At 51.6% G+C, this 70,880-nt stretch overlaps 1 protein-coding gene across 2 annotated transcripts; it reads right to left on the reverse strand.

The window, feature by feature from the left end:
- Nucleotides 1-10,480: 10,480 nt before the first annotated feature.
- On the reverse strand, nt 10,481-37,418 carry THBS2 (thrombospondin 2). Of its 2 annotated transcripts, XM_043456902.1 has the most exons (23): nt 37,262-37,410; nt 36,968-37,025; nt 34,616-34,690; nt 32,452-33,008; nt 31,049-31,133; nt 28,127-28,323; nt 26,670-26,810; nt 25,995-26,091; nt 24,820-24,984; nt 24,472-24,648; nt 24,172-24,345; nt 23,853-23,980; nt 23,622-23,774; nt 23,087-23,305; nt 22,138-22,245; nt 20,732-20,891; nt 18,939-19,057; nt 18,085-18,319; nt 16,614-16,841; nt 15,928-16,199; nt 15,163-15,260; nt 13,666-13,805; nt 10,481-12,505 (listed from the first exon to the last, which is right to left on the reverse strand). In XM_043456902.1, the coding sequence occupies exons 3-23, from the start codon at nt 34,665-34,667 to the stop codon at nt 12,498-12,500; spliced, it is 3,513 nt and encodes a 1,170-aa protein (XP_043312837.1). In that variant the 5' UTR covers nt 34,668-34,690; nt 36,968-37,025; nt 37,262-37,410; the 3' UTR covers nt 10,481-12,497. The 2 variants fall into 2 exon arrangements, with proteins under 2 accessions (XP_043312837.1, XP_043312836.1); XM_043456901.1 differs by lacking the exon at nt 36,968-37,025 and having other exon boundaries at nt 37,262-37,418.
- Between the last annotated feature and the right edge of the window lie 33,462 nt (nt 37,419-70,880).

Consider the following 70,880-nt stretch of genomic DNA (forward strand, 5'->3'; position numbering starts at 1 on the left):
CCCTGGTATCTGACTCTTCACACACTTGAAGACACACTGGAACCTCCTATGCCTGGATTGAACTCAAGGTCCGGTGGACTCTGCCCTCCAGCGCTCGCTCTTAAAGCAGAGATTCGATCAGGAAGACCCTGCCACCTGGGAGACGACACCCGCTTGGTGATGCCCAAGTCTTGGAAGGTCCTTGCATCCCCACCCGTAGTTTTATTGAGTGTCCATGGCAGCAAGCTCGCTCCCCACCCTGCTCAGAAGATCAGCTCTGTCTCCCAACACAACCACGCTCGCTCGCCCCCAGTTCCCATCCTGGACCGGAGCAGAGTGTCTCCACTCTTCCCACCTCCTGCTCCACAGCATCCTGCAGACCCCCTTCCTTCACACGGCCATCTTCTCCTGTATCCACGGATGCTCCCTGAGAGCAGGTGGGCTACACTGACCACCCCACTTCTCCCCTCTCCCAGGTCCCCTCGTGGACTCCCCCACACCCAGTCCTCTCTCAAGGAACCCGCATACCCATCTTTAGTAAGAGGGTCCCTGCGCTGAGCTCGGTTTTGGGGCCTTACTGTGGGGGAGTCTGGGGCCAGCTGACCTCTGCTTCTGCCTCCTCCCTGGGGCACCATCTAATGGGTCTCCTCGAGGAGATGCTGGGAAGATGCTGCGGAGCAGGGAACTGGCTGGCAGGGGCTGACGGGAACCACCGAGCTGATTTCAGTTGTTCCCGCTTTCACTCTGCTTCACCAAAGGTCTTGAGCTCTTAAACAGAACCCCTGGTGTCCTTAGGCTGCAAAGGCAGTCAGTCCCATCAGAGGTTCAGGCTGGAATGCAGCCTGAGGGAAGAAGAGAGGAAAAACCGGGCCTTTGATGTGGATGTTTCCATGGTGGCTCAGACGGTAAAGAATCTGCCTGCAATACAGGAGACCCAGGTTCAATTCCTGGGTTGGGACGATCCCCTGGAGGAGAGCACGGCAACCCACTCCAGTACTCTTGCCTGGGGAGTTCCATGGACAGAGGAACCTGGCGGGCTACAGTCCACAGGGTCACAAAGAGCCGGACACGACTGAGTGACTAACACTTTCACGTGGTCACGTGGACATTTGTGGCATCTGTTTTGTGCCTGAAATCAACTCTTATTCCCTTCATCTGGCAGCTAATCTTCCTCTACCAGTAATGCAAGGTCTCTTCCAGGACCTGGAGAACACTTTTCAGAAGCAGATTTTGTGTGATCCAGGAAATCCCAGTGTGTAACATGAAATAACTCTTTTGAACTTAAAATGGTGAGTGAGCCTTTCAGAAGACTCTTCTCAGCTGGGGAGGTCAGAGTCCAGCCTTTTGGAGGAAAGTGGTAGAAACGCGGCTTGGACCCCAGAGGACACTGGCAGCCCCCACTCATGTCTCTGGGCTTCTGCGTCCACTCCGAGCTCTTTGGTGGTGAACCAGCTGCTTCTGGAAAGAATGGTGTAAATACACAGGCTCGCGTTGTCCTGCGGGTGGAGCCTCGTGGCTGGTGCTGCCTCCCTTTGTAGGAGCATCTGCACATCCACGCACGCAACCCAAAGCTGGATCCCCTTGTTCCTGAGCCCCACCCACCCCCTGACCCCCCAGCCCGAGCTGCAGCCGGTGGGTCAGCCAGGCCTCTCCAACCCTTCCACACTCAAGCTCCAACCGCCTCCCGAATACCTCCTTACATCCTCTTCTCTCAGCCCACAGGGTGAGCAGCCCCATCATGGGGTGATTGGGGGTTTGGGGCTGGCAGACAAACGCTCTGGACTCCTTTATTTCAGAGGGGCCTTCTGCTTCCTCAAATGGGCCTGAAGACCATTGAACTCGAATTGCTCACTGAGAGGTGACCTCTTAGTGGTGGACACACTACTCCCCTCAGCCACTTCCCAGCTCCTGGAGTCCCAGGATAAGGGACCTGACCCCAAACTCATGGCCGTGCTCCCCTTTGGGGGCAGCCAAGCTGAGATGAAGTTCAATTACAAAGTCTCCTTGGTTCCTGGAGAATCGACACAGAAACTAAACTCATGATCACAAAAGCTGAAACCTTCTGACTCTGATTGCATCGCATCATGACCGTCCAGCCTCCAGGAACAGAGCCATCTGGCCGCCCACACAGGTCAGAGGACACCTGTCCTACACAGGCGACTGGAGTCTCCCTCTCGGCCACCCCTCTGTCTGGGCCCCAAGGCTAACAGTCCCTTCTCTGATCGCATGGTCTGCTTTCAGCAAATCAACCTGCAGGGGACATGCTTAGGCTTTAAAGCTGCCTTCCTTTGGAAGGTTACACCCAGGACATTTCTATTAGGATTTGGGTGTTTCCTAAACTTGTCAGCACCTCCTTCAAGGTTAAGTTTCGGGAAGGCTCCCCCCCTGTGAGGACGGCCTCGCCCAGCCCAGGCTGGCCCATCCAGATTGAATTTTCCGAGGGTCCCGCCTTCTACTCAGAGGCAAGGAACAAAGCGGCCGTGGGAAACTACCTGGAGCCCTGCTGCGTCTTCTCCAGGCTTCCTCCGCCCGGTCTAATTCCTGCTGAAGTTTCAAGGGATGTTCCTGCTGTAGAGGTCACATTAGCAAAGGTTGATGCCAAGTCCCTGCTCAGCACAGCCCCTGGAAGGCCCAGCTGGGCATGTCCACGTGTCCTCACGTGCCGTAGGGACCCCGGAACTCAGGGGTCTCCTCCAGACACTCCGAGCTTGTTGCCAATTCTTTTAGGAGTTTTATCCAGGGATAATTTAAATTTGAGTCAATGATTTTCCTCCCAAGACAAATAACCATAGGTGGTGGCGATAAAGCTGGCAGCTCAACCTCTGCTGGTGACTTGACTCAGGTCTGGAGGAAAAGGGGCCAGAAAGAAAGAGCAAGACCCTAGAGAGGGCAGAGGACAGAGGGCAGAGGGCAGAGGGCAAGGGTGGCTTCACGTCATTCTCTTCTGTATACTTCTCTTAAGCCTTTGCTCACACAAAGCAAAGCATCAGAGTTCTTAGTCTGACCAGTTCATTAACTGAGCATGTGCTACAGTCATGATCATATAGTTCCCATTCTTACAATAAGGTGAAATTCATGCCACATGAAGTTAACCATATTCAAGTGCACATTGCAACAGCGTGCATTCACAGTGATGTGACATGATCACCTGTATTTCATTTCAGAACATTTTTATCTCCAGGAAAGAAACTCTGACCATCACCAATCTGCTTTATGTCTCTATGGATTTACCCATTCTGGATATTCCAAATAAACGGAATCATATAGTATGTACCCTTTGTGTCTGGCTTATTTCATTCAGCATAAAATTATTTGGGTCCATCCCAAGTGGCACTGGTGGTAAAGAAGCCACCTGCCAACGCAGGAGATGTAAGAGACTTGGGTTTGATCCCTGGGTGGGGAAGATCCCATGGAGAAGGACAAGGCAACCCATTCCAGTATTCTTGCCTGGAGAATCCCATGGACAGAGGAGCCTGGTGAGCTACAGTTCATGGGGTCGCAGAGTCAGACATGACTGAAGTGACTTAGCACACATGTATGCATGCTGTAGCAGGTGTCAGAGCATCAGTTTTAAGGCTGAACAACATTCCACAGTTTGGACTCCATCCGTCTGTGATGCATGTTCGGGCGTTTCCAGGTTCTCACTGCTGTGGATAGTGTTGCTAAGAACATGTGTGACACGCACTTGTGTGAGTTCCTATTTTCATCCCTCTGGGGTTTATACCCAGGAGTGGAATTGTTGGGTCATATGATGTCTCTGTTTCACTCTTTGAGGAACAGCCAAACTGCTGTCCAGAGCAGATGATTCATTTTTCATCCCCTGCAGCAAAGCGCTCCAGTTCCATCATTGGTCCCATCTTTACCAACACTTCTCTTGTTCTTAAATTATTATTTCAGTGGGTATGAAGTGAACCTCACCGTGGTTTCTCTAGTGGTTAATGAGAGAAAGATGATGACCATTTGTATGTCTTTAGAGAAATACCTATTCAAAACCGTTGCCCATTTTTCTAGTTTTTTTTTTTTTCTTTTTTCTTTTTTTTTTTTTGGCTTTTGTTTTGGGGTTGTAAGAGTTCTTATCTATTCTGGACACCAGATCCTCATGAGATTTATAATTTCTAAATATTTTCTCCCATTCAATAGTTTGTCTTTTTACTTTCCCAGTAATGTTCTCTGATACAGACATTCTTTTTAATTTGATTGAGTGTCCAACTTATCTTTTTTTCCCCCCTTAATGCTCATGCTTTTGGTGTCATGCTTAAGAGTCCATTCCTAAATCCAAGGTCATGAAGATTTATCCATGTTTTGTCTGAGAGGTTTATAGTTTTAGTTTTTATATTTAGGTCACTGACTTAATTTAATTTTTCTGACCTAAGTTAATTTTTCTATGTGGAGTGAAATAGGAGTCAACTTTATTCTTTGGCACGTGAACATCCACTCGTTGAAAATGCTGTTCCTTCCTTACTAAACAATCCTGGGACCCTTGTTGAAAACCAGTCGACCGTGATCATCTGGGTTTACTTCTGGACTCAGTTCCAGTGTGTTGGCCTATGTGTCCATCCTTACGTCATCACCAAACTGTTCTGAACACTGTACCTTTGTTGTAGAATTGGGAATCAAGAAGTGTGAGTCCTCCAATTTTGTCCTTATCTTTAAGTCTTGTGTTGGCAATTATTCAGAACTCTTGTAATCCCATATGAAGCTGAGGGTCATCTTTTCCATTTCTGCTAAAAGTTATTGGAATTTTGATAGGGATTGAACTGAATCTATAGCTTGCATTGTGTAGTATCATAGTTCTAACAATGTTAAATCCTCCAATCTATAAATACAAGCTGTCTTAGCATTTATTTAGGCTTTTCTTATTCTTTTTCACAATGTTTTCCACTTTTATTATGTAAGTATTTTACCTTTTGGCTGAATTTACTTCTAGGCATTTTGTTTCAAATTCTACTGCAAGTGAAATTGTTTTCTTAATTTTATTTTCATGTTATATCTTGCTGGTGGATAGAAATACACAGCGATTTTGTGTGTTGATCGTGTACCCTGCAGCTTCTCTGATTTTGCCTTTTTTCTTTATTGAGGTATAATCGACATATAACATAGTTTAAGCTTAAGGTGTACACCCATATTTTTTAAATCCCCCAAAATATGTCATTAGAAAAGAAAGAGCTTGGAAATTAGAAAGAGAAATTATGAATAAAATACCATGGCATTCCAGAAACAGATTTTAGAGTTTTCTATTATATCCTTTATCAAGCAGCATGCAACAGCCCCAGAGAATCAGCAGCTATGTGACTGTGTTTTAAGAAACTGCTAGGATGGACCGTGTTGGCAGTCTCTTTGTCCAACTATTTAGGACTGAGCTTTGATTGATCTGGGGTTGCCAGTCCTGTTCTGGAACTGACTCATCTCACCACGCGTGGTGAAGCTTTATTGTTGCTGTTTAGTCACCAAGGTGTGTCTGACTCTTTGTGACCCATGGACTGTAGCCCGCCAGGTTCCTCTTTCCATAGAATTTCCCAGGTAAGAATACTGCAGTGGGTTGCCATTTGCTTCTCCAGATCTTCCCGACCCAGGGATTGACCCCATATCTCCTGCTTGGCAGGTGGATTCTTTACCACTGAGCTGCCTGGGAAACCTACTCCTCCCCAAACATAGCAAGAAGCTCCAAAATCTACTAGAGCCCTCCTGACGCCAATCTAATTCACGCTTCCCAGCAACTGAAATCTTCAGCTGAAGTGCCGTTGAGTCTTGAGTACAAGATGGAAGTTTCTAAAGAAATGAGTCCTGATGGAGAGACTGTGCCTTCATGAGGTATGTGTATGTGTGCATGCACAAGCATATAATGCAAAATACACATGATTAAGGATCTTATATCATATATTCATGAGGCATGTCTATGTGAGTACACACGAGCATATAATGCTAAATCTATATAATTCAGTTCAGTTCAGTTCAGTCGCTCAGTCGTGTCTGACCCTATAGACTACAACATGCCAGGCCTCCCTACCCACTCACCAACTCCCAGAGTTTACTCAAACTCATATCCATTGAGTTGGTGATGCCATCCAACCTTCTCATCCTCTGTCGTCCCCTTCTCCTCCTGCCTTCAATATTTCCCAGCATCAGGGTTTTTTCGAATGAGTCAGTTCTTTGCATCAGGTGGCCAAAGTATTGGAGCTTCAGCTTCAGCATCAGTCTTTCCAATGAATATTCAGGACTGATTTCCTTTAGGATGGACTCGTTGGATCTCCCTGCAGTCCAAGGGACTCTCAAGAGTCTTCTCCAACACCACAGTTCAAAAGCATCAATTCTTCGGTGCTCAGCTTTCTTTATATGTGAGTCAAACTCTCATATCCGACATGACCACTGAAAAAAACATGGCTTTGACTAGACAGACCTTTGTTGGGAAAGTAATGTCTCTGCTTTTTAATATGCTGTCTAGGTTGGCCATAACTTTTCTTCCAAGGAGTAAGCATCTTTTAATTTCATGGCTGCAGTCACTATCTACAGTGATTTTGGAGCCCCAAAAAATAAAGTCTGCCACTGTTTCCACTGTTTCCCCATCTATTTGCCATGATGTGATAGGACCAGATGCCATGATCTTAGTTTTCTGAATGCTGAGTTTTAACCCAACCTTTTCACTCTCCCCTTTCACTTTCATCAAGAGGCTCTTTAGTTCTTCTTCACTTTCTGTCATAAGGGTGGTGTCATCTGCATATCTGAGATTATTGATATTTCTCCCAGCAATCGTGATTCCAGCTTATGCTTTATTCAGCCCAGCGTTTTTCATGATGTACTCTGCATATAAGTTAAATAAGCAGAGTGACAATATACAGCCTTGATGTACTCCTTTCCCTATTTGGAACTAGTTTGTTGTTCCATGTCCAGTTCTAACTGTTGCTTCCTGACCTGCATACAGATTTCTCAAGAGCCAGGTCAGGTGATATTCCCACTTCTTGAAGAATTTTCCAGAGTTTATTGTGGTCCACACAGTCAAAGGTTTTGGCATAATCAATTAAGCAGAAATAGATGTTTTTCTGGAACTCTCTTGCTTTTTCGATGATCCAGCAGATGTTGGCAATTTGATCTCTGGTTCCTCTGCCTTTTCTAAATCCAGCTTGAACATCTGGAAGTTCATGGTTCACGTACTGTTGAAGCCTGGCTTGGAGAATTTTGAGCATTACTTTACTAGCGTGAGATGAGTACAATTGTGTGGTAGTTTGAGCATTCTTTGGCATTGCCTTTCTTTGGGATTGCAATGAAAACTGACCTTTTCCAGTCCTGTGGTCACTGCTGAGTTTTCCAGATTTGCTGTCATATTGAGTGCAGCACTTTCACAGCATCACCTTTTAGGATTTGAAATAGCTCAACTGGAATTCCATCACCTCCACTAGCTTTGCTCATAGTGATGCTTCCTAAGGCCCATTTTGACTTCACACTCCAGGATGTCTGGCTCTAGGTGAGTGATCACACCATCATGATTATCTGGGTCGTGAAGATCTTTTTTGTGTAGTTCTGTGTATTCTTGCCACCTCTTCTGAATATCTTCTGCTTCTGTTAGGTCCATACTATTTCTGTCCTTTATTGTGCCCATCTTTTCATGAAATGTTCCCTTGGTATCTCTAATTTTCTTGACGAGATCTCTAGATTTCCCATTCTGTTGTTTTCCTCTATTTCTTTGCATTGATCGCTAAGGAAGGCTTTCTTATCTCTCCTTGCTATTCTTTGGAACTCTGCATTCAAATAGGTATATCTTTCCTTTTCTCCTTTGCCTTTCACAAAATATTTGATTAAGTATCTTATATCATATATTCATGAGGCATGTGTATGTGTATACACATGAGCACATGATACTAAATATATATGATTATTTTATGCTAAGTTTATGTGAATATATTTTGTATATACATAAATGTCTTATTTACCAATTGTAATATATCTCTTAAACCATAAGAAAAACCATTCTTTTTTTTTTTACACTAAACTACAACTGATTTATAAAAAAGCTGAGCGCCGAAGAATTGATGCTTTTGCACTGTGATGTTGGAGAAGACTCTTGAGAGTCCCTTGGACAGCAAGGAGACCCAACCAGTCCATCCTAAAGGAGATCAGTCCTGAATATTCATTGGAAGGCCTGATGTTGAAGCTGAAAATAAATCCACCGTACAGCAAAACACATTTTTATAAATAATGAATTATTTGAAAGTAAATACACAGCACATAAAAGGAGGTGTGGTCAGGTTTTACTACTCTACTTGTTTCAGAATCCACCCTCTAGAGGTGCACGGGTGCCTTGCAGTCAGGCTGTCCTCTTACCCCGAGGTTCATCCGTTAGAGACCCCATCTGGCCAAGAAAAGGCTGACCTCCCGAGAGCCTGGAGTCTAGGGCCTCAGCCAATGGCCGGGGTCTGAGGCTGTCTGGGGGCTGTTCTCCAAGCTGACCACCCGGTCCTGTCCACACTTGGGCACTTGATCTAATCTTGTTCACTGGGATGGCTTCTGACTGAGCTGTTGTTAACGATGTAGAGAGAGTGTCTTTGCTGGAAATGTCAACATCTCACTTCTCATAATGTACTTGGTGTGTCTGGGGGTCAAAAAGTCACTCTATGGAAAAGCAACAGCTGGAAACGGTTCAAGTTCCCAGGCCCTGTTACAGCTGAGAGATGTGACCTGAAGGTCACCCTGGAGTCTATAATCGTGGGTTACCTGCCCTGGTCACTGAGACCCGCATGGCCCCCACGGGGCTCAGAGCTGCCTCTATATCCATCCCTGGGTGGCTGTACCAGGGGACCCTGGATGGTGGGGACAGCATGGGTGGAGCTCAGCCAGGGTCAGACCTGGCGACGGGTTGACACTTGGCCACTGCTCAGGACCCAGATGTCTTGGCAGGAGTTCTGCGGGCTTCCCCAAAGCCAAGGTCACCGTCGGCTGGGCCGGGAGCCACTGTCATCTCTGGACCCTCGCCCTCTGCCATGTCGCTCCTCTGGGACCAGAGGCCCAGGCTTGGCCAGGCGTGGACGGTCCCCACCTTCCCCCTTCCTCCCCCGGGATCCCAGGGCTGTGGTCCTTGGCATCCAGATGAGGATCTTCAGAGGAGCGGAACCCTGATTCTATGACCAGGGTGGCAGAGCTGTCAGGCAGCAGCCCCCAGGGGTCCCTGAGCTGTCGACCGCCAGCTCCCGTGGCCAAAATACCACTTTGCAAACCAGACGAACTGAACATGAGCCGCTCGAGCAGCTCACAGGGACCCCCGGGCCTTCCACCCTCAGCCATGACAGACCCCGCGGACCCCCTTCCCGTCAGCCCCCTCAGGCCCTGCAGGAGCTGCCGTGGGGGACCCGGCCTCGGACCCCCACACTCCCTCACCTCAGGCTGGACCCACCCCCCTGTTAGAGTCACCTCCAGTTCCTCTGACGCTGGCCCACCGAACACTGCCTGAAGGCATGGTTTTGGGGGTGGGGAGGGCCTTTTCTTCAGGGACAGTGATGGAGCACAGCGTGACCCCGAGTGTTAGAACCTCACATAAAGGGAAGAGACTCTACAGACCCGTCCCCTGGGGGGCCACCGCCTCCCCCACAGGTCACAGAGACACAGAACTGGTCCTGGGACCACTGCGTGCTGGCGGGGGCGGGTCTGTCAGAAACTTGCCTTTCGATAAACATTCCCCAAATCGGAACATGAGGAGCTGTGCCTCGCTTCATCGCCTGACTTCTCAGCACCCTCACCACGCCCCCCGTCCGCTTCCCGTTCCACAGGCGGCACGCACCTCAGTGTCCCCCGGTCGTCACAGCACCGGGGCCAGCCTCCTCATCGCCCCGTGTCTCAGTCCCCTGAGCCTCTCGAGTCCCTTCCCTGGGTCTGGCCTCATCCTCCTCCTCCACGTGCGCACACCCACCTGTTCTCCACCCAAATCAAGCCGGATCTTCGCCTCCACACATCCCCTCGGGAGGCCTTTCCTGCACCCGAGGCTTCCAAACGTGCTGTCCATCTGTCCGTCTCCCCCTGCAGCTCTCACGGTTCCCCCATAACTGAGGCCGCGGTACTGCTCAGAAGTCCCGGAGATGCCCAGGCTGCCCGTGACCTCCTCCCGTCACTGAGCGAGCGGCTTATCCAGACACCGCCTTGATCGCACACGCGCCCGCTGAGCCTCCTGCGGCTTCACGCTCCCATTTGCCACCAGACTGGTCCAGGGAAGCACCGTCCGTGTGATGAGGGGCCCCGTGGGTTGCCCCTTTCCCCTGAGTCGTCCCAGGGGGAGCGACACTCACCACACCGCTCAGGCCCCAGCGGGATAGCAAGAGGCAACAGAGGATGGACTCCCTAGGGTTACGTCCTGCGTGACCCTGGCGGCTCCACCGACCATGGTGAGACCTGCCTCCTGCTCTGTGAGACCCCCGACTGCATCTTGGCCTGAGAAGGGGGTTTGCTCGTCCTGCTGGGGTCCGTCCACTGCACCCCGGCAGGAGCCCTGCTAGCTCTTTAAAAAAGGGAGAGAGATTGATTTATAGAAAACCTTTTTACAATTTATTTCCTGTTATGAACCTTTGAAGTATAAAAATGAGGCTCTAGCTAAATGCAGGGTTCAGTGGTGAAAATCTGACCATGTGAACAAATAAATTAATATTTACAGTCTTTGGCAAAACAAAAGAAGTTTCATCCATCTGTACCAAAAGTCTGTTTTTTTTTTAAAAAAAAAACATAAATAATTTACAAAAAAAATATGGTACATTCTAAATATTCACATCATCATCCCGTACCACCGAACACACCAACACGGAGACCTGCACTCTCCTTACCACGGGGACGTCTAATGACACCTCCCAACACTCCGTCGTCTTGGGAGGACAGCTCCCCCGAGAAACGTAAGAAGTGCAGCACAGCAAGGAGGCAATTAACCTCAGAGAAGCAACAAATGTAAGTTTATCAGACGGCACGAGCAAGGGAGACAGGTCGCGGGTCCTCTCTCCCCGTGACGGAGGCTTAGCCCGCTGTCAACCGGAAGGGAGGCCGTCTGCCACATCAGGCCGACGAGACAAGTCTTCTTCCTGAGCCCCTACGTGGAGTGAGAGTAACTAATATTTCCTGCGGAAACGTCATGCAACTTAAAGTGAAAAACAAATCAAGCCTGTGCATACTGCTGTCTAAGGGGTGTGTCTGCTGAGACAGCACTGGTTTATCCTTGGCATTCAAAGTCTTTAAAGTCCTACGTACAGCAGATAGAAAATAGTGAAAAAAAAATATATATATGGAATTAAAGTCACTGGCAACAGTATATATTAAGGTTCCATTATAAACTCTTCATTATTATTTGTTTATTCTATCACATTTTGCAGCATGCTTGATCATGGCAATATAACATTATAAAGCCTTGTATTTTGACAGAAGGTATTTTGCTATAACTGGATCTTTATATTATATGCTAGTTATATGTTTACTTCTAGAAATTATACTACATATGCACTACTTGGCATATTTAAATAAGTTACTGGTGAACAGCACTGCATTCTATACTCACTTAATAAATATTAACACAACATTTATAACTGGAACCTTAATGGAATGTGTTACCAAGTTAGGTAAAAGCAACTTGCCCACAGTGTCAAAGCCTCGATGAGGGATTAGATGTAGAAACGCATTTGCCGACCACTTCTCCACTGGCTCTTCTACAGCCGCAGAGATGGGAAGGAGCCCCGGCAAGGATTCTGGGGACCACACCTCGGAACCAAGGGACAACTGGCCGTGAGTTCTCCCAGGCTGGAGGGGCCACTGTAGCAATGGCAGGACCTGCTAAACCATCAGGTCAACAGGGCTTTGCCAGGCCCAAGTCTAGACCCACAGCAGAGCCGTCTCACAAGGATTTTCCTTCTATGATGAGACCACATCTCTGAGGGATTCCACTGTGGGACAAGAGAGTCGGGGAGGGGGTATTCACTTATTCCCATGGGTATTTCTGATGTTCCTGACATCCCACATATGTGACTGCTGTCTCCTGACCTCTTTCTGATGATGGAATTACTTCAAACTTGAGTTGACCCTTCTTTATGATTTACCTAACAATATTTGGGTGCTCTCACACCCAACTTAAAGCACTGAAAGTAGTGTGGCAATATTTTTCCTGCTTAATTTATGATAATGGCTTATACACAATACTCCCTTCAACTCCATATACACATAAATACAAAAAGTACTTACATTTCATATGTAAACGTCATTCTTTTTAAACACACAAGAAAATAAAAACAATGCAATATCATGCTCAATTTTCACTCCACATAAAGTCTCATGGATCATCAAACTGCTTTTCCTGTAGTGGGTTGGATGTTCATCTTTCAGTTCCATTATTATTTATCCTCTGAAGGCACATGGGTTTGGGCTGAGGACAGCAGGTGAAGAACCATTCAAGGTTAGGGTCAAGGACAGGAGGTCTGCTAGAGAGGGTAGCTGGAAGCACTGGGATGGACTGAGGTGTCTGGGTAACAGCATCTACAGTACTTTGCTGGAAACACAGCAAATCTTGCTTAGACATCTGCAAAACATAGTGAAAGAATTTGGGAGACTGGACCATGAGTTTTATTTTGCTTTATTTGTTTAACTATAACCTAAAACATCAGTATTTCTATTTTTTAAAAAGACATCCACAATATGCATGGATGCATGAATGATTGAATGAATGGATGGAAAGATGGATGGATGGGGATGGATGGATGGATGGATGGGGATGGGTGGATGGATGGATGGACAGACGCATAGATGCAATGATGGGTGGATGGATGGATGGATGGATGATAGATGATGGATAGATGGATGGATGGGTAGATGGATGGATGGGGATGGATGGGGATGGATGGATGGATTGATGGGGATGGATGGATGGATGGATGGGTAGATGGATGGATGGATGGATGGGTAGATGGATGGATGGATGGATAGAAGCATAGATGCAATGATGGGTAGATGGATGGATGGATGGACATATGGAAGGAAATGTGAAATGTCTCAACTGAAACCTAACGTAAGGAAGAGAACACTCCATCAGAATCAAGAAGACATATCAACACTTTTGCTGTGTGATTTTTGAGAAGCATCTTTGAGTCTTACCTCAACCATAAAAGATACTTTCATATCTACAGGAAAGCACAGGTTTAGACCACATAGAAGCCAAGTTCCCATCCAGCTCTATCATACTTTGACTTGAACATACTCCCAGAGAGACAGCCAGAGAGACCCTTCCCAGCACCTCCTCCCTCCTCCTTCCTTCCACTGTCCCTCCCTCCCTCTCTCCGTCTCTGCCTCTTCCTTCCTTTCTTTCTCACCCTTTCCTGACTTCTTTCTCTCTACCTTTCCTTTTCTTCTTCCTTCCTTCCTTTCTCTCTATCAGGGGCTGCAGTCTAAAGTGCCAGAGGGGCCCAGAAGATGTAGACAAGGCAGGAAGCTACGGGGTAGAGTACAGTGGGCAGGTAGAGCCTGTGAATAACACAAGTGTTTGTCCTACTGAAGACATTCACAGGGAATTCAAAACAAACAGACCGACAAAGTCCGCTCAAGCTGACCAAACCAAACATCTGCTGGGCGGGCCAGCAGTTTATTTCCCTGATGTGCAGCTCTTGTAAAATGAAAAGCAAAATGTGCATTCCTTCCCCGTTCCCTGTGACACACGGCCCCAGTGACCCCTGTTCTCACACTCACCTCTGCATTCATATTTGAGGTCCGAGAAGTAGACCATCTCTTGAGAGAAGACAAACAGACCCAGCCGCCCACCGGCGTAGGTTTGGTCATAGATGGGCCCTGAGTCCGCCATGACTTGTTTTCCTTCATGTACTAAGACTCTGAAAACAAAACAAGGAGACGGAAAGAGAAGGTCAAGACTGCGAAACAGTCACCAGAGGGCGGGAGGTCAGCTTTCTCCTCACAAGGCTCGCCAAGAGCAACAGCAGCACCCAGGCAACCTTCCTCCCCGTGACTCACTGACAATCACCCGCCCAAGCTTCCAGGCTGCCTCTGCCCTTAAGAGCCAGGAGGCCCTTCCCTCAGCCTAACCCTGATCTCAACTCCGACCCTACCCTGACCTTAGCTCTAACCCTAACCATGACCCTGACCCTAACTTGACCTTAACGCTAACCCTAACCCTGACTCTAACACCGACCCTGACCCTAACTCTAACCCCCGCCCTGGCAGCAGGCTCCTGGCCTTCACACAGCACTAAAGCCTTGTGCTCACCTGTTTCCTCGAAAACCGTGAGCTGACCGACATGTAAGCACCGGCCCCACCCCTCATGCACAGAGGCACTAAATTTCCGTGGCAGGGGAGGAGCTCACGAGTGGTGAGACAGGGACTCTCCCCAGAAACAGTCCCTGCAGCCAACCAGCACCGCCCCTTCTCAGATCTGTCTGCTGTCATCGAGGGCACACACACTCCTGGTGGAGGATCAGACCAGCCTGTGCGCTAAGCCTAACTCTGCAAAAGTTTCAACTTCAGTCACTGTGCTTTAATCAAAACTGATTAAAAATGCTGTCATGCTGAAAGAACGAAATTCTGTTGGACTGCTTTGTCCAAGTTTTGTTTGAGAGGAGTCTTGGACTCAGCAAAAATATCCTTGTTTTCCCGACGCGGGACTAAGACCTTCGGAGCCCTAATCTCCCCATTTCTACAGGGCGCAGACCTATGCTTCATGTGCAAGAGGTTCGCCAGTCGTGTCTATAAAAGCACCAGGCATGGCCTCTTTAATAAGCAAGATTATTGAAATTGTCTGAGCTTCCCTGATGGCTCAGATGGAAAAGAGTCTGCCTGCAATACAGGAGACCTGGGTAAAATTCACAAATCAGAAACAGGCAGGAACCTGTGCAAGGGAATCACGCACTAATCCACAAAGATGCAGCACTTCAACTGCACTTTCCCTCCCATGAGGGAGATGCTTACCACCTTCTGGCTTATTACAAGTTTGATCTCCTCTTCAATGGTTTTGTTTTGGCTTTTTTATTTCTTTTTCTTTTTTTTAAGTGACATGCAGAAGAAGATGCTGGACAGAAAAGAGAAGCGTTTAAAGTGGGAAAATCCAGGGAGCAGCACAAGGGCAGAATCCACTTCAGCTGATTCATCTGGGGATGCCATGCAGCGGAAAGAAGTTTCTGAAACGGACAATTGCTGGGCAGAAACGCAGCGGGCAGCGAGCGTCCCTCCGCCTACCTTATGTAGCCCGTCTTAGGCCTGTGGGTCAGATGCCACCGGTAGGCAGTGTAGTCCTTCCAGCCGATATTTTTGGGGTCGTGCCATAGAGTGCGAACCTGGGGAAGAGATTACTCTGAGAACAACCGGCTCCCTGAGCCATAAGTACAGCTTTAGAGCACAAAAAGGGAGACAGAACATCCCTGTGACGAGAAACCCCCGCGCTCAGGCAGCCAGGTCTCCCTCTGACGAATCCCACAGCGTAAACCTTAGCGTGAGCAAAGCCCGCTGACGGGAGCCGTGCCGCTCACTGTGAGGAGCCCCCAGGCCGAGCCCCGGGCCTCTGCTTTCCCAACGCGGGACCAAGACCTTTGGAGCCCCTTTCTCCCCGTTTCTATAGGGCACAGACCTATGCTTCATGTGCAAGAGGTTCGCCAGTCAAGTTTATAAAAGCACCAGGCATGGCCTCTTTAATAAGCAAAAGTATTGAAATTATCTGAGCTTCCCTGGTGCCTCAGATGGTAAAGAGTCTGCCTGCAATGCAGGAGACTCGGGTTCAATCCTTGGCTCGGAAAGATCCTCTGGAGAAAGGAATGACACCCACTCCAGTGTTCTTGCCTGGAGAATCCCATGGACAGAGGAGCCTGGCGGGCTACAGTCCCTGGGGTCGCAAAGGGTCGGACACAACGGAGCGACTCACACTGACCGGCCGAGGTGAGGTGAAGGTAACGGGGCTGCTCTCCCGAGGGCTCGCGGCAGCCGCCCGCCTGGGGGATGCGTGCTCACCTGGCCCTCTGTGTTGCCCGTGTGCCACAGAGCGTTCCTCAGGTGTTCGCCCGTCCCCGTGGTGGAGTTCACCACCTTGAGGGACACTCCCGAGTAGCCGTAGGCCCGGGTGGGCTGGTCTTCCCAGTAGGTCTGCGTCACCTGCTTCCACATCACCACATAGAAGCGGCTGCTGGACTGGTAGCCAAAGACGAAGCCGGCATAGTCGTCGTCACGGTCCGTGTTGACATAGAACGTGCCGCTGAAGTCGACAGACCCGAACTCGTCGAAACCTGGAGGCCGCAGGGAACATCGGTCGTCAGAAACAGCCTTCTAGGAAAGTCCTGGAGGCCCCGGGACCCCTGGACACAGGTAGAGAGGGCTCTTCCCTTCCAGCCAACTGGAGCCCTTTCCTGGGCGATTAGGGCACTTAGGGAACTTAACCTTCCTAAAGTTATGGGAGGGCTGCACCGCCTTAGGTAATAACTTAAACACAGAATTCATAAAATAAAACGGCCTGCTGAATATGAGATCTCAGAGACTGGAGGGGCAAAGACGCCCTTCCCCAAGTTCCCCCATCACAAATACTTAGGCAGATGGTTTACAAACCGAGGGAGGGTGGGAGCTGCCAGAGAGGCCCATTGCTCCACCCCCTCGGTCTCAAAGGGCAAGCTTGCGTGCTCCGCGGCGCGCATGCTGAGGCTCACCAACAGCGATGCCAGGGTCGGAGTTGGCTGTCTGCACCAGCTCTTTGCCTTGATGGCGAATGACCCAGTTGGGATCAATCTGAGTGGTGCCCTTGGGGTCCAAGTGGACCATCTGGAAGTTCCGGAAGTCTGTCTCGCTGATGGCGTTGTTCTCAGGACACACATCGTCAATATCAGGGACACTGTCATTGTCGAAGTCATCTTTACAAGCGTCCCCACGCCCATCGCCTGTTGCCAAGGAAAAGCAGAGAGAAAAGAAGAGCTCACCATCTGCCTCTCTGTGTCTGAGAAGACTTAGTACATGAGTCTCTGAAGCCCTGAGGCCAAGGGCTTGGCAGCGCTTTCTGGACCAGTGCCTGTAATTGCTGACATTTTGCCCCAGCACTCTGAGGAGGAGTCTGGACTCTCTTCACAAAACATCGCTCTGATAACACCACAGTGAAGCTTGCCATGTGTGAGCTCCCGTGAGAGCCATTTCTTTTCATTCTGAACTTGAAATTGGGGTACAAAACCTGAACTTTGCCAGGGGAAATCAAGCTGAATTTCCAGCTTTTCCCTCTGATTGTCTTTAGAACCTTTGCTACTACCTCAATTGCCCCTGCTTGCAATCTACTTGGCATTGAGGGCAGAACTCTCTAATGAAAAACGGTCTCCCTGGGGAGAAATGGACTTCCACATTCGGGGGGCATCTTGTCAATTTTCCCAGGGGTGGGGCTGGGAGCCACGGACCAGCCTGGCTTATGGAGAGATGCCCGCTGAGACCTCACAGGTATGCAGCCCATCCATGCTAATGGTGACAATCCAGACAACCACTCACTAAATCACCCCATAGGAGTGCCTGATGCTTTAGAGGGAGAAAAGATACTGAGTTCAACCAAGTTTCCATCACATCCTTCACACGGCCCCTCAGTTCCCCTCAGAGGCAGACGGCCCCCTCAGTTCTGCTCAGAGGCAGACATTCCGCGCTCTGGGTGACAGGCCCAGGCTCTGGCTGGCAGGAGCATCCACAGCCCCGATGACGTCCCCGAGCACCGGCCTCGCCTCCACCCCAGCTCCCCCAGCACCAGCCAAGCCCTCCCCCAGGCCCAGCTGTGAGGAGAGAAGCCATCGGTCCTCTTGTCAACAACAGGCTCTGTACTGCTTGCGGCCGGGTGTCCTTGGAGCTCCCCTTCAGCCAGTGAGTCTCCATGTGCCTCGGGGTCAGTGGGCTCCGGCCCCCCGCCCCCGCCTCCCGTCTCATCCACAGCAGCTGCGCGTCCTCCACCAGCGCTGGGGTCAGCCTCCAGCAGACGCCCGAGGACGCCCGGTCGCCCCCGCACAGCTGCGCCCCTGCTGCGTCACCTGAGACCCTGAGCCGCCCTGGGCTCCGCGCCCTCCAGATCCTCTCCCCGGGGACCACTGGGGCTAGCGAGTTCTTTTCGTCCAACATCTCACATCCCCGTGGCCCCCTGCTCCTGCGGGAGGCGCCTACCGTCCGAGTCCTCCTGGTCGGGGTTGGCGACCAGCCGGCAGTTGTCCCTGTCGTCGGGGACCCCGTCGTTGTCGTCGTCCGAGTCGCAGGCGTCGCCCTGGCCGTCGTGGTCGTGGTCGGCCTGGTTGGCGTTGGAGATGTAGGGGCAGTTGTCCTGGTTGTTCTGGTGGCCGTCCTCGTCAATGTCCTCGTTGTTGTCACACTGGTCTCCCACGAGGTCATTGTCCACGTCGGTCTGCAAGGCAGAGTTCGGGGACAGCGGCACTGAGCCTCCGTGCAGCAAAACAGATGCCGGGGTGAAAGTCACCGAGCACGTGCAGGCTGGACCACCTCACCCCACACGCGCGTCGTGACCGCAGAGAGGAAACGGCCTCCTGAGATGACCCGCCAGCATCAGAATGGGGACTGGAGTCCAGACGCCTCTGCATCTAACCCACCTCCCTACAGGGGCCTGCTCTCCTTAGGGGAGAGTGCAAGGAATTAGCGGCCGCACAGTCGAGTCCGTTCTGACAACGTCCTTTCTCCAGCACGTTCTATTCCCACTGTGACTTCCAGAGGCCAGCCTGGAAAAGCAGCCAATTCCTCTGTCTGCATCAGGGAAACACCGAGCTGATCAGGAGACTCGCGCCCACGCCCAGCGGGGCAGAGGCACCTACTGTCTGGCTGGGGGCCACCGAGATACAGTCTTCCTCAGGCTCGCGTTCAGTCAGCGTTTTCAACTAAAACGATTGAGCAGCCTGTGCTGTCACGTCCTGGCAGAGTGCGTGGAAAACCACAAGGCCACACAGCCTGTGATGATAACCCCTCGACCTCCGCTCCTCGCAGACGCCCTGATCGGCCGCCCCGCCCGTTACCTGGTCGGGGTTGTGCACCAGCGGGCAGTTGTCACAGTGGTCGCCCACGCCGTCCCCGTCGGTGTCCCGCTGGTCCGTGTTGTAGACGTAGGGACAGTTGTCTCGCTCGTTGAAGACATCTGTGGGGTTCAGGGAGAACAGAGCCCCCAGAGTTTAGAGAAGGCACGCTGCTTTGCTTACTCCATTAAACAACTTACAGCCAAATGTCTGTTTAATAAAAGAGAAATCTAAGAAATCATAAAATGTGAAGATTATTAGATTCATGGCAGATTTCCCATTAGAAGGAAAATACCCTTAGTTTAAAGAACCAATGCTTGGAGGTCTCTGGATGGTGACGCACACCGAGGGTCAGCGAGTCACTGCAGCGTAAATGTCCGCGTCTTCACGCTGACTGTTTGCCCTAACACCCACTCAGAAAATCTACATGAGCTGCTAGGGGCTGGCCAGCCACCTGGGCTCCACAAACTCATCCATTTCATACGTTACTAGGAAACCAACAATGACAGACACTGATGGAGGCTTAGGTGCAGTACCTTATACCCAGAAATCTGAAAATAGATCATGAATTTCATTAATGACAAAGTTATGAAAACTGTGAATTAACCTGGCAGGTGGGGGATCCCAGGACGTGAAGGGGTCCTGGCAGGTTGGGGGTTACAGCAGGTTGGGGGTCCTAAGAAGTGATGGGGGGTCCTGGCAGGTGGTGGGGGGTCCTGGGAGGTGGGGGATTCAGGCAGGTGGGGGGTCCTAGGAGGTAGGGGGTCCTGGCAGTTGATGGGTCCTGGGAGTTGGTGGGGGTTCAGGCAGGTGGGGGGTCCTGGGAGGTTGAGGTCCTGGCAGGTGGGGGTCCTGGCAGGTGGGGGTCCTGGGAAGTAGGGGGACCTGGCAGTTGGTGGGTCCTGGGAGTTGGTGGGGGTTCAGGCAGGTGGGGGGTCCTGGGAGGTAGGAGTCCTGGGAGGTTGGGGTCCTGGCAGGTGGGGGTCCTAGGAGTTAGAGGGTCCTGAGAGGTAGGAGGTCCTGGCAGGCGCGGAGGGTTCCGGGAGGTGGAGAGAGTCAGGGGAAGGACCCCTGACAGATATGGGATTTGGAAGTCACAGATGGATGATGGGAGGAGATGCCTCATCTCCAGGAAAAGCCCTCGAGAGCAGTGTGGGGCAGACGCCGTCCTGTGCTGGTAGAAGCCAGTCAGTGAGATGCCAAGTTGCACCAAGAAAGCAGCCTGGAGACAGCATAGTTGGGAGCGGGTGGGTGGGGGGAGTGGGTATGAGTCTAGCGGGCTGCTGGCCGGGCTGCAGGCACCCAGGGTGAGGCCATGCAGGCGGTGGGTGCAGGGTCACGCCCGCAGGCACTGCTTAAAAGGCCTGGTGCTTTTTAAGTCAGAAGTTTCCAGTGTCCAGGGTGAAACCCTAGCAGGGTCTTTGCAATGGACTCAGTGAGGCCTGGAAGCGGGCTGTTGGGGAAACAGAGAGGGTACGGGAGACCCTTCTCAGAAGCTCGGTTTGTTCAGGGCAGGGCGCTGGCCTCCTGGGGCTGTGAACGGCGGCAGGCAGGAGAGGAGACACCAGAGCTGGCAGGACACGGGACAGGGAGCCGGGGTCAGGAAAGGAAGCTGCAGGTGGGCTGTTTTCCACAGGGTGGTCCAAGGCCCCGGGGAAGAGGGGCTGGATAAGGATGGTCTCGTGAGCAGAGACATGACTCAGGACGTCGCGTGTTGATAAACAGATGGGGCTGAGCGCCCCCAGCCCGCACAGAGCCCCGCAGCGTCCGCAGCCCGCGCAGAGGGCTCCGCTCACCGTCCCCGTCGATGTCCACAGAGCAGGCGTCGCCCTCCCCGTTGTTGTCCGTGTCGATCTGCGCTGGGTTGTGCACGTAGGGGCAGTTGTCGCATCGGTCCCCGACCTCGTCTTTGTCGTAGTCGAACTGACGGGGGTTGAAGAGAAGCTGGCAGTTGTCCTAGAATAAAAAAGGAGGGAAGAATTCCAGAGGCAGCGTAGAGATGCTTGCTGGGTTACTCATAACATGACTCGGCACTTAAAAGTCGTGTATTTAAAGCAGATCAAGATGACCAAGGTAGAAATAGAGCCAGGAAGCTCTTTACCTACTATTTCTTGACATCAAGTCCTTTCATAATTATTTACACTACCTATCCCTGTGAAAAATGTTGAGATTGTCTACGGTAAAGATGATACAATATATATATAATGGTGAGGATAGACACATAAGACAATGACCATAGACATGTGGATGTTGAGGGAATGAAGGATCGAAAGAGTCACGGCATCAATGAAAGTGAACCCGCGAACAAGGACTTAGCTGCTCTGTCTGCTCGTGCCGAATCATATGTGAATACGTTAGATCACATATGTCTGCTACAGTTCTCTCGGGAAATGGAGAGTCCCTTGGACTGCAAGGAGATCCAACCAGTCTATCCTAAAGGAAATCAGCCCTGAATAGTCATTGGAAGGACTGATGCTGAAGCTGAAGCTCCAGTCCTTTGGCCACCTGATGCGAAGAACTGACTCATTGGAAAAGACCCTGATGCTGGGAAAGATTGAAGGCAGGAGGAGAAGGAGATGACAGAGGATGAGTACGTTGGATGGCATCACCGACTCAATGGACATGAGTTTAAGCAAGCTCCAGGAGTAGGTAATGGACAGGGAGGCTTGGGGTGCTACAGTCCATGGGGTCTCAGAGTCTGACACGACTGAGCGACTGAACAAGATTCTGCTATCAAAGCAATGAGCGGTAGCCTCTCTCCTTGAAGAGACAGCCCTGGATCACTGGCACCACTGCCCCCCACCCCCAGCCACCCCCCAGAAGGAGGATGGAAAAGTGAAAGTAAACTATTGAAAGCGTTCTAAGTAGAGCAGCCCGCGAGGCTGCACACCTGACTGGCTAACGTGCGGTAGAAACCACGGGGTTCTCCCGGCGACTCCAGCCTCGCTGGGGAGAGAAGTCCCAAGGGTTCACAGTGACCATTCGGAAGCGCTCCCGCCCCGGGCGCTCCGGAGTGCGCGGAACAGCTCCGCGGTGCGAGGAACGGCCCCGGGCGATCCGGGGCGAGAGGAACGGCCCGGGCGCTGGGGAGAGAAGTCCCGGAGGCGGTTCACAGCAGCGTCAAGCGGAGCCCTGCGCTCCCGCCTCAGCGCTCTGGAGCGCAAGGAACGCCGCGGGCGCTTGGGGCGCGGGAGCCGCCCACCTTCTCGTCGGTGACGCCGTCGTTGTCATCGTCGTCGTCGCAGGCGTCCCCGATGCCATCCTTGTCAAAGTCTTCCTGCCCCGAGTTGGGCAGGAGGGGGCAGTTGTCCTGCGAGAAGAGGAGGCAGACGTTATGAAAACGTCCCCGAGCCCCCTGCCCTCAGGACCAAGCAGGGAAGGGCGCAGCTGGTGGAGCTCGAGGAAGCCCCACTGCGGAGACCTCACGGCCAGGCTGGGCCCCGCGTGTCCCCGGGGGCTGCCTGAGGCCTGATGTCAGCACCGCCCGTGAGGGCAGAAGGGAAGCCTGTGTCTGGAGCCCGGGATCCCTGTGAAGAGCCCACGACCACAGAACCGGGAGAGAAGGAAAACACTGGACTGGACCAGGCCCCACCAGGCTCCTCCCCCAGAGCTCCGGGCAGCAGTGACGAGCTCTGACCGGCCACCAGGCTGCCTAGAGCCACTGCAGGGGTATGCCAGGAGCCGAGGGCCAGTACCACCCATCACCCCATTCACTGGCTTCAACCCTCTCTGAATTCAGCCGATAAACGTGTATCAGGTGCTCTGTCCCCCACCAATTCCAACAATTCCCCAGAACGACCCCTGGAATCTGCAGAAAGCCCCGGGGCAGATGTCTTGGGGGCGGTGCCGGTGGGTGGCCTGGAGTTTCCTGCCCCACCCCAGTCCCAGCAGCACCCCGGGTGGGCACATGTCTTGGGGGGGTGCCGGTGGGTGGCCCGGAGTTTCCCGCCCCCCCAGTCCCGGCGGCATCCCGGGTGGGCACATGTCTTGGGGAGGGTGCCAGTGGGTGGCCTGGAGTTTCCCGCCCCCCCAGTCCCAGCGGCACCCTGGGTGGGCACATGTCTTGGGGGGGTGCCGGTGGGTGGCCCAGAGTTTCCCGCCCCCCCCAGTCCCGGCGGCATCCAGGTGGGCATGCGGCGGGGCGCCCGCACCTTGATGCAGTGGTAGGTGGCGTTGGTGGCGCACACCAGGTTCTTGTTGGGCCAGCCGTCCAGGTCTGAGTCCTCCCCGCAGATGAGCCCGTCGCCCGCGTAGCCCGTCTGGCACTCACACTTGTACATGGGGTCGCTGAAGTGGCCCAGGTAGATGCACTCGGCGTGCCGGTGGCAGCTGTGGGTCTTGTCCTTGCAGGGGTTCTCGGGCTCACATACCTGCACAGGCGAGGGCGCACGCTGATCCCGACCCTGACGGGGGCCCTGGGAGCCCAGGTCCATCCAGACCCGCGGGGCTGCACTCCCCGGATGCCAAGCAGGGGCGTGGCCCGCCCCAGCCTCGGCGACGCCTGGGGTCACAGCAAGGCCACAGCTCCTCACCCGGGCCCTCGGGATGCTGTGCATGGATACTCAGCTCCGCGGGCCTTGCTCCCCGCAGAGTAAGTGGTCCCTCCCCACGCCACCTGCCCCTCTCCGCCCCAGCCCGCCTGACCGTCCTCACGCCTCTACAGGAAGACAGCAGCCGGCAGCTCACCTGCTTCTCAGTCCTGGCCGCCTCCAGGCCAACGCCAAAGGGCTGGTTCCCCTTGTAGCGCGGCGGGCAGGGCAAGCAGTGGTAGCCGGGGTTGGTGTTGACGCAGCGGTGGGCCTTGCTGGTTGCGAAGCACACGTCCGTGACCACGGCACACTGTGGGACCAACAGGCTGGACATTAGCCCCGGCCCCGGCCTCCTCGGGCCACCCCGCAGCCTGGGGAGGGCACCCACCTCGTCCAGGTCCTCGCAGTGGGTGCCGTTGCCCAGGAAGCCCATGGGGCAGGCGCCGCAGGACCAGGAGCCGTCGGGGAAGCTGCTGCACTCGGCTCCGGGGAAGCAGGGATTGGACAGGCAGCCGTCTGCAGGAAGGGAGGAGATGGCGAGGCTTGCAGCCACCCACCGGGCAGCACCTCGCCCAGGAGCAGCACCCAGCAGCGTGCTCAGAGACGCGTCCAGCCCCACAGCAGGTGCCCAGCGGCCGAGCGGCAGAGGGCCGAGGAGCCATGCCACACACCCACCTGCCGGGCGGCTCCCCACCCCGAACACCCACCTACAGGGCAGCTCTTCCTGTTACACATCTGGTGCTCCTTGACATCCCCCACGCAGTCCTTGCCCCCATGCTGGGGCTCCGGGCTGTTGCAGACACGTGTCCGCTCACGGATCCCTCCGGCACAGGTGACCGTGCAGGCTGACCACGGGGACCAGGGGCTCCACCGGCCGTCCACTGGGGGCGGGAGGACAGCGAGGTCATGCGGGGACAGGACCTGCGCTGGGACGCGGCCGGGTCTCCACGCGGGAACACCAGCCAGACAAGGGGCTCCCGGCGCCCGGCCGAGCCATATCCACTCACCCGGGCAGGGCGGGCCCTGGCAGGCCTTGGTCTCGCGGCCGCTCCCCTTGCAGTTCCGGCCCCCCATCTGTGGCACCGGCGAGTTGCAGAGGCGGATGCGGGTGACGTTGCCGACGCCGCAGGTCACCGAGCAGGAGGACCACGGCGACCAGTGGCTCCAGCCACCGTCCTGCCGGACTAGCGCGGAGGGGGAAAGCACACCGGGGCTCAGAGGGCTGAGCGGAGAGCAGGCCGACCCCTCCCAGGACCTTCCCACCGACCAGGCGGGGAAGAGCCCCCACAGCACGAGGCCCAGACCGGCGGAGGCCCCCAGGACCCCCAGGACCCCGGGGCAGGCCTGACACTCACTGCGGTGGTCGCACTTGCCCAGGCTGCAGGCCCGCGTCTGGATGGACGGCCCCAGGCAGGTGTTGCTGGTGACGTCACAGGAGCGGCCCCTCTGCTGGGTGCCCGACCCGCAGGTGGCCGAGCACTCCGTCCACTCCGCCCACGGGGACCAGCCTTCCTCGCCGTCTGCACAGGGACACCACTGTCTGTCAGGGCCCAGGGGCCAGGACACGGGGGGTGCAGCCCTGCAGTCTGAGCAGACTCCCTGGGTAGATGTGGGAGGTGGGCAGACACGTCCGTCCGGGGGTCGGAGCGCGGGAGTGGACCCCAAGAAAGGGAAGGGGGCGTACGAGGAGCTTGCCCAGACGCCCAGTGGCCCCTGGCAGGAAGGGGCCCATGGGAGACCCTGACGGCTTCTCAGAGGAGACACGGATTCTGCTGCAGAGCTGTCGCTGGGGCCACCAGGACGTGAGCTATTTCCACTCTAACCGCTGTTTGCTGGTTTACATACAGTAATGAAGCTTCAATTTGGGGTTGAAATGACAGGATGGTAAATTTAGTTCCAAATACTCTAAATGGGAACAAGTTAAATAAAAGGAAATTTCCTGCCAAGAAACACCCAGTGCCTGCCATGCACATTTGTACACATTGTCCTGCATTTTCATCATAAAACTCACCCTGGGTCACGGGCATCATCACCCTGAAGCCCAGAAACGCTACATTTTCATAGAGACGCAGAGCCCTGCCCATCGCCATGGGCTCCCAGCCCCCGCCCAGGCCAGCAACCTGCAGGCCCCCAGACCAGGATGATGAGATGGGCAGGACACGCAGAGCATGTCTCAGAGAAAGCAACCAGTCCGGTCAGCACTGCTGTGACATGGGAGGGGGCGGGGAGCCGCCGTGAAGGAGCTGGGGGTGGGGCTGGGGGCCAAAGGCACGGGGCCAGCTGATGGGGGGGGGGCACTGAGCCGGCAGGGGGCCGCGAGCGTCTGGGGGCTTCCAGAGGGGGGCACTGGGCTGTCCGGGAGCCGCGAGCATCTAGGGGCTTCCAGAGGACCTGTTGACGCGAGGTCCCAGGAGCCCTGGCCCTGAGGACCGCAGCCCAAGCCCCAGACTTCCCGTAGCTGGCACGCGACGCGCAAGGACACGGCTGAGCCCAGACAGCCGAGGTTGCCGCCCACCCGCTGGGCACTCACCGTGGACGCAGGACGGGCAGCACTCGCCCTCCACGAACCAAGGGTCCGCACACGTTGCAGGCGGGCAGCTGATTTGGTGGCAAACGGTCTTAAATTTCTACAAGGAAAAGCAGCGTTTGTGTCACACGCGTTCAGAAACAGAAATGCTGAACAAGGGCCGGACCGGAAGGGTCAGGAGGGTCCGCTTGTTATAGAGACGCCGGGACATCTCTGCCCTCAGCTGGAGTGGCTCCCTGGACCGTGACCCCCTGGGCCCCCCACACGGTGCACCAAGCCGAGGGTCCTCCACACCCAGCAGCGGGACAGGTGGGACGGGCGACGTCCAGTGTCCAGGAGAGTGGGTGACCGAGTGGGCGAACAAGGAAACCGAACGGGCTGCCGTGCTGTGGGCGCTGACACTCCCCCGGGGTCTGTGCTGAGCCCGAGGCCCTCGCAGGACCCAGCGGCATCAGACCCAGGAGGGGCGCCTGCCAGCCCTGCCCGCTCCGCCCCCACCACGGGCAACCCTGGCCGCGCGCTCCTGGTTCTCGTGTAGAACCACGGGCTGACTCCTCATCTGGGGTGGCCTCCATCCACACGGCCCCTGCAGACAGCATGTTTAGCAGGGGACCCACGGGGTCTGGGGGTCAAAGCGTCCGGCCCGGGGCTGCCCCTGGGTACTGCATGTCCGCTCACCTTGCAGGTGCACTTGGTGCAGCTGTCCACCACCCAGGTCTCATTCTCTGCAAAGAACCGGCCGTCCTGCCAGCAGGCGGACATGTTCCTGGTCTTGGGGGGCCCGCCAATGAGCTCCCAGAGAAACTGGTTGTCATTTGACTGGAGGATGGAGGAAAGGACGTCAGTGTGGACGGACGAGGCTGTGCAGCCTTAGCGTTCAGCAACAGCCCACACCAAACTCCCATCTTTAAATAGATTGCCCTCTGAATCCGGGCTTCCTGTTTCCTGGGAGATGAATCTCCTTGAGTTCAAGACTTCGCAGTGGAGTCCATGTAGCCTGTGAGCACCCGTTTTCTACCAGAGTCCTCTACTCACGGCATTCTAACCAGATATCTGGGTCTCTGTCTAGGGAGCTGGCTGATTACTTCTGGTTAGCAAAGGCTAGTGGTGGTTAGTAAATGTTACTGATGGTTACTCATGGTTACACATGGTTAGTGGTGGTTAGTCATGGTTTGTGGAGGTTAGTTGTGGTTAGTGGTGGTTACTCATTGTTAGTGGAGACTAATTGTAGTTAGTGGAAGTTAGTAAAGGTTAGTTGAATTAGTGAAGGTTAGTAGAGGTTAGTCATAGTTGTGGTTAGTGGTTACTCATGGTGAGTGGTGGCTAGTTGTGGTTAGCAGTGGTTAGTCATGGTTAGTGGAGATTGTCATGGTTAGTGGAGGTTATTTGTGGTTAATGGTGGTTACTCATGGTTAGCAGAGATTAGTCATGGTTAGTTTTGGTTAGTCATAGTGGAAGTTACTTGTGGTTAGTGGTGGTTAGTGTGGTTTGTGGTAGTTACTGGTGGTTAGTGTGGTTAGTCATAGTGAACATTATTTGTGGTTAATGGTGATTACTCATGGTTAGCAGAGACTAGTCATCATTAGTCTTGGTTAGTGGTGGTTAGTCATAGTGGCAGTTACTCCTGGTTAGTGGTGGTTAGTCATGGTTAGTGGAGGCTACTAATGGTTAGTGGTGGTCACTCATGGTTAGCAGAGATTAATCATAGTCATAGTGGCAGTTACTCATGGTTAGTGGTGGTTAGTCATGGTTAGTGGAGGTTTCTAATGGTTAGTGGTGGTCACTCATGGTTAACAGAGTTTAGTCATAGTCATAGTGGCAGTTACTCATGGTTAGTGGTGGTCACTCATGGTTAGCAGAGATTAGTCATAGTCATAGTGGCAGTTACTCATGGTTAGTGGTGGTCACTCATGGTTAGCAGAGATTAGTCATAGTCATAGTGGCAGTTACTCATGGTTAGTGGTGGTTAGTCATGGTTAGTGGAGATTTCTAATGGTTAGTGGTGGTCACTCATGGTTAGCAGAGATCAGTCATGGTTAGTTATGGTTAGTGGAGGTTAGTTGTGGCTAGTGGCAGTTACCCGTGGTTACTGGGGGTTAGTCCTGTCAGAGGGGCGTCGCCAGCTAGGCACCCACCACTTTGCGCAGGTTCTCGTGGAGCTGGCTCACAATGACGTGCAGCCCCGAGAGCTCTCGGATCATGCTGCCCAGCTCCTCGCAGGAGTGCTCGCACACCTCCGGGCCCCTCTCCGCACTCCGGCCCACGTGTTCCATGGTGACCATGGGGCTCAGGTGCAGTGTCTCCGTGTCCTCACTGATGGCGTTGGCTTCGGCTGAAGGAAGGAAGTGGGACAGTCACGGCCTGGCCGGCACGACGGGGCGCTGCTCAGCGTGCTCGTGCTACGTGGCTCCCGGGAGCCGGAGAACCGGCATCTGTTTGTTCCCACCACAGGACTCTGCCCCTCACAGCACCATGGGGACCAAGCCTCAGACACTGCCGTCCGCAGAGCAGAAGTTCAGCTCAGGCAAAAAATGCAAAAGCATCAGAGACACACATCTGCCTCATGTTCAAACTGGTTAGAGGCAACAGCTTCCTGTTTTTCTTCTTTTTTATATAACTATTTATATAACTTATTATCTAAAATAAATTCCTTATTTTGGTCCCAAACCTCAAATCTGTTTCTGACCCCATAATTTCTATACATTCTGACAACCCCTCTCAACTCCTCAATTATCCCATTTTTTTAATCCTAAACACCATTTATTTTGGCTACTTGTTCTGCACTAAGGTAAATTTTTTTTTCTTGCTAAATGAGTAATTTTGTCAATTCTCTGCTGGCTTCAGAAGACCCCTGAAGTGCAGAACCCGGACTATGGACTCAGAACCCACTGCTCAGAGATGGTACAGGCCTCGGAAGTCCCCAAACACAGGACACACAGCTACACCACTAAAGACAAAAGTGATCTGGGAAAGTCCCGAACCAGGCGTGGCCTCCCGGTGGAGCCGGCCGGGTGGGACATGGCCGCCAAGGCCAGGCCATGTCGTCTCCGCAGTGACGCTCATGTCTTGTCTGAGATGTTCCATGACTGAGTCACGACTTGTCAGTGTTATAGTTCTGTCAGACCTTCTATGACTGGGTTTTTATTATGTGGTTGTAAATCCTTATTGCAACTCACACGGATCTTGAGAGGTTCCCTCAGACTCACCAGGCCTAAAGCCACATGTGTGTGTGTTGGTTGCTCTGCTGCTGCTGCTAAGTCGCTTCAGTCGTGTCCGACTCTGCGCGACCCCATAGACGGCAGCCACCAGGCTCCCCCGTCCCTGGGATTCTCCAGGCAAGAACACTGCAGTGGGTTGCCATTTCCTTCTCCAATGCATGAGAGTGAAAAGTGAAAGTGAAGTCGCTCAGTCGTGTCCAACTCTTTGCGACCCCATGGACTGCAGCCCACCAGGCTCCTCCGTCCATGGGATTTTCCAGGCAAGAGTACTGGAATAGGGTGCCATTTCCTTCTCCAGAAAGCCACATATAACCATAAGCATATTAATCACTAGTCGTACATAGAAGAATAAAAATAGGGCAACAAAAATGCCCAAAAGTCCCAGGACCGCCTCACGGAAGATGAGCAGAGTCCTTCTTCAGGAGAGGACGTCCCAGCCTACAGCACGGGGGTCTGAGACTGGGGTGAGGGCCACTCTACCCCCACCTCCTGCCCTCTCTCTGAGGGTCATTGCTCCCTTTCCCTCTCTCTGTCACCCAGAGGTCACCAGGCGACTGCCCCCAGGGATGCTCGGCTCGGATCAGAGACAAGCAAGGCTCCCTCCATCTGCGTCCTGGGACCACCTTCTCTTCCCATGTGTCCTCTTGGATGTCAGTTCACTCTGTCTTAGCGTTTTCAGAACTTTTGCTTTTTTATGACCACACCCCTCAGAAAGACTGTGACCTAATCCAGAGGGACCTCGATCCGCGTTTCAGCTGGAGCTGGCGGTACAGGGTGGGATGTTGTGGCCACAGCACTCAGGAAGTTTGGGGGCTGAGAGCAAGTGTGTGGCCCACCATAAAGCCCTCCTAGGTGCACAAGCTGCCAAGCATCACGATTTAAACTCTTTCCCTCCTGAACTCGACTGACCAACAGCTGAGAGATGCGCCGATTGAAAGGCAGCCGGCCGTGGACGGAAAGGCTCACACGTCAGACCTGCACTCACGCCGCAATGCCAGTGATCAGGTCCCGGGCTCTGAATCCTCAGCCCTGCGTTCCCACATGGGGTCAAGGGCTGGGTCCCAAAGCTATGTTACAGACATCAAACCCCATATCCTTCCACGTGGATCCATAAAGTGACAATTTATATTTGTGTACAGTTGATGTAAAGAAGCCTTTTAACAAAGTGAATCAGAAGATGGGGTCATGTGGCAGTTGAGAGCCTCCTCTGTGGGGCTCAGCCTGGGTGGGGGGCAGTTAACAGGCCCTATCGGTCCCCACCCTCTTTATTTGTAAAGTGAGGAAAGCGGATGAGCCCAACTCAGGGGGTTTTGAAGATGAAATGATATGTTGCATTCAAAAAGCCCAGCATAGTGACCTTCAAATATCAAACACTCAAGACAAGGTTGACAAATTATGGTTGGATATAAATTCAAAATGCAATTAACAGACAGTGTGGGATTATGTCAAAGGTTCAAGTGGCCCATTTTCCTAATAAGACGGTATCACCAGCTGTGACTAGTATAAAACTTCCCATAAACCAAGCTTGACAAAGAGCTGTGGAGCCATCTTATGAAGAAGATCTTCATACATCAGTAGGCTGGCATCGTTGCATATATTTAAAATCATGTTAAAATGCCAGGGATGCTTTTGGCATGTAAAATGGATTATATTTGAATAATTAAAATGTATTCACAGTTAATCCTTCAAGCAATGTACTGTTTTCAGATGTCAGCACACCCAAGTTGACCAGCCACCTGGGCAAGGCCAGGATGGCACCGTATTCCAATGCGTCCCCTTACCCTCCACGGCCCTCCCCACGGGAGGAGGACGCGCCCGCAGCGGGACCCAGGCACCTACCTCCCTGGTTCTGCTGACAGCCTTTCTTGCTCAGAAGATCCTCCACCGAGTTTTCAAAGACTAAGTAGACGTTCTGCAGCAAACCCTGAGACACGTACGAGGGCAGAAACACAAGTGGGTAAACAGCAGACATTTGAGGACACACTAAGTGATGTCTCAAAGACACAAGATGCAATTTAAAGCAGTGAGAACGTTTTCTCCTGCGCTCTTATTCTCAGCAGGTCTGAAATCTCGTTAATGGGTTACCTGTGTATGTTACTTCGAAGCTTCATTTGAGGCCAGAGGCAGATGTGGGTTTGACTCAAGAAGGGAGAGCGTTTGAGAGAAGGGGCTTGAGAGGGATGGTGGAGACAGGCTTAGGGGACAGATCATGGAGGCCACACTCTCGGCTAGGGACCTTGAGGGTGACCAGCACTCCCACGCGTGGCCATGGGTCGCAGGAACATGCACTGCTCTGCCTGTCCACGGAACAGACAGCTCATCTATGAGAACAGGCAGTCCACCCCGCGACAGTGAGGATCTCGTCCCACTGGGCTGAGGGCTTCCTGACGACCGCCAGAGACCACACGGGGCATCTCTAGGCCTCTTACTGAAATAGCTGAGTCTGAACATACATTTATTTCCAAAACGCACACACACATGGAGGAGAACAGTTGCTGACCCTCTGCTGCAGTTTCTAAACACTAGCATTTAGAAAAAATCCTCTTGCAAACATATTTTACCTGAGATGAACGTGGAACCACTCCCTCATAAATCAACAGCCCTTTCCTTCCTTAGGAAACATGGTTAATTTTCTCTCCTGCCAGCCTGTCATGTCAGGAGTGAACTGGAATCTGGGGACCCCGGGAGATATCTGAACTGAGCTGATGTCTCCATGATCAAATCAATGTTCAGTCTGGAGATTAGTGACCATTCTGGCAGCTAAGAAAGGTGCCTGTGTCCACTGCTCTGTTGGTTCCTGGGTCAGAGTGTGTGTGTGCACGGGTGTGCTGTGTGTGCATGTAAAAGTGCATGTGTGTGCACGTGTACCATGCGTGGTGTGCACATGTATGTGCAATGGGTGCACATGTGTGCACGTGTGTGTGTGCAGTGTGCGTGGGTACAGTGTGTGCACCTGAGAGTGCCTGTGTCCACTGCTCTGTTGGTTCCTGGGTCAGAGTGCATGTGTGCACGTGTGTGCTGTGTGTGCATGTAAAAGTGCATGTGTGTGCACGTGTACTGTGTGTGGTGTGCACATGTGTGTGCAATGTGTGCACGTGTGTGTGTGCAGTGTGCGTGGGTACAGTGTGTGCCGTGACCACACGTGCCAGCCGCTGTGCATGGGCGCTCCTTACGCGCACGCATGCCCGTGTGCACCGCCCTCCACCCAGGCCAGGCCCGGTGGGAGTGCCCGCAGCACCTACCCGGAAGTGGCTCTCGCGCGCCGCGCCCTTGGCCACGTACATCCGGCTCCTCTCGGTCTGCAGGTGCTCGTAGAAGGGCTCGTCCAGCGCGAAGCTGTCCATCAGGTCGCAGCCCACGTACAGGCTGTAGGTCTCTCCGGTCACCTGCACGGTGACGTTCTTCCATTGGGAGTCAGCCAGGCCCACGTCCTCCAGGGAGATGACGTGCTGGGTGCCGTCCACCCAGTAGGTGAGGTCCAGGGTGTCCGCGGGGCCATTGGACACGATCTCGAACTGCCTGTGCGCGGCGCCCGGGCCCTCCAGCGCCAGCAGGGTGCCCCGGGACCGGCGGTCCTGCTTCAGGCTGGCCGTCAGGAAGAAGCCCTCCCTGCGCCGCATGGCCTCGGCGATCCGGCCCAGGTGCTCCGCGCTCACCGGCGGGATGTAGTCAAAGCGGACGAAGCGGTAGGCGGGCACGCTGGGGTCCGGGCCCCGGAATTGCTTGGCCCCGATGGTCTTGCGGTTGATGTTGCTGATGCTGAAGAGGTCGAAGGCGGTGTCCTCGTCCTGGTCTCCGGCTGCTCGGGGAGCAGGGCACGAAGGTCAGGGGCGCGGGGGCACAGGGCCCTCCTCTCGGGGGCCATGCAGGCTCACACGCGGCCCCTGCGAGGCCCGAGAGCCCGCCCCTCCTCGCTCACCTGGGCGCTGCCTGACCTGCCCTCCCCGGCCGACGACCACAGGCCCGGCTCACCCATGAGCGGCTCTCTGTGCGGACCAGCGGATGAGCCTTCACGGAGAAAGGGAGTGGCGTCCGGTCCCCACTCGCCGCCTCCCTGACAAGGGCCCTGCACTGCCGTCTCGGCTCCCCACTTGAGCTGGGCTCAGGGGAGACCCTCCCTCTCCCACCCAAGTGCCCAGGAAAGCTGCGGGCAGCCGCACCACTGGGGAGCGGCTACCTTCGATGTCGCTTTCCTAGAGACATAATCTGAGCTGAACTCCTCCCGTGGGGACCCTGTATTTCTCAGAAATACATCCTGCCTCTCAGGGCTCACACTGCCGGAGAGTGTCTGAGAGACCCAAGGCCACAGACGCACGGTTTTAATGCACTGTCCAAACACTGGAGAGAGAGGTTGTCTGCCCTCACCAACACTGTAATGCTTTAAATCATTCGAAATAATTTTCTGAACAGAGAGTCTAAACGAAGTATAACTTTTATCTAATACTTGGCAAATTGCAGCATTCGATTACTTGGTGTTGTTGACAGAAGTGTTCATCTTACTTCCTGCAATAGACCTATTTGACCATATGTCAAAAATGCTTAAAATCATTAAAGACTTTGACTCTGCAGTTTTACTCTGGTAAGTTATCCTAAATATGTAATCACAAATGCAAGGATATATGTATTCACAACAGTGTTCCCTGTGGTGTCATTTACAGTCATGTAAATATGTAATGTAGATGGGAATGGCCTAAAGATACAGAGGGGTACCTTCTAATGGAATATTACAGTCATTAAAAATCATGTTGTAAGAAAATAAACACATGAAAAAATATTTAGATATGTTTTTAAGTGCAAAAATGGGGGAAGGATAGAAGCTGTAGAATACCAAATACTTTAGTATGCTGTAAATATTACATACAAAAAAAGGCAGCAGCTTCCCTGGAGGTCCGGTGTTTACGGCTCTGCACTTCCAATACTGGAGCCTCAGATTTGATCCCTGGTTGGCAAATTGACATCCCACATGCCTTGTGGCACAACCAAAAAAACCCAAATAAACAGTTGTTGTTGTTTTTTCTAATCCAATTTAAAAAAGAAGGAAGACAGACCATGTCCAGCAAAAGACTGCATCTACAGGTGGGAGGGTATTTTTCTCTAATACCTCAATTTTCCAAAAATAAATTTCCTACTATATGGACTCAAAAGTGAGTGAAGATTTATTTTAAACCAAGTTAAGGTCCTAAGGGGTGAGCTGCTCCAGCCAGGCCTCCACTTTATCCACCCTTGTCCAGCAGGTAAACCTCGTCCTGGGGGCCCAGGTCACCCAGGGGGTCCACACTCACCCTGAGCGCTGGACCAGGTCACCCAGGGGTGTCTACACTCACCCTGAGCGCTGGACCAGAACACCTAGGGGTCCACACTCACCCTGAGTGCTGGACCAGGTCACCCAGGGGCGTCCACACTCACCTTGAGCGCTGGACCAGGCCCACAGGGCAAGCAGCAGCAGTGGCCGCAGCATCTTGCGTCTTCCCAGCCAAACCCCTGCAGATAAATCAGACCCTGTTACTTAAGAAAACATAACCACAGCTTCTAATTTGGATTGGAAATTTTACTCATATGATCATTTAAAAACAGTTTGTGTATAAAAGTCAGAAACAAATGGATTTGTGGGCAAAGTTAGATAGAAAATATGCTTTTCAAACGAGTTTTTCTAACTAAAGTTGGTATTCATTGGACTAGCATTTGTCAACAAGCACTGTACTAATGATGTCCTAAGCATTCATATTATTTAATCTTCATAATGACCTAGGAGATAAATATGATCATTATCATGTCCATTTTACAGATAGGTAAGTGGAGACTCAAACAAGTTAAGTGCTTGCCCAGAGCCAAAACATAAACCCAGGAAGTTCGAATTTAGAAAAATATCAGCCTGGGGAAAATAGCCTACAAAGACATTTTGCACAAATAGCCAAAAAAAAGTTGCACATGATTTAATTAAAGAGAATAAATAGTAACTGTATATGAATTTGAAGTAAACCTAGTTTGCTGGATCATAACTGCTAAGAAAATAGCCTTCTACTTAGTAATCATTTTTGCTCTGCTTTTCTATTTTCTTGAGGCCTGTTTTTCCATTCTTGAGGATTCTCAGTTGGCAGGCTCAGCAGACACTGGCCCAGAAGTCAGAGCCTGGCCGGGAGCCTGCTCCACGGTTAACCCCTGCTCGGCCTCCCCGTGTCCGGGCCTCAGCCTCCTTGCCTCCCCTGAGCTCGGGCCCCAGGGCCTTCCAGCGACACTCTGCGTTCCACAGAGGTGAAGGCAATCTGAGACCCCAACCCTCCCTGTTTAGGGCTTCAATGGTCCTGAGCTTCTTGGTGAGAAAGAAATCCCTGCAGGAGCCTCTCCAGAAGGAGCAACTTTCCCCGAGAGGGGGACCGTCGCCTGGGGAGGGGCTCCAAGCAGGACTCTCCCGTCCCCGCAGGCTGCAGACACCTGCCTTCAGCCTGTCCACAGCAAGTGCAGGGCTTGGCTGTGTTCCGCCTGCACCCCCAGGCAGCGGGCAGGCCCCACGGGCAAGGCGCCGGCTCAGAGCTGCGGCGCCAGCATCACCGTGCTGCCTGGGGAAGCATCCTCGAGTCCTCTGATCTCAGACACCCCTTCTGAGGAATGAGGACCGGACATTTAAATCAGCCAGTCACAGGGTGAGTGTGGGAAAAGAGCCCAGCAAGTCTTCTGAAGCGCAGCCCAGTAGGAGAGACGAGAGGCTGCCGTTAGCAGGACTCTTCCGAGGACTGAGTCACGCGGTGAACCCTCCTCGGGGACTCAGAACAGCACTGGCACGCCGTGAGTGCTGCACAAGTGACTTCAGAGTAAGCGGGGGGCAGGCATGTCCTCTCTCCCCCATAGCAGACAGCGGGACCACTGCCTCCAGCAACAAACTCCGTCCGAATTAAGAGTCCCATGTCCTGAGGGCTCAGCTTCCCGTCGGTCCCGAGGACGCACACGGAGCTCTGTCGGGAACAAAAGCAGACCCTCTGGTGCTGAGAAGACGTGTCGGCGCTCTGCCATCGGCCACACGGGCCTGGGGCGCCCATCCCGTCTCGGGGGTTGCCCAGCAGAAAAGAAACCACCAGGGTCGTGGCTGGGGCTCCAGCCTTCTCTCATCCCGTGTTGCTAAAAGGCAACACATACACTACGGGGACACATGCTCCCACGTTGTACACCTCGCTTCACACATTCTGGGCTTAAGGTTATAGTTTTTTCCAAAAGAAAGCTGTCTGCAACAGAATGTCGTTAGCACTTTTACAGTTACACCTAATTACATTAGAACTTTCACAAAGATCTGCAAAGATCTTTTACAATTCTTATACCAGCAATCAGCGCAAACATAACTTTACTGAGAAACACGACCTTCCAATGGTCAAGAACGAGGTGATTCAACAGAGCCCCTCACTGTCCTCAGCCTCCCCTTGCAAAGGAACCTGACCCCCCTTCACAGAAGTTAGGCTAATTTGCTAATTCCCGCTGCCTTTTCATCTGCAAATTACCCCCCAAACTTGTAAGAACAGCTGGAGTCTCTGGGCAGTCAGGGCAGTCTTCACTGACTTACTAAATACCATTCATTAAAAACTTTCAGAAACACTTTTCAGCTACGAAAACTGTTTAGCATGCGTCTTTATAACTTCTCGTCATTCTTTCACATCCTCAGGAACAACTTCTAGTTGCTTCCTCACGGCCGCCCCCCAGTAACAGACTTTATGGAAGCATCCTTTTCAGTGGCTGAAACGGAAGCCTCTGCCCAGGATTCCAGGCAGGTACCTTTACGAAAGCCCCAGGGGTCCTCAGGCGGCGGGCAATCCGGCAGGATCACAGCATCCTGTGTGCAGATAAGACGCCAAAGGGAGCTCACCTGCGCCAGTTCTGCCACTGAGCAGCAGCCGGCGAGGGGAAGACCTGTTTCTGCTTAGGTGCCAACGGGCAAGCTCCCTCCCTGCCTCAAAACTAGTTTGCACTTTCTCCTTCTCCCCTCTTAGAATAAAATTTTTTTTAAAGACTTTTCTTAAAAGTTAAACTACAGCGCAGTGATTTGGTAAATGGAGAAGCCGCTCTTACCTGGTGTGGAAACCCTGCAGGAATGACTGGCTCAGAGCCGGGAGGGGGTCGGGGAGGGACGAGGGGCCGCAGGAGGAGACCCAACCCCGCTCTGCGGAGGAGCTGGGCTTGGATCCGCGGCGGGCTGCGGCCGCCCCTTATATGCTCCGAGTCCGGTGCGGCCGGCAGTCAGATGCACGCGGAAGCGCTGGACTCGTTCCCCGGCGGGATGACATAATTCCTCCTCTGATCTCGCATTTGCTGGAGCACCTGGCACGGGTCCGGTCCGGCCCCCTCCTGCCCCCACCCGTGCGGCCCGCCCCTGGTCTGGCCGCAGCCGGGGGACCACGGGGGAGGAGCCGGAGGAGCCGGGGGAAGACGGACTTTTCCTGCCTTCTCTCAGGAAATACAATGCTATAAATAAAACCAGCGAGATTGGCTGGAGCTTCTTGCTGAAGAGAGAGAACGCAAGTTGTAGGCTTCCAATCTGGTTCGCATTACCCAAAGTGAGAACGGTCTCTCTCAACCGAGGAAAAGGCCATCAGCAAAAAGCAAAAGAACCGGTGGGTGGAAATGGTCAGTATACGTATTGACGAAGTTGTAGGGATGAATTCATTTATCACGTGCAGAAAGTGTGGTATTTAATATAAAGGGACGTCAGTGCATCAGTTGGATGACTGAGAAACAGGATTGGGTGGATTTATTTTCATCCAAATCCTGCTTCATGCCCAGCCTGGGCCCCACAGGGTGTCCGTTCCCTGGGGACACCCCGTGTGGGACCAGGAACCTCCTGCACAGACTTTCCTGGCAGCAGGAACAACCTGTAATCAGCTTCCACAACCTCACTTAGCCCGACAGCCCCAAGGGCGGGTTACGCAGGGGGAAGCCTCCAGAAGTAAGAATGGCAACAGGGGTGGGCTCCCCGCCCCGCCAGAGCACAGCGTCCCCCAGAAAGGCTGGACCATGGGCAGAGGAGGGGGGTCGGAGGGAGGAGTGAGGCACCCCCCAAAGGCCAGGCTGGGCCTCGCATAGAGGAGTGGTCCCCAGCACAGGCTGGCAGATGGCACCCGAGGCGCCAGGCCATGGTGGGCAGAGCCCTGGACAAGTGAAGTCTGAGCTGAAGGACGTCAGAGGGGGTTTGCTCTGAGCCACCTTGGAATCTGAGCAGTAATGTTGCTGAGGAGCCTGCTTCTCCAGCTGGGTCCTTGCTGGGTGGGGGTCACAGAGGGGCCACAGGCGCACACAGTCTAGCGCTGCCGAGGTCCAGCCCAGGCATCCATGGGGCGTGGGGGGCAGGGGGGGGCGCTTCTGATTGAGCAGGCAGCATTTGTTACCTTGCTCACTGCTTGTATTTTTTGAAAGGATTTGTTTATGGCAACTGTTCACTTTTTACCAGGTAGACAGTGTCAATTTCTGACATGCAGAGAAAAAAGAAACTTGACTCAAAGAACATATGTGTGTGTGTGTGTGTGTTAGTCATGTCTGACTCTTTGCAACCTCATGGACTGTAGCTCACCAGGCTCCTCTGTCCATGGGAATCTCCAGGCAAGAACACTGGAGTGGGATCCCTTCTCCAGGGGATGGTCCCAACCCAGGATCGAACCCCAGCCTCCTGCATTGCATCCTGTCCAAGGTGAGATATCTTACTCTTCTTGATCAGCTAACTGGTGGCAGAGTCACATGATTTAAATTTAAAATTCTGAGCGCTGTGTAACTAAGCTGGTGTCACTGCAAACTCCAGAGAGGAACGTCTAACCCAGTTTCCCCTAAAGCCTTATTAGTGGCTAGCAGCTGATTTGCCAGTCGACCTGACTCTGCTTACAGTTTGGCTTTTCCTTGGCCGGAAGTTGGCCTCTGGCCCTCACACCCCACTTGCCGGCAGAAGGTACCATCTCGTCAGGCTTCCCTGGTGGCTCAGCCGTAAAGAATCCACCCACTATGCAGGAGACTCAGGAGACGCAGTTTCCATCCTTGGGTGAGAAAGGTCCCCTGGAAGAGGAAATGGCAGCCCACTCCAGCATTCTTGCCTGGGGAATCCCATGGACAGTGGAGCCTAACGGGCTACAGTCCCTGGGGTCGCACAGAGTCGGACATAACTGAGTGACTTAACAACTCCTCTGCTCAGCCACGGGCAGCCACTCACCCCACGAGCGTTAGGACAGAACGTGCTGCTGTGTTGAGCATCTCAGGAGTGCAGACCGCACCCAGGACAGGTCAGAGGGCTGCCTTGCTGGGGCCCTAGGGAGATGTTTCTTCCACGGAGGAGGTTTCTTGAGGAGACAGGACGTGCCTGACTGGATCTTGGCCTCTGGGGAGGGCATCTGAGGTCGGAGGTGCCCCACGAAAGGCCCAGGTAAGGGGAATTGAAGGAGGGGTCAGGCCTTCTGGGGCAGGGAACTAACGGGAGGTGACAGATGGCAGGAATGCTGGGGCCCTGCTGGGGCCGGGCTGGGCAGCTCTCCTGCAGGGAGGTGGGGACCAGAGGCAGGGGTAGGCACAGGACGTCTGGGGCCAACCACCCCACCCTGGGACAGAAGGACAGGTGACCTGGAACAGCAAAGCAAGGCCGGGTCACACCGGGCGGGCCCCAGAGCAGAGTGTCAGCTTCCGGGATGAGGAATAGGGTGCGTCTGCTGGAAGGAGGAAGCAGAGGCCAGAGCAGCGCGGAGCCTGCCTGCCGGAGGGGGAGTCACATCCCCAGCGCCCGCCGCCTGGAACCGGTGCACGTGGCCGTGTTCCGAGACCCGGTCTCTGCAGGTGAGGCTGTACTGGGGGAGGGCGACCTAAGTCCAGGGACCCGCGTCCTCATAGCAAGAGGACCATCGGGACACAGGACACCCTGTGAGGGCAGAGGTGGAGAGGGGAGGAGTGCAGCCACCCACCAAGGGGCCCCCAAGATCACACAGCCCCCAGAGCCTCCAGAGGGGGCCCGGCCCTGCTCACACCCGGAGACGCGAGAGAATTCACCTGGGCTGTCTCAGGCCACCCCGCGTGTGGCCCTTCCTTACAGCGGCCCCAGGAGACCAATGCACGCCCCGCTAGGCTCCAGAAACTCCCGTGTTCAGAGCCCTTCGGGAGCCCAGGGAGGGCGCAGCGAGGCCAGCTGCATCGGCGGTGGCAGGGTGTTCCACTGACCAGCCGGTGACCATGCCTGGCTGGGGACAGCGTCAGCCCGGGGACGGCTGTGCCTGCCCGGGGAATCAGGGGCTCTGGGACTGAGGACAGACGGGGTCCGGCAGGTTCCTCAGCAGAGTCAAAGATCCGCTGGTTTAGAGCATCCTGGCAGCCGGGCCAGGCTGGGCTCCCAGAAGCGCCCGGGGCAATGCCGGCTCCAGCCCGCCCCTCAGGCAGGTGTCCAGTTCCAGACGGGGCACTGCAGATAGATCTGGCCCTGGAGCAGGAGGGGAAGGAATGGAAGGAGCAAATAGCCGAGGGGCCACGGCCAGTAAGGCGAGATGCAGAGAAGCCTCGAGAAAGGGTGTCTTCCTGTCTCTGGAGCTAACTTAGGGTTTCCGCGCGCCAGGGAAACCGGGTTGAGATCCGCAATCACTCATGGCAGCTGCCTGTTGGGCAGTCACGTCCATTCACAGTAAACATCTGAGCATCGACTGGCGGCCAGGGACGCAGGGAGACAGGCCGGGGATTCACCAGAAAGGCGAGGAGTTTCCCGCACAGCTGGGCGGCCGGGGAACAGGGTCTGCTCTGAGTCCGGGCTCTGGATGCTCATGAGAACCTTCTGAGTTAAAGGGTGGACCCACGGCTTACAGGGGAGCCAACACGAAAACCCTGAGCCAGCGAGGTTAGGATGGGATTGAGGAGGGTGAGCCCAGCGTCGGCCCTGGGGAGTCTCACAGGCCCCTCCCTGCCACCCCCGCCCCCCCCCCCGTGTCCCTGGGTGGGAGGGGGGTGAGGGCGCCCGGGGACCCTCCCCATGTTCACAGAGCCCCCCACCCACCCCAGGGGGAGGTGAGGGCGCCCGGGGACCCGCCCCGTGTTCACAGAGCACCCCGCCCCCCGCTCTGTGTCCCCTGGGGTGGAGGTGCGGGCTGCGCGCCGGCGGGGCGCAAGGCCGCCCGGGCAGGCGCTGGGAGCTCTGGATGGGAAGCAGCCGCATCTGTTTGCTTTCAGCCTCCGCCCGCTGCTGGGCTTTCTCACCCGCTGTGGGCGGAGGGTTCCGGGAACTCGCTCTGCCCTGACCGACAGCAGCGGAGAAACTGCAGCCTGCGCCTCCGACTGGAGGGCGCCCGGGCTGGTCGCGGGAGGAGAAGATTCCTTTAAACAGCTCCTGTGGATGGAGGCCAGGCAGGATGAGGTCGCGGGTTATTTCCAGTCCTGGCGGGGACGGAGTAGCCGCACTGAAACGCTGGGGGCCGGGCTGGGGGCGGCGTGGGCCCGGAGCGAGGCCGCAGACGCTGGGGGGCGTGAAGGGGCGTCCGGAGCGGGAAGCCCGGCTCCAGCCCGGACCCTCCCGGGCCCCAGCTCCCTCCCTTGTGAAACGGGCGCAGTCACAGAACCCGCGGGGTCAGAACCGGTTCTCAGCCGACCTGGGGTTCTGTGCCCTTCCGACATCAGCGGGTGAAACGAGGGTCCTCTCCAGAGCCCCCACACTCGGGGGGTGCTTGGGAGCGGGACACGGCTCTGCGGGTCCAGGCCGGAGGGTCCAGCGACCGCACTGACCACAGAGGCCCCAGCTCAGCTGGGGGGCGGGGGTGCCTAGGAGCGCCCGTCTATGAGCTTCCCCTGCTCTTGGGAAACGACGAGGCCCCCAGGGCTGCAGACTCCTGATCCCACGGAGACCACGGGGTCGCAGGGACCGGGCGCCTGGGCTGGGGGCGCCGCCCGCTCTGGCCAGAACGCCGGCCGGTCCCCTCCGCTGTGTCCTGCACCCCCACATCTGACGGCAGCTCCCGGTGTGGGGCCTCCTTGTAGCTGGCCTCCTGGCCTCACGCATCCCGTCGGGGTTCCGCCTCTCCCCAGCCAGGCCCCGCCCCATCTGGCTTCAGCCTCACTGCATCCGACTTCCGTTCACGCTCACGTTGGAAGTAAACCCACGTCCACAGCAGGGGCGCCGCCTCTCCGCCTTTCTCAGCCTCGCGGGTCAGGACAGCCCGGCCGCTGAGGCCGAGGCCGTGAGTCACCCCATCGTGTGTCTCACTGGAACTCCTGCCCAGCCTCTGCGCCCACCGAGGCCCGGCTATCCAGGTCTGTCCCGCCCCGGCCTCTGCCGGCCCCTGGGACACGGGCTCCCGGCCCCCAAGGCCTCGGCGGCACCCAGGAGTCAGCCTTCTGCACCGCCTACATGACAGTGAAGTGAGAGACCGCGGAACACCTTCTCCAGGGGCCCGGTGAGCCCAGGACAGCCCAGGGAGTGCTGGGTGCCCCAGGCGTGAGATAGCTATCAGCTGCCTGTGTGCGGAGTCGCTTCAGTCCTGTCGGACTGTGTGACCCCAGGGACTGCAGCCTGCCAGGCTCCTCTGTCCATGGGACTCTCCAGGCAAGAATACTGGAGTGAGTTGCCATGCCCTCCTCCAGGGGATCTTCCTGACCCAGGAATTGAACCCGCATCTCTTATGTCTCCTGCATTGGCGGGCAGGGTCTTTACCAGGAACGCCCCCTGGGAAGCCCTGGTTAGCTGCCCGCCGGGTCAATCGCACCCTGACCCCCATGCCATGCCCCATAGCCAGCCCCTGGAGTGACCACAGGGACACGGCAGACACCCCCCCATCTCCTCCCGCTGTCCCTACTGCCCCTCCCCCTCCCACATCCTCTGGGCTCCCCTCCCCCTTTCTGTGCCCCAAGTGCTCTTTTTAGGGACCTTGAACTTGCTACCCCTTCTGCGAAACCCTTTCCCGTCGGCTGTCCGATGGCTGGTTCTTTCCACTGGAGGAGCTCAGACCTCAGCTCCAAGGTCTCCTCCGTGCCCAGCTGACCAAGACCTCTGCCTGCTCCCTGGCCTGACCTGTGTCCGGTGGCTCTCAGGACCCCATTCACGCAAGCTTGTCTGCGGATTCCTGGAGCTCTGTCTCTCCCACTGGCCTGGGATCTCCAGGAGTCAGCAGCGGTTTGGCCTCCTGCCTGCAGGGCTGTGACCCCAGCCTGGGGGAAGGAACCCAGGGGGGTGGCCGAGTGGGGCCGTGACTGCAGGAGGGACGGGGGCTTCCCCTGGTGGTTCCATCCACACCCCGCTGCTCCTCGCCTTCTGCCTCAGGGACTTCTGATTACCCAGCTGAAGTTCACCGATAGCGTCTTGTTCCTTTGCTAAGTTGACAGTTAACGTCGGTAAACGCCATGTGCCTGGACCAGACCAGTCTCTGAGAATATTCTAGGTGTGAAGCTGAGACCTGAAGGGACAGCAGCCTCCAATGGACCACTTCCCACAGAATTCCTTGCTGAGCCTGGGGGAGACTTGCCTGCAGCCTGAAAACCGAGTCTCAGCCTGTGCTGCTGGGGATTGGGAAGAGTTTAAAGTGGTGTGAAGGCTGCTTTTGCCTCAGAAACCCTCCATCAGCAACACGTTCCCAGCCCAGGCTCCAGACCAGTCCATGGTCAGTATCAGGTGTTTAATGAGGAACCAAAGTTCCAACAAGATCCTGGGGACATTCAGCCGCCCTGACAGGCCGGTGCACATTCGGACTGTGATAAAGCAGAGAGGGCGGGATAAGGAACAGAAGACAGTCTGGGGGCATCTCTTCAGCTGGGCCAGGAAGCACACCGGGCCTCAGTAAGGAGGCTCCTCTTCCCCGGGGCAGTGGGAGCTGGCCCACTCCAGGGCCCCAAGGGAGCATCGTCTCTGTTCCACACGGGACACCAGGTGTCTACTGAGGGGCCCCCGGAAGGTGGCTGCAGCTGGTTCTGTTCCACCCAGAACCTCCAACACAAGCTGTGCCCAACCCACCCATCAGGTCCCCCGTTCTCAAGGCCGAAGAACAGCCTCCACCCGCAGTAGGGCCTCGAGGAGGAAGCATCCACCTCCTTTCTTCGGATAAGGATCTCACGCGCACATTGAAGTCGAGCAACTCCACACAGACAGCTCGGGCTTTTGTTTCTCTCAAGCCCTAAAGACAGCCGAGCTCTGATCCACGATATACAGGAAACCAGGGTCTCCCGGCCCCCAGGGCCCCAAATGGACATGACCGTGGCAGTCGCCCTGGGCTGTCCACACCCACGGTCAGTGGAGCGCGTTGTGTCAGCGTGGTGTTTCTTCGGGGTTTTCCCTGAATTTGTTTCACCTCTGGGGCATTTTGCTCAAGATGTCTTTCGGGTGAAAAGACTTCGGGCTGAGTCACTCTGCGCGGTATCCTGGGAGAATGCACACATGGCCATGGGTTTTCGCAAACAGATTCATCTGACTGACATTTGCACAATGTTTTTGTAATTAAGGAGCAGGAATCGGAGCAAAGAGACAAAAAGGGAAGATTTTCAGGCCCGTCCGCCTTGTGCCTGCTGTGTGCACACGTGTGCGTGCACTGTTGCTGTGGAATCCAGACCGGAAGGACAGAAGAATCCAGTGGTTATAAAAGATCCCAGCTCGCGTGACAGATGTAAATATGACTCCCAGAATTGAGCAAGGGTAACCTTTTGCAAAGCGCAATCACAGAAAAGAGTTTAGAAGTATCTTCTTTCTTTTCAATACCCTTGAAAGTGAGTGATAGGAACAGATTTTGCAAGATGTCCTAAGCCGTGTGACCTCGAAAGAAGGGCTCAAGGCCTTCATCTTCTACTCAGCTTTGAGTCATTTCAAAAAGTCTTTGGCAAACCTTATATATTAGTCAGAGCTCTCTGGAGAAAAAGAACCAATAGGCTGTACACGTATAAAGATTGATTATAAGGATCTGGCTCACACAATCAGCGAGGCTGACAAGCTTACAGCCATCAAGCTGGAGGCCCCGGAAAGCTGATCGTTTAGGTCCAGTCCTCATCCAAAGGCCAGGTGCCAGGAGAAGGGAGGATGTGTTTCCCATCTGGGGGCCCAGGAAGAATTAATGCTTCACTCAAGTCCAAAGGAGGGTCGGGACGCCAGTGTCCCAGTTCAAAGACAGTCAGGCAAGAAGCATTCCCTCATATGCAAGGGAGGGTCAGCATTTTTGGTCTATTCAGGCCTTCAACTGATTGGACGAGGCCCACCACACTAGAGAGGGCAAGCTGCTTTCCTCAGTCTACAGATTCGAGTGTTACTCTCATCCAAAAATACCTTCACAGAATAACGTTTGGCCAAATGACTGGGCTCCCCATGGACAGATGGCACAAAAAATTAGCTGTCACAACTTATATGGACAAAAATTAAAAACCAAAAGGAGAGAAAGCCGAAGGAGTCCTTGGATGAGTGGAGTTTTGCAGCAGGTACAAGCTAGTAATGAGCTGTGTGCGATACGCACGTCTAGAATAGACTCACTCCTCAGTGCTTACCTTGACCTTTCAGTGAGTAGAATGAATCCAGTGACCTGATATTATTAAGGGAGTATAAAAGGAAATCCTTTTAATTCAAATGTTCATCCTGAAACTGTTTCTTGTCCTGTGAATTTCATACTTTCAAATTTTGAAACTATTGAAAAACAGAAAAAGAGATAGAAATTGTCTTTGCTTGTAAATCTGTATAAAGTATTTTATTTCCTCCATTCAGAAGAGCAGTAACACAGTCCACATACGAGGTTCTTGATTAATTTAAAGTTCTATAAATTTGATAAAGCACCTAGCACAGTGAAAAGAATTCAGAGGTACAGAAATGTACATATTTTGAACTGAATTATTGATTCAAAAGTGAAATTGGTGATCCAAAGTCTAAGGAAAAATGAGGAAAACAGAATAAGATTTTGGTCTATCCAACACTGAAAGCAACTCTGTGGTATAAGAGCATCATATGAAAATAATACAATTTAACTCAAATTTCAGGGTTTTCTTTGCATTTCTCCTAATATTTAGTGCATTTATCTAAAGATATCTCTCAGACTCATCAAAACATGCTCATGTTCCTATCTATACAATTTCATTTTCATTTTTTTGAGTCTATTATAAATAGGACTGTTTTCTTAATTTCTTTTTCAAATAATTTATTTAGTGTATAAAAGAACAACTGGCTTGTGTATTGATTGACTTGTGTGTTGATTTTGTATCCTGCAATATGCCAAATTTGTTTATTAATTCCAACCGTTTTTGTGTGTACGTGTGGAATCTTTAGGGTTCTTCCCATATAAGATCATGCCATCTCCAGAGATAACTTTGCTTCTTCCTCTCTGAGTTGGATGACTTGTTTCTCTTTCTTGCCTAATTGCTCTGTCTAGGACTTAACCATGCTGAGTAGAACTGCTAGCATGCACACTCGGTCACTAAGCCATGTGTCCAACTCCTTGCAACCCCATGGACTGTAGCCCACCAGGTTCCTCAGTCCATGAGATTTCCCAGGCAAGAATACTGGAGTGGGTTACCATTTCCTTCTCCAGGGGATTTTCCTGAACCAGGGATTGAACCTGTGTCTCCTGCATTGGCAGGCAAGTTCTTTACCACTGAGCCATATTCCTGGATCATATGGTAATTATGTTTCTAATTTCAAGGGATTGTCATTCTGGTTTATATAGTAGCTGTACCATTGTACATTTCCACCAACAGCACACAAGGGTTCACTGTCTCCACATCCTCACCAACACTTTGGCCACAGATGCAAAGAGCTGACTGATTAGAAAAGACGCTGATGCTGGGAAAGGTTGAAGGCAGGAGGAGAAGGGGACGACAGAGGATGAGATGGCTGGATGGCATCACCGACTCGATGGACATGAGTTTGAGCAAGCTCCGGGCGTTGGTGAAGGACAGGGAGGCCTGGCGTGCTGCGGTCCGTGGGGTCACAGAGTCGGACACGATTGAGCGACTGAACAGCACCACCAACACTTGTTACTTCCTTTTGCTTGTTTATAGAAGTCACTCTGTAATGACTATGTATGTGTGTGTGTGAAAGTGAAAGTGTTAGTCACTCAGTTGTATCCAACTCACTGTGACTCTATCGGCTGTAGGCCTCCAGGCCCCTCTGTCCGTGGGATTCTCCTGGTAAGAATACTGGAGTGGGTTACCATTCCTTTCCCCAGGGAATCTTCCCAGCCCAGGGATTGAACTCCAGTCTCCTGCTTTGCAGGCAGACCCTTCACTGTCTGAGCCACCAGGGAAGATTGGAAGTGACGTGGGATTGCAGTTTTACTTGCATTTCATGATGTATTGAATACAGTGATCAGAAAGCTCTGGTGTTAAGTAGCCCTAAGCTAACTGCTACTGTGTTCCCACCTCATGAATCTTAAAAGCAGGGCCTGAGAGGATTAAATTGCCCTCAAGCAACTTAAAGTGAAGTTGCTCAGTTGAATCTGACTCCTTGTGAACCCACGGACTGTAGCCTATCAGGCTTCTCTCTGTCCATGGGATTTTTCTAGGCAAGAGTACTGGAGTGGGGTGCCATTTCCTTCTCCAGGGGCTTTTCCCGACCCAGGGGTCGAATTCAGGTCTCCCGTGTTGCAGGCAGACGCTTTACCCTCTGAGCCACCAGGGAATTCCCCTGGTCAAGTAACTTAACTGGACCCCAAATCAGAATAGACTATAAGAATATATATATATATATGTATATATATATATATATATATGGGGATATTCAGCAAGCCACAAAGTAAAATCCACATCTAGTATATAATCAGAGTACTATGTATGCAATAATGATAAAAGTACAACCCATAATAGGAAGAAAATGCAACCCAGTAAAGCTGCCCAAGGACTGATGCAGATGATAGAAAATAGAAGATTATGGCAGTAAAACAATTTTATAACTGTCTTTTGTATGTTCAGAAGTTAAGTAGATACACAGTGAAAATGTAAAATGCATCTTAATAGAGCTTGTAGACATGAAAAATATAATGTGTGAGATGAGAAATACATGTGTGCTGACTTTTTTGAAAAAGAGATTAGTGAACTTGGAGACCTAGCAAAGTTACTATCCATAAGAAAACATACAGAGAACGAGGGATTTAGAACATTTAACAGAGCACAGTGGACTATAGTGCCCTAATTTAGTATACTACACATTTAAACACCTCTGTTAGCATGATTATGAATAGGCTTATAAACATTTGAATGAGATGAGAAATCTGTTCAAGACACCTAGTTTCCAACAGTGAAATATTAATACACTATGAAAGTGAAAGTCGCTCAGTCATGTCTGACTCTTTGCAACCCCATACAGCCCATGGAGTTCTCCAGGCCAGAATACTGGAGTGGGTAGCTTTTTCTCTTCTCCAACGGATCTTCCCAACTCAGGAATCGAACTGGGTTCTCCTGCATTGCAGGCAGATTCTTTACCAACTGAGCTATCAGGGAAGCCCCCAACATTTAAAGTACTGAAATTAAAATGTCATCCTAAAATTCTATACTCAGCCAAAATATCTTTCATAAACAAAAGTAAAACAAAGACTTTTTCAGACATACAAATGTGGGAAGAATTAATTACCAATGGACTTCTATATACAAAATGCTAAAGAAAGTCTCTCTGCCAGAAATAAACTAGAAACACAAAGAGAAGTAAGAATATAAAAACATTTTCTCAACCTGATAAAGGGCATCTATAAAAATCTATAGTTTAATGATAAAAGACTGAATGCTTCCCCCTCAGATGTGAAAGACCTCTCATCACTTACTTCTATTCAGTATTGTACTGGAAATTCTAGCCAGTGCAGCAAGGCAAGAAAAAGAGTATTGAGGCTAGAAAGGTAGACGTAAAACTGTCCCTTTGTTTACATACATGATCATCTATGTAAAAATTCAGTGGAACCTACAAAAAAACTACTAGGAATAGTGAGTTCTGTGAGGTTACAGAAAATAAAAATCAATATATGAAATTCTGTTGTACTTATGTATATTAGCAATGAGTCATCAGAAATTTAAATTTTCAGATCCCATTTACAGTAACAACAAAAACATGAAATACTACAGAATTAGTCAGACAAAATAGTGCAATAGCTATCTGCTTACAACTATAAAACATTGAGAGTAATTGAGGAAGTCCTAAATAAATGGAAAGATGTTCATTTATCAGAGGACGCAGTATTTTTTAAGATGCAATTATTTCCAAATTTGCAGTTTCGATGCAATTTCAATTAAAATTTCAACATGTGTTTTTGTATAAACTTGCAAGCTGATTATGAAATTCACTTGGAAATGCAAAGGATCTGAAATAGACAATATGGCTTTGAAAAGCAAAAAAAAAAAAAAAAAAAGACTTATACTACTTGATTTAAAATCTCATTATAAAAGTAGTAAAGACAGTATGGTATCATTGAAAAATAGAAAGTTAAGTCAATAGAACAGAAAAAGAGTTCTGACATAGACGTATGTGAACAACTGATTTTTGACAAAAAATTTTACAGGAAACTCAGTATAGAAGAAAATAGTCTTTCCAACAAGTGATTCTGGACCGATTAAATATCCATGTGCAAGAATAAAATAAAAACAAATTAAACGCTTGATTTATATCTTGTACCATGTAGATTAATCCAAAATGGATAATGAACCTAAATATAAAACCTAAAACTCTAAAAATTCCAGAAGAAAGTAAGAAAATAGCTTTGTGACTTCATTTGAACCAGAGACTTATTTGCTACAACATCAAAACCACAACCCATGAAAATATCAACAACTGGACCTCATGAAAACTAAATAATCGTACTTTTCAATCTATCCATCCATCCATCCATCCATCAAAAACATTGTTAAAAGAATGAAAAGATGTGCCTCAGACTGGGAGAAATACATTTGCAAATGCTGCATGATAAAGGACTTAAGTCCCTTCTGAATGATGAGGGGGGATATTTCAAAAGATTTGAGCAGACACATCATCAAAAAATATATATGGTTTAAAAGATGCCCAACTCTGTTGGCCTCCAGGTCAATGAAAATTTAAATGCCAGTAAGATTCTACTACATATCTATCAGAATAGTTGAAAAACTTGACCATACTGAATATCGGTAAGGTGTGGGGGAACTGAGCTCAGAATTTCATACACTACTGTTGGGAAGGTAAAGTCCCACTTTAGGAAACAATTTGGAATACAGTTTGTCCATTTACTCAAATGTTAAGCACTCACCAGTCCTGTGACCTGACTAGTCCATGACTGGATAAAGGAAAGCATATTTCCACTTATTTAAGAATGTTCATAACAGCCCTAGGCAATAACCTCAAACTGAAAACAACCTGATGTCTATCAACAGATGAGTGGCTAAATACAGAAGCAGTATATCCATTCAGTGAGACACTACTGATTCATAAAAACAAGTTAGTCAGAAAGAGAAAAACAAATTTTGTATATTAACGCATATATACAGAATCTAGAAAAAGATACTGATGAGTCTATTTGCAGGACAGGAAGAGAGACACGGACATAGATGAACAGATTTATGGACACGGCGGGGGAAGGAAAGTGTGGGTCAAACAGAGAGAGCAGCAATGATATATGCACACCACCTACACACTATCCTGCTGGCTGTCTGCAGCCGATAGCTGATAGAGTAGACAGCCAGGGGGAAGCTGCCGTATGGGAACAGGGAGCTTACCCTGGTGCTCTGTGACAGCCTGGAGTGATGGGATGGGGTGGCGAAAATGGACGGCGGGGAGAGAAGGACGGGCTTCCAAAGAGGCAGGAGGAAGAGTCGGTGAAGAAGAAGATGTCAGGGACATTGTGCATGTGTGATGATGGTTTCATGAGTGTATAAATGTCACAAATCATCAGATCTTACGGTTTAGATACGTGAAATTTATTATACGTGATTATAACTTACCAAAGTCTAAAACATAGTGGAGCTTGAGTAACAACATACTAGAATTGGCCAGTTCCACTTTGTGAAAGCCAGTTATGAAATTTTCAGAATTTCTTGAGCCAGTTAGTGTTTCAAGAGCCAGCAGGCTGTAGTCCTCCACGCTGGGAGGTTCTTTGTCTTGGAAACAAGTGTGTTTCTGTGTCTATTTCTACTGAAAACTGGTTGACAAACATTCACCAGCACATCACTGGACTAAGAGTAAAAACAATATAGTCAGAAAAGAGAGTTACTCAGAGAAATATTTTCCCTTTTGCTATTTAAGAACTTGTAGATATTCCACTAATGTGTCTCATTGTATATTTGCATGATGTTAGTTAATCAAATGGCAATAATTATCCAATGGTGACTGCAGCCATGAAATTAAGACACTTGCTCCTTGGAAGGAAAGTTATGACCAACCTAGACAGCATATTAAAAAGCCGAGACATTACTTTGCCAACAAAGTTCCATCTAGTCAAAGCTATGGTTTTTCTAGTAGTCATGTATGGATGTTAGAGTTGGGCTATAAAGAAAGCTGAGCCCTGAAGAATTAATGCATTTGAACCGTGGTGTTGGAGGAGACTCTTGAGTGTCCCTTGGACTGCAAGGAGATCCAGCCAGTCCATCCTATAGGAAATTAGTCCTGATTATTCATTGGAAGGACTGATGCTGAAGCTGAAGCTCCAATACTTTGGTCACCTGATGTGAAGAACTGACTCATTGGAAAAGGCCCTGATGCTGGGAAAGATTGAAGGCGGGAGGAGAAGGGGAGATCAGAGGATGAGATGGCTGGATGGCATCACCGACTCGATGGACATGAGTTTGAGCAAGCTCCAGGAGTTGGTGATGGACAGGGAGGCCTGGTGTGCTGCAGTCCTTGGGGTCTCAAAGAGTCGGACATGACTGAGCGACTGAACTGAACTGAATGCACTAAATTTCTCATCTTCTACCTAATTAAATTTGGTAAAATACTAATGGAAAAGATCATATGATATCACTTATATGTGAAATGTAAACCATGACGCAAATGATCCAATCTATGAAACAGAAACGGACTCACAGACATCGAGATCAGACTTGTGGTTGCCCGGGGGAAGGGGAAGGGGAGGGATGGACTGGAAGTTTGGAGTTAGCAATGGAAACTATTATGTATATGATGGATGAGCAACAAAGTCTTACCATAGCACAGGGAGCTATACTCAACATCCTGTGATAAGTCAGAATAGAAAAGAAGATGAAAAATAATGTACATACATGTGTCAGTGAATCACTTTCTATAAAGCAGAAATTAACAAAACATTGTAAGTCACATATATTTCAATAAACTAAATTTTTAAAAAATATTCATCTAAGATAAGGCCTAAGCCAAAGTCTTTGGGACTCTTTACCATCTAAGCCACCAAGGGAAGCCCATTAAGCTCTTTAGGAAGACATATAATTATTCTTCATTTTTATTTTTAGATGATAGAAATTGCTTATATGTAAAGTACATAAATGTATTTTTCTACATAGAAAGACCTCAAAAGAATCTCAGCATTTGTCTACCTAAACTACTTTCTTATGAAAGTAATGATAAAAATTTAATATTCTCAATAGCAATGCAGGTTCTGTTATTATCTTACATAATCAAAATAAGTAAGAAGATCAGTTTTAAGAAAAACTAATTCTATGCAGGATTTCTGATAGATTATTTTTAATTTTGATATTTATTTTTGTTAACACTGGTGGCACATGCATTAAGTAAAAGTGATTTGTTGAGTTGATGGCAGCTTAATGATTGAAAGAACCAAGTAACATCTGTAAAAGAAACCACATTTTCTACAGTTTTAAAGGAATTCTTTTCCATGAAACAACAGGGGAAAGTATACACAAATGCGCAATATTGAAATTTTGTCAGCTGAAGTGTTCCCAGCGTTTGTGCACATTTTTAATGCAATTCATCCTCTGTGGGTAGGTTTTATGTGTTATAGTTTTTGTTACTATTTCTTTTTACTATAATCAACCCTCATTAGATACTCATGCATATTTCAAGCTTAAAATTATTTTTCCGTTTTGTTGAGATATAATTGACATACATCGCTGAATAAGTCTCAAGTATCCAGCATAATGACCTGACTTACATGTTTTGGGAAATGATTGCCACAGCAAGTTCAGTTAGTATCTGTCATCTCAAGGAAATTAAAAAAAAAAAAAAGAATGTTTTTCTTCCCCTGTAATGAGAAATTTTAGGATACACTTTCTTTAGGAACTTTCAAATACACGAGACAGGCCTGTGTCCCGTCACCATGCCGTACTCATCCATATAAATGGGGCCTTGTCCCTTTTGCCCACTGTCATCTCCTTCCCCCACCCCTCTCTCCCTGAGACTCCTCTGTGACCACACACAATCCGACCTCACTTTCTTCTCCTCTTTTTTTAGATTCCATATATAAGTGAGATCCTACAGGATTTGTTTTCCTCTGTCTCACTTATTTCACTCAGCATAATGCCCTCTAAGTCACTATATGGTACCTAAGGCCCTAAATTAGCATACTGTACACTTAGACATCTCTGCTAGCATGGTTATAAATACGCTCATAAACATTGAATGGGATGAGATATCTATTCAAGACACTTAGTTTCCAACAGTAAAATATTAGTACACTGTGAAAATGAAAGTGAAAGTCACTCAGTCGCATCCGACTCTTTGTGACCCCATGGATTACACAGTCCATGGAATTCCCCAGGCCAGAATACTGGAGTGGGTAGCCTTTCCCTTCTCCAGGGGATCTTCCCAACCCAGGGATCAAACCCAGGTTTTGTGCATTGCGGGCGGATTCTTTACCAGTTGAGCCACCGGGGAAGCCCATTAATACAGAGTACATTGCCAAAGAGCAAGTCTGTGTGCCTGAATTGTAAGAGAGTTTTGATCCCACAAATATGTTCTCAGCTTTAAACAGAGCACAGGTATCTCCCTGACCACGGCAATCCAGCCTGCGTGGAGTGAAACCTGCAAGCATTTAATAAACTGACGGGGATTATGAACACAGAGTGAGGACACACCATCTTAAATCTGCACCACCCTGCCCTCCCCACTGCCGCCTGGAGAGGGTTAGCCCAGTGAGGACAAGTGGGAGCCCTTCTGCGTTCAGACTGACGTTACTGGGTGGAATTGTAACCTCTCAGAGTCTCTGCTCCCTCACTATAAATAGCCATAATTATAGTATCCAGCTCATCAGGTCATCCTGAGAGTTGATGAGACAGAACATCTAACACTAAATTCTGGACGAGGTCTGATCCCCAATACCCGATAGAGGTGACCGTGAGGGTGAGGATGTGATTCTCCTTGTTGGTCGGGGCCAGTGAAAGCATCACTGCTGCGATGGTCTTGGAGTTTACCGCCTCTTTAAGGTCGCCTGTGTCTAAAAGGTAAAGGCCTGCAAGGGAGGGCACACATGGTGTTGTCATGGGAGCCACTGAGCAGGAAGACTGGCTTTGCAGACATTTGCCTCATCACACTCCGTGTGATCTGACACCTCGATCTAGATCGTGGTTGTGGTTTCTCCAACGTGCATTTTGCAGTCAGTCAGGTGAACGTGCTTCGTTGGTGGAATAAAGGTTTCCTCTAGTGGTGCAACCTTCCCTTTACCTATTGTGACGCCCTCCCAACCCACTGCTGCAAGCACATTACCTTCCAGGGTTCTCCCTGAGATCTGGTCATGCAGGCTCTCATCATCGGCTGAGGCGAACCTCAGCCGTGATGGTGATCACTGCCCCGTAGATGAATGGATGCTGGGCCAGACATGGGGGAAAATACAGCGGGGTGAGGGGTACCCCGAGTGCCCCTGGGTAACCCCATAAGTGACTCACACCCCGTTGCTCACACCCTCGGCACTAAAATGACAGTGGTGCAGGTGAGCTCCTGTTTCTCTGTTAGTTCCAGATTTCTCAACTCTGTGCGTTTATCCAGAATTTTACAATGAAGGACAGCAGGTAGCAGCAGAAGGAGATCATGCCAATGTTTTCTTCACTCTTACCAGACAGACCTGAAGCTTTCTACTCAATGTTCTCAGGTTAGAAGCAGATACTTTCCCCTGAATACCAACATGATCTGCCTCATTTCTGTTGACCAACAGATTCAATCAATGGGCAGTCTGGATGATATTGACCCTATATCACTAACACAGAAATTGTGGGGGATGATTAACATTAACAGAAATCATCAAACTCAAGTACGCTGTGGTGTCTATTTCTTAATTAAAAGAGCTTTACTTTTAATTGCATTTATATAAGTGCAATGTCACAATCAGTGTTTGAATCAACACTGCCATTTAGCGGGCAAGGTCTGCCTGCGTTCCCACACTTTCTGCATCAGAGGACTGTCCAGGGATGCCACACAGTGGAACAGCTACGACATCTTTGGGAAATGTGAGTTCCGTAAGGCCTGTCAAAGAAACTGCATTGTCATCTTTCTAATATCCTGTTTAATTTTACTCCAAAAAATCATTACAAGATAGGATTGTTATTCATAACTCTAAGAAGGCTGAGTGCCAAAGAACTGATGCTTTCCAACTGTGGTAATGGAGAAGACTCTTGAGAGTCCCTTGGACTGCAAGAAGATCAAACCTGTCTATCCTAAAGGAAGTCAACCCTGAATATTCATTGGACAAAGTGAAAGTGAAAGTCGCTCAGTCAGGTCCAACACTTTGCAAGTCCATGGACTATACAGTCCATGGAATTCTCCAAATCAGAATATTGAAGTGGGTAGTCGTTCCCTTCTCCAGGGGATCTTCCCAAACCAGGCATCGAACCCGGGTCTCCTGCATTGCAGGCAGACACTTTACTGTCTAAGCCACCAAGGAAGCCCCTTTTTTTTTATAAAAGAAAATACAAAAATACAAAATGGTGATACACAAAATAAGTAGGTGAAGCCATCAATGGCATTTTAGATCGTCAACATCTTTTGTGACATGTTCACAGCCTTCTCCATGACCGTCGCACTGTGGGAACAGAACAGCCAGACCAGCCCTCCTCCCAAAGAGCAGCTGCATCTGTGTCTATCAGTGGGTCTGGAGGTTCCCCACTTCTGGTCCATATATTCAAGTCCCTGAAGGTAAAAACCTAAAATTGGATTCATTTACTACTTATAAACATCTACTATGGTCATGCAATCCCCTGGAGGGGAGCATGGCAACCCACTTCCATATTCTTACTGGAGAAGAATCCCATGAACTGAATCCCATGAACAGCGGAGCCTGGTGGGCCACAGTCCATGGGGTCGCAAAGAGTCGGACACAGCCGAGTGACTAAGCGCAGCACGGTCAGGAGATGCTGTTAGAAATTGAGAATTTCAACTGTTTTTAAATTTACTTTTTAAAGTATGTTACTGAAAACCTGTTGTACTAGAGTTATGAAGGAAAGTGGCTAAGAACTAGACAAGGGTGGGACTTCCCTGGCAGTCCAGTGGTTAAGACTCCATGTTTCCGCTGCAGGAGGTTCAGGTTCAATTCCTGATCGAGGAGCTACTAACAAGATCCTGCCTGCCAATGGCAAAAAAAAAAAAAGGTCTCTTGAACTGAATAAAGATAAAAAGACAACATATCAACTTAAAAAAATTACATGACAAAAGTAAGAAACTTTTTAAAAACGGAACTAGACACAGGAGAATAACTAATTTTTACAGGGTTAGGTCAGGATGGCTCCAAAGACATCACAGCCAGAACAGTCCTTAAATGATGCTCAGGACTCCAGGTGACTGACAAGAAGAGAAACTACAAGAGCAAAGAAAAAGAGAAGGATGCACACGGCACATCTCAGCAGAGGACACAGCCCGTGTTCCTGGAACGCGGGTGAACAGGAAGGAGTGAGGAGACTGCAGAATTCAGCCCTTCCAGACATCAAAGGACTTGAGCTCCGAGGAACTCAGCCTCAGTTATGTCAACATTGGGGTTCTATGTTCTGCTTGTTGGCTTTGATTGTCTTCAGTTTGTTTCAAAAGCATAACAAAGGCATGTGGTACAGAATTAAAAGCAAATTTCAAACCACGTTTTTGTGAAAAGGAAGCCTCTCTCTCCACGCCCCGTCTGCGTCCTCAGCTCCCCACCCGTCACCCGTTCGTCTTCCAGGACACAGCACTTCTGCCCGTGTCCTGTGTGTCTCCCAGAGTGACACAAGAAACACACACAGCCACACACTTGCACAGCACACAAGCACAAATGTGCGCAAGAGGTTGGTCAGATTGCTCGAATCGAGACGTGTGGGTGGGCCCCACGGGCCTCGGGGAGGGGCTGGTCAGGGAAGGACCCAGGCCGCCGGGCGCATCGTCACGCAGAGCTCCTCAGAGCCAGGCTTGGCTGCACAAAGTGCAAAGCCCGATGCAAAATAAAAAGGGGAAGTCATCACGAGAGGAACGGCTGAGCTTTCAACCAGCTACGAGGCCTCTGATGGAGGGCCCCGCCTGATCACGAGGCATGCAGCCCCTGAAGCTGGGCCTGCCGGAGCCTGGTTCTGCAGGATCCCCAGGATGCAGGTGGTCCCTTGGAGTCTGTCCTGCACTTGGGCAAGGAGCTGCCCGCTCGGCTCACCTCTCCATCGGCCACCCGGGGCCAGTCTGGGGGACGTCCTGCCCCACACCTCGGCCCTTTCCCCGCAGCTGATCCCGCCCAGTGGCCGGGAGGACCCCCAGCAGGAGCAGCAGGTGTTGGCAGGTGGGGAGGCCATGGGCACTGGTGATGGAGAGCAGGGGACCGAGGGCCTCGGGGCGGGGTCTGCGGGGGTGCATGGTCAGAACCTTCACCGTGGGTGCTAGACGGGCTGGTGGTGATTAGATCAGGAAGTATATAAGGACAGGGTGCTGAATTAGATGTCCCCCCAGAGGGGCTCAGGCCTCAGACACAAGCGTAGGGGCTCAGAAAAGAGGCCAGGGCTGCAGAGGGCACCATTGTCGGCTCCCACTTAGGAAAGGGGAGTGAGAAAGAGGACCAAAAACTGGGGGAAGCACCAGCCAGTGGGTGGGAGGAGCTGGAAGCAGGGAAGGAGGCTGGAAAGGAGCAGGGGGAGCCGCACCCCCGCGGGGAGGAGGAGGGGACCAGGTGCTGGATGGTCTCTCCTCCAGCCACACGAGAGTGACACAGGACTGCCCTTGTTTGGGGTCAGAGCATCGCCCTTGGTCTGGGCAGAAACGGAGAGCAGCCTTCCGAGACCCCCTGAGAGGTGCTGGTGGGCGCTCTTTGCCGAACCAACCACAAGCAAGTCCTTACCTCCAGGTCTCCTTCACCCAGCTGCTTCCAGGGGCTACATCCACAGCTCCAAAGTTTCCAGTAAGCAGGCTCCGAATCCAGTCCATCCACAAGCCTGAGCTTGAAAAGACCAACTCTGCATCTCAGGGTGGGAAGCGCCCAGGTGCTGGGCAGCCAGCCTCATCAATCCTGCAAGGTGAGCATGTCCTGTCCTTTAAGCTCTTAGCAAACAGCCAAAAAGCGAGTGTATTATTCAACATTTAACCCTGTGTGTACACCTTCACTAATGCTTTAATCTACAAAGCAAGCCCCAGATGACTTTGCCTCTGTGACCTTCCACCTCTGCACCTTCTGTGAATGGCTCCTCCCAGGGTCTCCGCACCTTGACCCCTTACTTAGTTCTCCAGCCAGCTCAGCGTGAGACCATCCTGGTGGAAGGTTGCTGCTGAGCCGTGAACAGTGCCAGGATTCTTGGCCTCTGGAGGCGAGGAATTCAATCTGGGGCCAGTGATGAGTCTTGATCGCTCAGAACTTTTGTGTAATAAAGTTTTATCAAAGTATAAAAGAGATAGAGATGGCTTCTGACATAGACATCAGAAGGGGGCAGAAAGGGTATCCCTGCTAGTTTTTAGCAGGAAGTTATATACCTACTAGCAGGCTGCTAATTAGAGAAAGGAAATGTCTCAAAACTCAGAGGCTGGCACCAGGCCCCTCAATGTCGGCACAAGGCGAGTCATCCCAGGCCATAAAATGATCGACATGAATCTTGAAGAAAGGGAAATTTCTAAGCAAATACATTGTCTCACTAACATAGCTTAAGAAAAACATTTCCATGGGTAAAACATACTGGTTTGTTGAGCTATTATCTTTTCTGAATCTTAGGCAGAACAGACTTGAAGAAAGAGTCTAAGGTAAATACATAGCTCACTAACATAGCTTAAGAAAAACATTTCATAAGAAAAATGCATTGGATAACTCCAGGTTTGAGAAACTTAAGTTCAGGTGGAACCAGGTGTCGTCATGGCAACACAGAATTTTAAAAGAAACCTCCTTTTAATTTTGTATACAGAAGGGAAAAAAATCTGACACTTGTAGCTTGCATCCTCCTGCCACTTAAGAGAGAGATAAAAACTGTCTGACAATTGCAGCCTATTTCCTCTATCTGGGGCCCCTAGCCTTCCTGCCTGTTACCCTCTCACTGGTTTCCATTCTCTCAAGAGGCAATAAAAAATAGATGGTTCGACTTTCTTTCTAAGCTGATTATTTTTGCAACTTCCTACCTGACCTCAGGGGGGCTCCCCAGGCGGCACAGTTGGTAAAGAATCCTCGGGTCAACGCAGGAGACACAAGAGACATGGGTTCGATCCCTGAGTCGGGAAGATCCCCTAGAGGAGGAAGTGGCAATCCGCTGTAGTATTCTTGCCTATAAAATTCCATGGACAGAAGAGCCTGGTGGGCTGCAGTTCATGGGGTCACAAAGGGCCAGACATGACTCAACACACAGCACAACACCACATGTGACCTCGAACTTGATGTTAAATCAAAACAGAGTGACCCCGCTCCCTGATTCACCAATCCTGATGAGTCAGAACTCCAGAAATAGGCTTGCATCAGACATTTAAATCACCAGCAATGATATCATTTTGCGTAATTATTTCCCATAAGACAAATCTCAGCATTGCTTGTTCTTTATGCTATCTTTATGCTTATGCTATCTTTATGCTTTCTTCAAGATTCATGTCAATCGTCTTGTGGCCTAGGATGACCCACTTTGTGCCAGTGTTATCTCAAAATGCATGTTGTGGGTGAGGGGCCCAGTGCCACTCTCTGAGTTTTGAGACATTTCCTTTCCTAATTAGCAGCCTGCTGGTAGGTATATAACTTCCTGCTAAATTTTTCATGCCAGATAAGCAGGGAAAGTACCAAAGAATTTATTTCTCTTTCTTTATTTCCTTTTATTTTTTAAAAAAAAATTTTCAAGTGAAGCATAGCCAATTTACAATATTATATAATGTTCAGGTGTACAATACAGTAATTCACAATTTCTAAAAACCATCATCCATCTATAGTTAGTACAAGATGTTGCTTATATCCCCTTGCTGCATGATATATGTTTGTAGCTTATTTATTTTATCCATAGTAGTTTGTACGTCTTAATCTCCTGTCCTTCTATTGCTCCCACGCTCCCCTCTCCCCACTGGTCACCACCAGTTTTCTTTCTATATCTTCATGTCTGCCTCTTTTATGTTGTGTTCACTAGTTGTTTTATTGTTTAGATCCCACATATAAATGATCTCATGCAGTATTTTTCCTTCTCTGTCTGACTCACTTCTCTTAGCCTGATACCCTCCAAGTCCATCCATATTGCTGCAAATGACAAAATGTCTTTCTTTATTTCTTAATTAATACACAATAGTGGTGTCATTGGGAAGTTTAAGATTCTGCAGCCCTGAAAGCAGGTTCACCTAGACCTCTGTACCAGCAGGGTGACCTCAGGCAAGTTATACCACCTCAACTGCATTTAAATAAATTGATACATATAAAATAATAACTCAAGCTAATGGAGTTGAGGACTATATAAAATAATTTATATAAAACTGAAGACACTTGGCATATAAGATTTTTCAATTAATGGTAGTTAATGTTTAATACTTAATTTTTCAATTAGTGGTAATTAGTATTTAGTTAATATTAAAGTACACTGGGCAGCATGTGGTGCAGTCACGTGTGGTTTGAACACAGCCTCCGAACAAGCACACGCAGTTGTTGGCTCATGGAAACAAGGCTGACCCTCCTGGACTGGCATCTCCCATGACTTCATCAACCACTAGAATTTCTCTTGTTAATACCATGCTGAGTCCCATGGTTTTGTTCCCTTCACGATCTGCATCCATGAGAAGATCTTCACCATCAATTCCTGTCAAATGGACCTCGTGGAAAGGCAGGTCCATGATACAGACACAAGGATGGAGACTGGGTAGTTCAGAAATCTGGTAAGTTGAGAATTTAACAATCAGAAGACAGACCTTGTTTTCTTTGCTTGTTTCTTCTAGACAGAGTGTTAAAATCCTCCACAGGCCCCTAAATACGAGAAAGGAGGACTTGGTTGTGTCCAGGATGAAAGTGGGTTGCAGCTGTGTCCAGCCCACCAAGGATGGGGCATCAGGCACCCCCTTCTCAACAGGATGCCTGAAGCATATGTGCACCCCAAAATAAGAGTATTGTTTGGATCCCCTGTGCAGAATGGTATTTCAATAATAGGGAATAATCAATAGTAAAAGTTAACAGCAAATGCTAGTTCGGTGTCAACCTTACCCTTATCTTGCCACTGATCCTTGAAGGATGGAACCATACAAGACACAAGACAGCTTCCCCACTTCCCATCGTGTGTGACCCCGAGTTCCAGGACGGAGCGGCTCTGAGCCAGGTAACAGAGAAGCAGAATGTGAACATGGTTAGAAGTCCAGTCGCCTGTCAACCCCTCTGTGGGGAAAGGGAACACTCTTCTCCCTGACTCTCTCCTTACCCACCTCGAGAGGCAGGCGGGTCAGAGTCCAGGACTGAATCCATCATGACCTCCAGGCAGGCCCCCAAGAGCTGAGACATGGAGCGTTCCACGTCCGGGTGTGGCTTCCTCCTCCACCCGTGGGATGCTCGCTGACGTCCACCTCGCTCCCAACCCCCTTCCCGTCTTGTCCTCCAGCACCACCTTCAGGCAGGCTGGCCACACTCTGGCATCCTGTGAGGTGTGCCCGTTGGAGGTGGTGAGATCCCACAGGTGGGGAGCGGGCTGTGGGATCCACACCCACAGAGAGATGCCCTTTGGACAAGGGGACTCACGGCAGCCCCGAGCCAACCGGAAAGCCCTGCCCTGGCTGACGTCCAGTCCGCTGGTGGAATCAGGGGACGCTTGTCTCCCTGCCTGTGATTTCTGTGGGTTTTGGGCCCCCTCGTCATCCTCAGAGCAGAAGCGTTGGCCTCCAGCACTGAGGAAGGGACACCCACTCACCAAGATCAGCTCCAGGATCACTTGCTGGTCCACTCCTTTCCTTCACAATCCCACTTCCACATCCCATCTAAATGAGAATAGTTCATTCCTTCATGCATTCACACACAAGAACACTGAGTATTTTCTGTGTTTTGAGGTCACACGTTCTCACTCAGGAGGGCAAACCACTGTTTACCCCAGTTTATTAGCCGAGAGCCCAGTTGTTTCACAGCCAGAATTGACATCTCTGGATGAATTTTCTTGATTTAAAATGAAAGAGGAAGTCTCAGAACTTTTGCAAAGTAAACAGGAGCTCTCAATGTACCTCAAGTCAGAAACTCTATTTATTATTGGAAACTAAGTGTCCTTTGAAATGACAGAGAGCCACACTGTAGGAGTCTCAAGGGTGCGATGCAAGGCCAGAGAATTTCCCATCATGCTCTTGGGCCCACTGTCAAAGGCTTCAATGTAAAAGAGCTTCTAGAAGCAGCTTCCGCTGTCATTTGTCATCAGTGACTGTACACAGTAATGAATCGTTCAGTCACATAAATAATTCTTGAAGTCACTGTGTGACTCCTCCGTCCCTCCAGATTCCTGAAGGAGAATAGAGCCTCTGTCGCTGACGACGCCGATCAGATCTGCATGTATGTGCTCGTTACAGTCCCAGCAGCAATGAGCTCTCTCAGGCGCTGGCCCAGAAACCTCCGAATGGCTCTCACCAAATGGCTCATCCCCACAAAACCATGCCCACAGGCCGAGCGGACCAGGGCAAGCTTGCAGCTCCAGGACAGGATGATCGGCGGTGAGTCACTGCAAACACCCCCTCCCACCCCCGCCCCGGGGAAGTGACCGACATCCTCGCCAACCCCAGGGCCTCGGAGAAAGCAGCAGCTCCGGATGGACGCCAGCTTCGTCATCGCCTGCGCACCCCTACCCGAGTATTTCTAACTTAGCCTTTTGAGGTTTACAATGAGAAGGCCCTTGTTCGACACTCTACTTGTGAAAACCTAACCCTCCCATTAAAAATAGCTAGCCTCCCAAGCACCTCTGGCTTCCAGTCTGTGTTCTCATGAACAGTTTAGAGCACACACTGTCAATGATAACCTTGTGCTATCTCTAAAGACACATTTAAAACTTTCAAAGACACAGAATCTCAGAGGAATAGTATTCATTTTAAAACTCTAAATAACTTCAATCTATTGAAAACTCAGATATCAAGTTTGATTAGGAAACACTGACCCTCTTCAGTATACTTCTGAAAGGTTGAGTTGGGTCAGCTTATAGGATTCCATTAACGTGGAAATGTCCCCCGTGGGACCACAGGTCACTTCGAGGGGATGACAGTACAGTCTTCCTCCAGCAAGGCAGCCGATGAAACCTGTTGAAACCACCCTGATACAAAGGTTGGAGATGAATATTCATTTCCAAGTGCAAGCCAACCCCTGTGCAACATTAAACATGCTAGCCTTTTTCAAATAGCTGTTCTCAATCACCGCTCTCTGCACTTCCAGATTTTGGCTGGAATGGGAACTGACATTGCCAAGATGCTGAGAAAAGGGAAAGACATGTCTTTTCCTGGCCTAGTTAAAGACAGGAAGGTAAAAAACCAGGCCACAGAATCTGTTTTCACAAGCATCTCAAGAGCTTTATTCAACATATGATGATCAGCTCTACATAATTAAACACTGCTTTTATTGCCGATGCATTTCTCAAAAACTTTCCATCTCAGCGGCATCCAAGGGCCAGCTTTCATCTTCCTTCACTCCAGGCAAGAAGGACGTGTGTTAGGTCACCGGCCAGGCGCCCACATTTGTAAGCCCATCCCCACTGCTTCACAAAGAGAGAGTGTTTGGAAACCAACTCATAAAAGCAACTGAAAGCTTTGCTCCATAAACAGAAGAAAAATCCCATTTGGTGATCTTAGACTTTATGAATCTTACTCAAGTACTCAAGATGCTCAAGTGAAGCACAGTCAAATCATTGCATTTGTTTCCATAAAATATCATGCTGAGAGCCATGCTGAGATATGTGGACACAGACCTAAAAAAAAAGAAAAAAAAACCCTCCTGTTGTCGATGTTAAAGAAGAGAAAGTTTTTAAGAGTGAACATGAAAACAAACAGTAATCAAGAACATCTAAAAGAAACAAAAAGAGAAAAGAACTGTTGGTCCGTGGCTCCAAACTTCCAGCCCCTGCAGAAGCTACAGGGGTGGAACATCACAGGAGAGGTAGCCTGGCTCTTCCTCCTCTGAGTTTATTCCAAACGTGCCACGTACAGCCTGGGAGGGACATCTAATTCAAAACAAGTTTCCTCTTTAAATGTAAACGGTGAGAAAGCTCTGAGTCAACCACACCTTATTGCAAATTAATCTCATTAGACTTTCTTCCTATTTATCAGTTTATGATACTACGATGCTAACAGTTTTAGTGGGCAAGAAACAGGGGCCTCATCAACCCAAGGGGCCCTTTGGAGAAGATGGATCAGCAAGTGGCTTGTTTGCATCACTTTTCGTTCTGCCTGTGACTGGAGGAGCTGACGGGCAGGCCCAGTGGCACTCGCTTAGGCAGAACACAGCTGGTTTCTCCTTGAGGAGACGGCTGACGGTGCCCAGGGGTCATGCCAGAGAAGCTGGTAGGAAGGAGGCACAATCATCCCCTTCTTTAAGGAGACATCCCAGAAGCCAGCGCCGTGCGCTCAGGGGCATCTCCCCTGTCAGACCCCAGCACGACAGCCACGGAAGCGGCCCAAGTTGCTCAGAAGCATCAGTTCGCTCTCCGCCGACACTTGGCAGCCCAACGAGCTTCCCGTGCTGCTTAACAACTGACCGTGGACTTGGCGGCTTCAGACGGCACGTCTTCCTTCTCGTCCTGCTCTGGGGGTTGGAAGTCTAAAATCAGAAGTGCTGGACCAAAACCACATCCTCCCTCCTGGGCTACAGAAACCCCCTCCCTCCCTTCAGCCCCTCCCACCCTACATCCCGCAGCCAGCGTCTGGCCCAGTGGTCACTCCTCTTCTGCTTCTGGGCCGTCATCACCCCCCACCTCCCTCCTGAGGACACGGCAGGGGTGTCTGGGGCCCACATGGATGATCCAGGGTCGTCTCCACTCAGTCACCTGCACCAACTCTGCCAAATCAGGGGGCAGCTGCAGGTTCCAGGAACCGGCACATCTTCGGGGCTGCATTTATCTTGCCAGGTCCAACAGATTCTCTGAGGACCAGGGAGGCATGGACTCTGCAGGAGCAGGGGCATTGGCCGCAGAGAGGCAGGCAGGCGGGGTCCTTGAATTGCCATCCAGAGGGAGAGATTTAGGTGTGGCGGTCACTCAGGGTGAGAGAGGGGAGTGGAAATGGACCAACATAAACTTTCACGGATTCCCCGTATTTTCTTGCAGCAAGGCCACGTCCTGTCGGCCACATCTTTTCCCAAAGGCCAGTGAGGAAGATTGATGCCATGCATGTCTTTGAAGCAGCCAGATTCAGAACGGCTCTGCCTGGCCTCCAGCTCTTCAAAGTGCAGCAAGAGAGATGCTTCAGGGCCTCAGGGGGGTGGCCACCAGCCGGGCCCCGCTGTCCACAAATCTTTCATCCCTCTCCATCCCGGCAGGGCTGCTGAGCAAGGTCCTCTGTGGCTGGGCGGCCCCAGGCCGGGCCCCCCCTCCTGGGAGGCGCAGGCTCTGGAGAACGTGTCCAAGGCTGAAGGCGAGATCGGCGGGAACAGACGCTGGAACACCTCACTCTCTGACCACTCTCCTCCCATGGGGCAGAGATGCTGGGCCTTTGGCCTCAGCCAGTCGTGTTCCATTAGCATCTTTAACGCTGAGCGAAAGGTGACCCTCGGTTACAACGTGTAACTTCCTGTCAGAGAGGGAGCCAGGCTTCTCCCTGCTCCTTCCTAGAAACATGCCAGGACCCACCAGGCCAGACGAACGGAAAGTGCGATTCAGCCACGTGCTCACCGTCTCACGCCTTCAAGGTCAGTCCCCTAAAAATGGACACAGGGTGACGTGTGCCCACTGTAATCCCCTGCTTCCCAAGGAGAGGAGCCTTGTTACTGCTGAGCCCCAATGGGAGATCTGATGACTGCCTTGTCACCAAAAGCACTTTTTTCAGCTTTATTGCGCTGTGAAAGTGTTCCTGTTCAGTCCTGTCCGACTCTGCAATCCTATGGACTGTAGCCCTCCAGGCTCCTCTGTCCATGGGCTTCTCCAGGGAAGAATACTGGAGTGGGTAGCCATGCCCTCCTCCAGGGGATCTTGCAGACCCAGGAATAGAAACTTGGTGTCCCGCCTTGCAGGCAGATTCTTTATGTCTGAGCTACCAGGGAAGCCGTTTGTTGAGGTTTAAATGACCAACAAAGCCAGAAAGTATTTAAAGTACACAGCATGGTGATTTGATATATAGTTTATACTTGTCACAAAATAAGTCAGTCCTCCTTTGTAAAATGAACGTTCCCAGCGCTGTCACACACATCAGTGACGCTGCTAAGAAGCATGTGATCAGCGTTTTCTAGACAGTTGTCTGTTCGTGATCTCCTGACGTCGCAACGGTTCCAATGCGTGTCCAGCGCCGCGCGGGGCTGGGGGCACACGGGGCTGAGACAGGGGGCCGAGCCATCGCACGGGCAGAGCTGTGGGCAGGAGGCGGCAACAGGCGCTGAGGATGAGAACTCAGATTGCTCAGTCAGAGGGCTGCCTGCTCGAGGCGGGGCGCCCGTGACGCATCCCATCCTGCCCCACCTGTGGCTCAAGGTGCCTCAGGGACACAGCACAGAGCAGGGCTGGGCCTCGGGAAGGCTTGCTCTCAGGCCTTTAACACAGTTTCCGCAGGCTTATCTTCCAAGGGCCCTGGAGTCTCGGGCTGCGGTCCCCTCAGGGCCCCGGCCCTCACCGACCCACTGCCCGGCCCTCCCGGCCCCGCCCCTGGCCTGCCCCGCCCCGCCCCGGCCCCACCCCCGGCCCGCCCCACCCCGCCCCCTGGCCCGCCCCGGCCCGGCCCTCCCGGCCCCGCCCCCTGGCCTTCCCCGCCCCGCCCTGGCCCGCCCCGCCCCCTGGCTCGCCCCGCCCCTCCCTCCGTCCCCCGCCACCCCCACCCCCACCCCCGCCCCCGCCAGCCTTTGGGTCCCAGGCCCTGAAGCAGCTGCAGCCCGTGTGGGTGACAAGCCCTCCAGCTCCCTGAGTCCCGTTACGGCCGTTGCCTTCCACACGGGCAGCCCTCATGACGCTGGCCGTCCGCCAGCTCACCCCAACTTACCCGCACGCCTCCCAGCCTTTCCGAACACGTGTTTTCACTCCTAAGAGCATTCGCACATAACGTGTGTTTCCGGCATTTTCTTTTGATTAGAGGGACATCAGGGGGAAAATTCCGTGGTCGCAGCACAGCATATTCAAAAGACAGGTAAAATAAGTTTTATAAAAAGAAGCACTTTGGTTTGTGTGTCTTCCTGGTCTACCGGCTCCAGACACGAACAAGCGAGCCTGTGTTCTCTGCAAGCTCCGGGCCCCCAGTGCCGGGCGGCTGTGCCCTGAGTGTGAGCCTCACCCTGGGACCACGGCGGAGTCGTCAGACCACAAGGGCAAGTGCCGTGCTTCCCGCTAGGTCCCAACAAAGATCTGGGAGCCTCGTTCTGAATCAGATAAGCTTTCCTGGTGTTCGATTATTTGCTCTGTTATTTCGTTCATCCAGAGCACAGAAGCCGCCACCTGGGTTAAGCCACCTTCCCCCCCCCCCCCACCCCGCTGCCTTCAGTTCGGTTCAGTTCAGTCGCTGAGTCGTGTCTGACTCTTTGCGACTCCGTGAGCCGCAGCACGCCAGGCCTCCCTGTCCATCACCAACTCCCGGAGTCCACCCAAACCCATGTCCATCAAGTCGATGATGCCATCCAACCATCTCATCCTCTGTTGTCCCCTTCTCCTCCTGCCCTCACTCTTTCTCAGTATCAGGCTCTTTTACAATGAGTCAGCTCTTTGCATCAGGTGGCCAAAATATTGGAGTTTCAGCTTCAGCATCAGTCCATCCAATGAACACCCAGGACTGATCTCCTTTAGGATGGACTGGTTGGATCTCCTTGCAGTCCAAGGGACTCTCAAGAGTCTTCTCCAACACCACAGCTCAAAAGCATCAATTCTTCGGTGCTCAGCTTTCTTTATGGTCCAACTCTTAAAACCATACATGATTACTGGAAAATCATAGCTTTGACTAGATGGACCTTTGTCAGCAAAGTGATGTCTCTGCTTTTTATCACACAGTCTTTTTATCACACTGTCTTTTTATCACACTGTCAAGGTCTGTCTTTTTATCACACAGTCGAGGTCTGTCTTTTTATCACACTGTTGAGGTTTGTCTTCCACATAAAATGATCCCATAGGCACAGCCATCCTTTGTACCCATGTGATCTGTGAGGATACCTGTGTGCCCTGGCCAGTTTGTTCAGACTGTCCCCTAGCTCTGCCTGGAAAGAATGAAAGCGTGGGTGCTTCAGCCTCCAGACCACCACAGACACTCCGGGTCGGGCCAGCACCCAGCCCTGGGAGGCACACATCTTGGGGTGGTGATGAGAGGACAGGCCGGGGGAGGAGGCACGCTGCCTGTGAGCAGAGCCTCTGAGACGGGCCACGCTGAGCGGGACACGTGGGGCTGGGGCTGCCCGCCTCAGGGCGCTCGGCGAGGGGTGCTCAGGGTGGGGGTGGGGAAGGGGGCTGGGCAGTGGGAGCTGGAAGGGAAGGGCCGCCTGTTTGTTGTGTCCAGGGCAGGCAGGAGGAGCTTTATAGAGCATTTTACAACTACTGTGTAGTTTAGAAGAGCGTGGTGCAGGAGGACTGAGCGAGGGCCCTACCAGCCAGGTAGCATACCAGGCTTTAATGCCAGCATGGTGGGGGTAGGCATGTGTGCCTGAGTGTACGTGTCTGTACACACACGTGCACATGTGACCTGTGACCGGACACACCCTAGCTCTGCCCCTGCTCTGGCCGCTGAGGGGTGTCCTGGGAGCAGGTGGCCGATGGCGGTCTCATCCCGGGCTCAGAGCGAGAAGGGCCCTCCTCATCCCTGGATGCAGGCAGGAACACGTGGATCTGTGGGAGGATTCCCATGGAGAGCATCATCTCCACGGACCAGGAAGACGGACTTCTGCTTCTTCCCAGCAGCTTCACCCCAGCCTCCTCACCTCGATGCTCCAGAGATGACCCCGCACACTGCTTCTAGAAGCTGGATGAGATCCTTCAGTTTTCAAGGTGCTAGCTCCCTTCTGGCCAGCACTGTCCACTTGATCCGGGCCATGGGAAAGCTGGGTGACGTTTAAACGTCTGCTCAGGATTCTCAGATCACTGCGCTGTGATAGGAAAAAGAAAATGGGCAAAGAGAAGCACAAGACACACCAATTTACTGACGATGCAGCGGAGGGATGGTGCTGCTGGCTGTATCAGACTGGACGCTGGAGCATTTAATTCACATAATCACGGCTATTTCCTTCAATACAGAAAGTGAAAGTGAAAGTCGCTCAGTCGTGTCCAACTCTCTGCGGCCCCGTGAACTGACTATACAGTCCACGGAATTCTCCAGGATACCCATCGGATATCTATCGAATACCTAAAGCTGGAAACAGATACAGCTGAATGGCCAGTGGTGTGAAGAGTCTGGATTCTCCAGGCCACAACGCTGTGTCTCTAACCAGAGCCTGTTGGACGCTACCCAATCCCAAGACAACCACAAGGACAGCAAATTCCCCACCATCGGCTGCGTCCCATTTAACTCAGAGGAGGGGCCGAGGCGGGCGATGGACTCGGGTCTGAGGACGGCGCACGGACGACCCCACCCCAGGGGTCCTCGCCCCGGCCAGCCCCCCGCTGCCCCAGCCCAGCGATGGCTCCCGGCCCGCTGTGGTCACGCGCGTGGGTCCCCGGGGCCTGTCCTCAGCCCTTCCCTCCCCCTCCCACTAAACCTCTCCCGTTCCCATGATCTCAGCCTCACTCATGCTCTTCCAGACTTACAGATCCAGACCCAGACTCTTCTGAACTCTGTATTTCCGGGCACAGACCAAACGCTCTTAACCAGATGTTTCCTAGTGCCTGGGATTCACCTCAGAAAGAAGCCCCAGCCACCAGCCTCCCCCAAGCCTCCTCCACTCCCGGGGGACCCCTCCAGCAGCAGGAGTTTCTCATCGTCTCTGACCCCATGACCTTGTCCTCTGAATCCCCCGAGAGGCCCCTCCTCTCTCACACAGACAGTTCCTCAACACTGTTGATGCTTTCCGCAGACTGTACTCTCGCAACAGTCTGAGCACTGTTATTATTCACATTTTATAGATAAGAAAACCGAAGTTCCAAGAGATTAGCCCAGTGACTAAGACCACACAGCCGGGCAGATACAAGTTCACTGTCACGTGCAGATCTGTCTCCCCACAGATCTCAGACTCTGGGGCCGAAGGGATCACAACCTTGTGTGTGCCCCACATGCCTCGAAGTCGCTCATGAGGCTGTGCGTGCCCTGAAAGGAGGACAGGAGAGCCTTGGTCAGTGTCCAGCTGCCAGGCGACCATGAGTGACGGGGAGCAGCTACAGGTGACTCTGTGAATAACAAGGGTGAAAAACTGGCATACAACTCAACATTCAAAACACTAAGATC

Source organism: Cervus canadensis, chromosome 33, assembly GCF_019320065.1.
Source record: "Cervus canadensis isolate Bull #8, Minnesota chromosome 33, ASM1932006v1, whole genome shotgun sequence".
Lineage (NCBI taxonomy): Eukaryota > Metazoa > Chordata > Mammalia > Artiodactyla > Cervidae > Cervus > Cervus canadensis.

Bases quoted from the DNA above. Each gene is read 5' to 3' on its own strand.
- THBS2 (XM_043456901.1), bottom strand. From the start codon at position 34,667: ATGCTGCGGCCACTGCTGCTGCTTGCCCTGTGGGCCTGGTCCAGCGCT. The intron at 28,324-31,048 runs GTAGGTGCCTGG...TCCTTCCTTCAG, and splicing joins CTGTCAGCAGAACCAGGGAG to CCGAAGCCAACGCCATCAGT. The intron at 26,092-26,669 runs GTGAGCGGACAT...TTTTCCTTGTAG, and splicing joins GCACCAAGTGCACCTGCAAG to AAATTTAAGACCGTTTGCCA.